General features: G+C 40.7%; 2 protein-coding genes and 1 long non-coding RNA gene across 5 annotated transcripts; 1 reads left to right on the top strand and 2 right to left on the bottom strand.

Annotated features, from left to right (window-relative positions):
• Window positions 1-17,065: 17,065 nt before the first annotated feature.
• aldh1l1 (aldehyde dehydrogenase 1 family, member L1) lies at window positions 17,066-43,074 on the bottom strand. Of its 2 annotated transcripts, XM_034681486.1 has the most exons (23): window positions 42,944-43,074; window positions 41,684-41,829; window positions 40,833-41,067; window positions 40,590-40,755; window positions 38,213-38,314; window positions 37,951-38,040; window positions 37,610-37,747; window positions 25,103-25,228; window positions 24,889-24,980; window positions 23,762-23,909; window positions 23,548-23,667; window positions 23,114-23,241; window positions 22,074-22,224; window positions 21,870-21,940; window positions 21,575-21,680; window positions 20,595-20,682; window positions 20,390-20,483; window positions 20,196-20,295; window positions 20,017-20,115; window positions 19,739-19,904; window positions 19,539-19,644; window positions 19,237-19,436; window positions 17,066-17,572 (listed from the first exon to the last, which is right to left on the bottom strand). In XM_034681486.1, exons 2-23 carry the CDS (start codon window positions 41,808-41,810, stop codon window positions 17,517-17,519), a joined length of 2,709 nt encoding a protein of 902 aa, XP_034537377.1. In that variant the 5' UTR covers window positions 41,811-41,829; window positions 42,944-43,074; the 3' UTR covers window positions 17,066-17,516. The 2 variants fall into 2 exon arrangements, with proteins under 2 accessions (XP_034537377.1, XP_034537386.1); XM_034681495.1 differs by lacking the exons at window positions 40,590-40,755; window positions 40,833-41,067; window positions 41,684-41,829; window positions 42,944-43,074 and adding an exon at window positions 38,464-38,550.
• Window positions 25,900-36,599, top strand: LOC117811308 (zinc finger protein 22-like). Of its 2 annotated transcripts, none has more exons than XM_034681512.1 (2): window positions 25,900-26,199; window positions 34,573-36,599. In XM_034681512.1, exons 1-2 carry the CDS (start codon window positions 26,001-26,003, stop codon window positions 35,385-35,387), a joined length of 1,014 nt encoding a protein of 337 aa, XP_034537403.1. In that variant the 5' UTR covers window positions 25,900-26,000; the 3' UTR covers window positions 35,388-36,599. The 2 variants fall into 2 exon arrangements, with proteins under 2 accessions (XP_034537403.1, XP_034537395.1); XM_034681504.1 differs by lacking the exon at window positions 34,573-36,599 and adding an exon at window positions 30,998-32,299 and having other exon boundaries at window positions 25,914-26,199.
• A 15,089-nt stretch (window positions 43,075-58,163) lies between the features above and the next one.
• LOC117818468 lies at window positions 58,164-59,059 on the bottom strand. The gene is made up of 2 exons (XR_004632366.1): window positions 58,830-59,059; window positions 58,164-58,567 (listed from the first exon to the last, which is right to left on the bottom strand). It is a non-coding gene; the product is annotated as an uncharacterized LOC117818468 (long non-coding RNA).
• Window positions 59,060-72,089: the final 13,030 nt, after the last annotated feature.

The raw sequence follows: 72,089 nt of genomic DNA, 5'->3' as shown, positions 1-72,089 counted from the left end.
TTAACTGTACACACATGGTTTTTAGATGTGATTTTGAGCCCTTGCGGTGATTTCCAACGCAATCATGTCCGTTTTTAATGCAGTCCGGACTGAGGGTCCAAAGATCACAGCCATCCAGTGCCAGTATTCAGCCTAGTCCCTTTTGTACAGACATTTCTGCAGATGATGAAATATCCACATTCTTTGCAATTTTACTCTGAGCCCCATTATTCTGCAACTGTTGAAATATTTTCTCGCGCAGTCTCTCACAGGGTGGTGAACCTCCTCTCATCTTTACTTCTGAGAGATTCAGCCTCTCTGGAGTGTCCTTTTAATACCAAATCAGGTGACTAACCTGTTGTTCATTATCAATCAATCAATCAATCTTTATTTGTATAGCGCCAAATCACAACAAACGTTGTCTCAAGACGCTTTTACAAACATAGGAGGTCTAGACCGTACTCTATGTCAATATATATCTAATCTATCAGAATATATATCTAAAAAAGAAATGTTCATCAGAGACGACAGCTTGGCCATAATCCTCCTGTCAGCCACCACCTCCACAGGGTCCAGGACTGAGCTGGCCTTCTTCACCAGTGTGTTCAGTCTTGCTCTCCTGTATCCTGTCCGCCCACAGCAGGTTTAATCCTTCCAATGTGGCGTTCGTGTCCGGTGTTAGCTCTGTTAGCATGATGCTACTCTGCCAGTATTCCCTCTGGTGCTGGGTTAGCTCGTGCACCTTATCGTAGATAGATCTTACATTCCCCATAACGGTGGGTGGAAGGACAGGTCGATGTCGTCTTTTCTTAGCTTGCACCTCAATACCAGCACGTCGTCCTTGCCTCCTTCTCCTCAGCTCGCAGGGAACATCGGGCCTAGTATCCCGTCAATGTTTAACATCATTAGTTGGCAGACATTCCACAAGGTGGTTTTGTATTACACAACTTTCCAGTGTTTTGTTTTCCCCATCTCAACATATTTGAAATGTGTTGATAGCACCAAATTTAAAATAAGCATTTATTTTCATAAAACAATACAAGTATTCAGTTTCAACATATGCTATGTTGTCCTTGCACTATTTTTGACTGAATAAAGGGTTTAAAGATTTCAAAACATCCAATTGTGTTTTCATTAACATGTTTTGGAATAGAAGACACCAAAGAGGGAATTGAACATAATCTGTGTCTTGTTAAAGCAATGCATAACCAGCACATGCATGTGGATATTACTCTGCAGGTAGAACCAAAGGCTAGTGGTGCTAGCTCTGCTAAGGTTAGCCAGTTTTAGCTGCAGCAAATACATTGTGTTCAATTTTGACTGTTTTCTGAGTGTTTCCTTACCTTTAGACTAGTGGATTAGTAAGAACTTAAATTCAGTTTCAATGCCTTGGAAATGTGCATGTTCAGAACAATCCCTAAAAACTTTGTCACTTGGGTAAGAAAGTATATTGTTATTAATTAGACCGGGGAGAATACTTCAGAAAAATTAACACTTCAAGTTTACCCTCCTATTTTCCTACTTGTGGTTGAAAGATCTTGAAAAGCCAAAGTAAGTGAGTGACTGGGTTAGGAAGTGTTGTTATTTAGGTTTATTTGAATAAAGAACATTTCAAAGACACAGTTTGCAGATATGTCTGAAGATTAAGAGTTACCAAGAAGCAGCAGGAACATTGAAACCCAAATAGATTAAGGAAACACTGTCAAACTTGAAGCATTTGTAAAAACTGTGTCAGTGTAAAGTCAGAAAAGGCGAATGGTGCATTTGCATGCGTTATTTACAACAGCAAGATTGCTATGTTCTCCTCCTTACATACATTCGTGTCTAAATCTCTCTTTCTCTCTCTCTCTCTCTCTCTCTCTCTCTCTCTCTCTCTCTGTCTCTCTCTCTAACACACACACACACACACACACACACACACACACACACACACACACACACACACACAGAGGAGGGCCTGTAAGCGTCTTCCTCAATTAGGTGTGTTTAACTTTAACAGTGCACCGGCGTCGGCTAAGCCACGGCTCCCTCGAGACCAAGCCGCCAATCTCACTGAGTCAACACATGCATACATACAGTGCCCTGACTGCCCCACCGAGTGAGTCACACACACTCACACACACACACACACACACACACACACGCACACACGCACACACGCACACACACACACACACACAAACACACGCACACACACACAGTCTCACACACTATTTGCTGACAACTGTAATAGGTCTATGAAGCAGTTTGCTTCTTGGACACAGACAGAGCCCCCTCTGGAGGCCTCTCTGCACACATACACACAATGCTGAGACAAGTCATCGGCCTCACCTGACTGAGATGGGCTTGTATACTGAATTAGTGTGACTGTGTGTGTGTGTGTGTGTGTGTGTGTGTGTGTGTGTGTGTGTGTGTGTGTGTGTGTGTGTGTGTGTGTGTGTGTGTGTGTGTGTGTGTGTGTGTGTACAGGTGGTACACACTGCACTTATTCATGCAGAGACACCTGGTTGATTTGGAGAGCATGTTTCGTGTGCGTGTGTGTGTTTTGACAGCTGTGTCTAACCAGGCAGCACGGTGTCCTCAGACGTCCCACAGAAACTTTAACCCTTTAACCTGGCACCCCACACCAACAACTGCTCAGTGCAGCTCAATTCAACAGCAGGACTCATTCTCAAAACCAGTATCAGGTTTACAATGACAAACGAACGTCTGGATTCAAGAAAAGTGCTTTATTTAACGGCTGTGATTGGTCCACACTTTGTATCAATGGTCTGTTATTATTATTCAATAGCACAGTGTTGTTTTGTAGAATGAACTGTTAGTTGAGATGTGTCTGTGATCACAGACTCTGAAGGACTAACTGTGATCACAGCAAAGCCCAGAGAGAAGTCGAGTTAATTAAATGTGTGTTTGTTGACGGTGGGAAAACCAAGTACAGAGACAAAAACAACAGAGAGAAGGCAGGAGAGGTTAAAGAGACAAAAACTGTAAGCCACAGAGAAAAGATGGAGCATGAAGTAAACATTTAAGGGACTCAGTATGGGAGAGGGTGATGTTCAAGGACTGATAAAAGGAGGATAAAATTATCAGTGGAATGATCAGTTTAATGTGAGTAATAACAGATTAACTTATTCTAAGAGGGCTACAGAGTTAACGTAATAACTGACACAGCTCAAACTTTGAGTGTAATAGAATACAATCATTTTTAAATCCAAAAACTATTTCTAAATAAGTATACGCAGTACATTGTTATTGGCGGGATCATTCATAGTGAGAGAGTAGAAATAGCAGATGTGACCGCATTGTTTCATATCAAGGTCGATTCTGCTTATCAATCCAATTCCTTATCAATTCTCCTAACGATTCCTGAGTATTTTTTTGAGGGGAAAAAAAGTAGTTCTACACAGTCTTCTGCACCAAAAAGGAACCATTTCATTTTTTCCAAAATTATGTCTGCACAAGACTGAACATGATCATATTCCTCTCGAGCCTGGATGAGAAGACTTTAAATTTGGAGAGGAAAAACACTTTTTCTCCCGGGGTCATCGTGGAGGTATTTTACCCGCTCTCATTTTCGGCCACGTGAGTCCGGACGTGGCCCCTGGAACCTGGAGGAAAATACTTTGAATTTCCTCGTAGTTGAGTTCTGCATTGCAGAGTGTGTGATGCAATGCGACGTAATGCGACGTAATGCAATGTAATGTGACGTGACGCGACTTGAAGTCCGGTTCTAAGTCAGATCCTATTTACGATTCCCAACCCTAGTTCTAATCCATTTTATTATCCGGCTCTCTTATTGATCTTCCGGTTGTGTAAGAAGCTTGATTCTGATTGGTCAAAACCCCTTAACAACCCCTTGACGGCGGTTGTTAACATTCACTTACATGAGCAAGACCAGAGGCAAACTGATCACACGTCATGTCAAATCAATCTGCGGAAAAGAGTTCAGGTACATTTAGCTTCAGCTTGTTGACACCATAGACCGTAAGGTGAGATAAAACCGTTAGCTTCCGCTAACTTACTTGTCATATTGTTAGTGTCTTCATGTTTACAGTTACAGGACAGGTGTCTCAAGTCTCTCAAAAAATTACATTGCAGACTATGAGAAAATAGCCCTGAGTGATGCTTTCACTCTCACAGGATATGTTATTGAGTATTCTGCAGACAGTTAGTTTTAAAACATGACTAGCTCATATTCAACCTACAGAGGCTGACTGACTTAGGAATGCATTTTATTATATCTTGAGAAAAGCATTAAATATTTTATCTAAACTGCCTTTGTAGCATATTTCAAGTAGGCTACTCTGTACATCTTGAGCAGGTTAGCTCCTTTTACAGTATAAAACCTCTGCTGTCAGTATACAGCTCCGGAAAAATAAAGAGACCACTGCAAAGGCATGAATGGTTTTTTTTCGTTCTATCATTATTATATTAGTATCTAAGTAAAACATTTTTTTTTTATTGGATAAACCATTTCTCCAACTTTCAAATATTAATATATAACTCATTAAAGGCAATGTGAAAAGTTTCCATGTTGTGTTGATTCTGTTGACTCCTTTGGATGAATCAAACACATTTTAATATTCAACTTTAAATCAATAAAATTGTTTCAACATAGGTAGAGGTGATGCATTTAAGAAAGAAAATGTAGTGGTCTGTAATTTGCGTATAACAAGCATGTTGTGTAAAGTGCTGAGAATTAGAGGAGGATTTTAAATTTGCCTTCAAGAGCAGTCCACTAAAGTGTATTTACTAGTTAATAGAAACCTTTATGGTACCAACATGTAGAGATTTTTTTTATAGATGCATAGAAAATAAAGTAAATAAATGTAGAAATAAATTAAAGGATTAAGGACTAAGCCTACTGAATGCCCTGGGTGACAGCTACTTTTGTAACGGGTCCATGAACGACACACACAAGTGTGTATTATTGTCAGTTCATGTGTTACACCATTTATATAGATATTTATATTGATGTCAAGTTTAAATGTTTCTAAGTGCTTAACTCACATAAATGTGACATTATTGTACTTTTTCAAGATTTCATAAGGCTTCAACATTTTCCCAAAGAAAAGAGAGACTATTGGTAAAACTCCAGGCTGATCCTGTAACATGTTGACCACAGGGCCACAGTGTGCCTGGAGTCTGTTGAGAAACACTCTGCGTGTGTGTGTGTGTGTATGTGTTTGTTTGTGTGTGTGTGTGTGTGTGTGTGTGTGTGTGTGTGTGTGTGTATGTGTGTGTGTGTGTGTGTGTGTGTGTGTGTGTGTGTGTGTGTGTGTGTGTGTGTGTGTGTGTGTGTGTGTGTGTGTGTGTGTGTGTGTGTGAGACACCACTGAGTTTTCACTGATATACAGCAGTCATTATAGCTGCTGGAGGACACAGCCTGGTCTGGTCTGGTCTGGTCTGGTCTGTCTGTCTGTCTGTCTGCCAGTCTGTCTGTCTGTCTGTCTGCCTGTCAGTCAGTCTGTCTGTCTGTCTGTCTGTCTGTCTGTCTGTCTGTCTGTCTGTCTGTCTGTCTGTATGTATGTATGTATGTATGTATGTGTTGTACTGCACGCATGTCTGCATGTGCATCTTTTTTTAAGGTGTGTGTTTGTGTGTTTGTGTGTTTGTCTGTGTGTGTAAGACACCACTGGGTTTTCACTGATATCCAACAGTCATTATAGCTGCTGGAGGACACAGCCTGGTCTGGTCTGTCTGTCTGTCTGTCAGTCTGCCAGTCTGTCTGTCTGCCTATCAGTCTGTCTGTCTGTGTGTCTGTCTGTATGTGTTGTACTGCACGCATGTCTGCATGTGCATCTTTTTTTTTAGGTGTGTGTGTGTGTGTGTGTGTGTGTGTGTGTGTGTGTGTGTGTGTGTGTGTATGTGTGTGTGTGTGTGTGTGTGTGTGGGTGTGTGTGTGTGTGTGTGTGTGTGTGTGTGTGTGAGTGTGCGTGTGTGTGTGTGTGTGATCCTAAGAATGCACAGATTGTTTATCACATTCCTGCTGTGCGTAGGAAAACAGACAGGGAAACCTAAACCTAACAGGGCTGCACACTCGCTGCTCTCCACAGCCCGTCCACAGACTGTCCCAGACAGCAAATTGGGAGGGTTGGGGTCCAAATTACACTCGGTGAGAGGAGAGAACGCTGCATTTGTTTCCTGCTCTGTGTGTTCAGTGTGTGCACAGCGACAGCAGTGTGTTGTGGAGTGTAATAGCTGTGTTTTCCTCTGGCTTGCCCCTCTGTGGGTGAGAGCAGCCTCGCTGTGACAGGCTCTTTAAGGAGTATTATCAATTCTATCTAAACTAAATGGGTGTCAGTCTCCTGGTAAATATTAACACAGCCCACTCTCTCTCTCTCTCTCTCTCTCTCTCTCTCTCTCTCTCTCTCTCTCTCTCTCTCTCTCTCTCTCTCTCTCTCTCTCTCTCTCTCTCTCTCTCTCTCTCTCTCTCTATGTGTTTGTGTGTGTGTGTGTAATTCATGACCCTTTCCATCTTGGGAAGAGGTATGGAGTATTGGATAAAAATAACACAAATCAATGCAGTAAGTAGAAGTCAAGCTTTCTGGTAATTCACTCATGTAAACAAGGATCTGGCAAAGAGAGATCTAGTTAAAATCCTACAAAAACAAACAACCCCATTTTCACCAATTGCACTCTAATTTGAAAACCTAAACCTGACGTAAGGTCAACAACTTAGCCCCCACAGTCATGACCCTGAACAGAGGCAAAACAACTCTGAGAGAAAAATGATGCCTATCCACAGAAGCAGCCTCCGGTGATGGTAAAGTGAAGCCAAAGTAGAAGAGCCGAAAGCTGCAGCTTCTGGATTGTCCACTTGAGGCTGGCCCCAAAAAACAGGGAACCCCATTACAGTCTATGTTAAAATATAAATTAATTACTTATTAGTAAAAAAAACTGTATGGGGCATGTTTTTTGTTTTTTTAACTCAGCAGTTTGTATTACATTAAGGCTTACCCAGGACTTCCATCAGATCCATGTCCAGTCCGGCTCCGTGCTCTCTTGGAGCAGGACCACCGGACAGCTGGAGTCATGTGACCAAGGTTTTTCTGCGGTAGTTACTGAATCAATGATTCTCCTCCTCCTCTCCTCATCCATGTTGTCTTTATGGTCCTCTGAAAACCTCTGACCTGTTGACTCCAGGCCTGGCTCCGCTCATCATGACGGTTTGTTGTTGTAGTTAAGTGAAATACGATCTGGTGATAACACAGAGTGTTTTAATCTGAAAATGAACCGGATGTTTTCATTTTGTTTTGGTGCCTGACTTCCTGTCCCGCTCCATCTGGTCTGTTTATGCATTGTGCTCCGGCATCCGGCAAAAATTGAAGTGTTGCATATCTGATCCGGAGGGCTCCCACCTGTCAGATAAGAGACGCAAACCAGAATGCAACGGAGCGGATCCAGTGGAAGTTAACACATTGACTAGAATAGAAACCTATCAGATCCAGATACCTTGACAGATCGGAGATGGACCGGACACGGATCTGGTGGAATTTGGCTGTAAGATTTATGGACAGTAATATATGATTAGGGGCGTGGAGGATTTGACTGACAGGTGGTTGTGAAGCAGGTGTTTGCCAGGTGACAAAGCTCAGGCCTCAACTATACATTATTGATGTTTCTAAATTAGCTAAAAGTCTGATGGAGGCAACATTTCCAGTAATTCAACCGCCGTTGAAGCCCCAATGCTGTGATGTGACCCTTTTTGCTAAGGTCCACGTCGAATTAGATGATTTCGGTGTGAATATGAAGTGCCTTTACATGTATAGCAGTTTGGATTCTGGCATGATCTGATTCTGCTTGTCCGTGTTCGGTTTACAAAGTATTGATTGACCGCTTTCTGAGGACACTATGTCACCACAACTCTGAAGTTAACAGGTCAGTACTGCCAACCATGAACCTTAACTGAGCGTTATGTTTAAAGGTAACAATGTCAGTGTGTGTGGTTACAAAACAAATCAAAAATGTATGTTCTGAAACAATGGTTTACTGAACTATGTGCTCTAATAGCAATGATTTCTTCTGGGGTGATCTTGAAGAAATAAAGCTGGTCAATATGAGTCCTGATTGAATTATTCCCTGTATTCTGGAGTTCACCAATCCAACAGTCATCTGCACACTAGCTAGCGTGTTTACACAAATATTTACTCAGACATTAAAGATTGACTTATAGCACTCCTCTGCATTAAGGAAAACCATAACCATAAGTTTTTGTTTTGTAACTTTTTGAGGTACAGAGTGCATTTACACTGTCAAGTCCAGGGTCCTTCAAGAAGAACTACATAAAAAGGACTGAAGGGGTGGGACTTGAACTGTAGAAAGAGTCTGCTTGGTTCACGTTTTTGCATGAAGCCGACCAGCATGTGGTTTGACCATCTGTACTGTGTGAAGACGTCATGATTTGGCACATGGTTACAACGTGAGTAAGCTGTCAGTGAATACAAACTGATTGAATTATTGTTTTAGCAAGTTTAGTATTTAAAATCTGGAGAGTGCATGGGTTGAAATAAGAAAAGGCCTCAACCTGTTATTTGCTAAAACACAGTTATGCAGCTGTGACAATTTTTTATCCACAAAAACTGACATGGATGTAAACTCTGTGGGTCTATGTATACAGAGTTGTGGCTTTTTTACGCACAAGCAGACTATTTTGACTCATCTTCACAAAACCCTTAACCTCCACAGAGAGGAAAAGGACAAAACATCTTTGGTGAGTGACTTCTGTCTGCCTTCATGTATCTTCTGTTTGTTTGCTCGGCCAGAGTCAGTGTTTGCTCGACTCTACATGGATTACAGTGAACAGTGAACCACTTATGTCTACTTTCTTGCAGACCGACCACTGCTTTGTGATGAAAGAAGCTGGGGAGCAACATTTTTCCCAGGAATGACAACTCAGCCCCCAGTTCATAAGACCTAAGGATACTGAAAATGTCATGGTTTCCATAGGGGGCCGAATCAACAATTGTTTTTGTTTTTTGTTCATTAAAGTGACTGAACAGAAAAATCTTTAAGTTAATCTTTGAGATTAATGCTTGAAATATGTTACTGAAAGAGTATTCTTATTGTGGCTGAAATATGAATTCCTGTTTATGTTTATGTTCACCACACATTCAGTTTGGTTGGAGGCGTTTATGATGGGGGGGTCTAGTTCGGTAGAAGTAAACAGAGTGGTGTGTTCGGCTGATCGCTGGCGTTTAGAGGCTCTACTAAGTGGTGACTGGTCTCTGCCAAAACAAACAAACCTCTCAGTGTGTGTGTGTATGTGTGTGTGTGTGTGTGTGTGTGTGTGTGTGTGTGTGTGTGTGTGTGTGTGTGTGTGCGAGAGAGAGAGAGAGATGCATGTGATTCCACACACGCTCACATGTGAGTGTATTGCTTCTAAGTGCCACTGTGTGTCAGCCAAAACAAACAGGCTTAATGAGAAGCAGCTCCTGGGACAGAAAGCGAGAAAGTGAGAGAGGGAGAGAGAGAGGGGGCAACAGAGGGTGAGAGACAGAGAAAGAGACAGAGAGAGAGAGGAGGCCTGGCCAGGCCAAACACACTGACCCCACTGTGTCTCTCAGATGGACTTAAAGGATACACTGTTCCCCTCTGTCCTCCTATAGCTCCACTATCACCTTCACCTGCCTCACCCCTCTCACCCCTCAACACTCCTTCCTGTCCCTGATTCTCACCCCTCCATTCACCACTGAAGTGTGAGGGTGAAGAGGGTGAGAGGGGAGGAAGGGGGGGGTGTAAGAAGTGAGTGATGGCAATTAGAAGTACATTTGTAACTGCGTGTGGGAAACACAGGGCAGTTATGTTGCAGCTTGTTCATCCGACGCGTTGGCTCAGTGAGAGAAACGCACAGAACGTGCCGGAATAAGAGATTTACATGAATACTGTACTTCTGTGCTGAGCTAAATGAGCCAGAAATCCACACAAACTTACACCCAACCACTGATGTGTTATGACTGCTCACAGTACCTGCTACCAAGTCAATAAACCGGAATGATTCTCAGAGGTCTACTTCTCTCAAACACAAAGTGATCAGTTATCAAAGTGATGTAAACACTGAACAAACAGCTTCATGTGTTTCTCCACCTCTCTTAAGCAGATACACGCAGGTGTGTCAAACAAGTCTTCTCCATGCAGAATCATTATCTTTACCTACTTTATTTTATTCATGTTATTCATAGTTCAGTCAGACAACTCACGTTTGAATTGTTTATTGTAGCAGCAAATACATATTACATGTTTGGCGCCCAGGCTCGGGCCTCATCACTCCCTGCAGATACGTTTACATGGAGACATTGAGGAGTGATGAGCTAAACATACTGAACACACCCGGGAGCCTGCAGGTGGATGCTGGGGTGGCGGTGGGGATGAAAGAATATGCAGTAATAGGAATCCAGGGCAGCAGAGGCGTTGACAGGCTGAGGGAGAGATGGGAGATTTCCCCGGTTTAAATAGACTGCCCAATTGAGAGGCAGAGGGCAGTCTCATCCAGGACGGAGACGAGTCTGCTTACAGACAGGAGGTGAAACAGCTGGCTCTCTGGTGTAGTCAGAACCATCTGGAGCTGAACCCTCTCAAGACGGTAGAGATGACAGAGGACTTCAGGAGAAGCCCCCCTCCACTCCCCCCCCCCTCACCATCCTGAACAGCACTGTGTCTACTGTGGACTCTTTCAGGTTCCTGGGATCCACAATCTCCAGGGACCTGAGGTGGACCTCCCACATAGACACAATCAGAAAAAAGGCCCAGCAGAGGATGCACTTCCTGCGTCAGCTCAGGAAATTCAACCTGCCCCAGGAGCTGCTGATCATGTTTTACACCTCCATCATCCAGTCTGTTCTGTGCACCTCCATCACTGTCTGGTTTGGCTCTGCAACCAAACTAGACAAACACAGACTGCAACGGACTATAAGGACTGCTTGAAAAATCATCAGTGTCGACCTGCCCCCATCCAGGACCTGTACCAGTCCCGGGCCAGGAAACGGGCAGGTAGCATCACCGCTGACCCCTCACACCCTGGACACAAATTCTTCAAACTCCTCCCCTCCGGCAGGCGCTACAGATCACTTTGCGCCAAAACAACTTGCCAAAAGAACAGTTTCTTCTCCCAGGCTGTCACTCTGATGAACACTAAACCATAACAGTGTCATACCTGTTGGATCAATACTCTCTGTAAATAAACATGTAAATATACAATGCAACAATTTTCCAATCAGAATTCCATATTTCTATGTATATTACTATTTAACTATTTAACTACTATTTTTTAATGTAAAAACTACCTCTGCTACTCACCACTGCATTATTATCATATTATTTTTTAGTCTGTACATATTAGTCATGCCTATATTGTCGTTTTTTTGTATTTATAGCTGATGTTTTGTTATTATATTTTTATTTTTATTTGTATGTCTTATTCTTATCCAGAGCACAGTTTACCTATTTAAATTCCTTGTGTGTTCAAGCATACCTGGCCAATAAAGCTGATTCCGATTCTGATTCTGATTCTGTGATTGGATGATGGTTATGAGAGTGGGACATGTGACATGTGTATAGCAGTGCAGCTCGAGTTGTCTGCCTGACTAGCTCCCAGGTGTCGCTCCATCTATTTTTGTATGACAATTTACACAATGAGGTTCTCAGTTACTCTTCCTCTGTGCCGTGCTGCCTTACAAAAAGATAACACGGGAGTTGGATCTGAACTCAGATGAAGGATGAAGAGGGGTGCTGGCAGCTATTAGCTGTCTGATGTACATCAGCTAACTCAGTCACTGTAAGTGTATAATAAAGTGCAACAGTCTTTTTAGTGAGTAAGAATGAAGTGTTAGTACTTTTCTACAAATTAGCAGACATCTGTGCCTGTGTGCACTGTAGTACCATGAGTTGATGTTTAGTTTAGATTTTCTTGTGTTTCATGCCTTGGTTCCCCTTGTTTGTACCTTCTGTTCTTATATTATTAAAATCTTATTTTTTTCTGCACATGGGTCCCTCCTCTATTTTTCCCATTGTGTCACATGGCTTGTAGTCTACTACTATTTTTCTTTAGTGCACACTACAAGATAACCTGGCCGGTCAGGGGAAGTTCAAAGACAGCAAAGCCTCAATTTTTTGATGGCACTCAAGATCACTTTGCTAGATTTTCCTGTGGTGTGAGTTTTGTTAAGAGTAATTTTACTTCCCCAGTGTGCTCAGAAGAAGATCATGGCTGCATCGAGTTGAAATTGATAAATATAAAGCATGTTTAATATTTATCATCAGATATCCTGTTGTGTGAGAGGAACATTGAGGACAGTTAGAGCACACACTCTGTGGATTGTCATATTCGGTCTCAGCAGATGTGTGTCTGACATGAGTCTGGTCCTGCTGGAGGTTTCTGCCTGTTAAAGGAAGTTTGTCCTTGGCACTGTAACTTGCTAAATGCTGCAAAGTGCTCTGCTCATGGTGGATTAAGATGAGATCAGACTGAGTCCTGTCTGTAAGATGGGACTGGATCTTATCCTGTCTTGATGTTGGGTCTTTGTTAATAGAACATAGAGTACGGTCTAGACCTGCTCTGTTTGGCGAGAGTCTTCAGATAACATTTGGCGCTTTTATGATTGATTGATTGATGATTGAATATGGTCACATCTGGCTCCAGAAGACAAACATGGCAGCAGACAAACTCAAGGCTTTAAAAGTGCAAACCAGTGAGTGATGGTACAGGGGCTACATCCTTTATTTATGCAGTTGATTCACCAGCAAAGTCTGAGGCTTGACTTGTTCCGGATCTCTTGAACCAGGCCTTCAGAACTTCACACATGAATTAGACCTCAAAACAACTCTGCATGTTGCTTTCTAAAAAAAACTTTGCCTGACTTTAGTTGGTATGTCCAGTGTCCTCACTACACCTCACAGTTTGTACTGTTTGGGCGCCCGTGAGCAAGGCACTCTCCTCTCTGGACCCTGTAAGAGGCAGCAATCTGTGAATAAATGCGAAGCAGAGTGGTTTAAAGCAGGCGTAAAATCTGAAAATCTTTCTGGGCTTTAAAAAACAAACAAACCTCAAATGCAAGCTGACAGGGTTCAGAGCGTGTGTGTGTGTGTGCGTGTGTGGGTCAATGTGTAGCATGTGTGTCAGTGTGTGAGTGTACTGCATCCCTCACACTGACCCCTGCTTGTCAGGTCATATCCTGTCCATCCCTCTCTTTTTTGATGGTTGCTGCTTGCTGTTTGCTTTGGCAGCTGCAGGTCTAATGAGGTTCAGGTGAGAAGAGTGTGTTTGCATGTTCATGTCAGAGAGTGTGTGCATTCCTCAAAGCTTTTGTGTGTGCTTGTACAGTGAGTGCATGTTTGTGCATGTGTTTGTGTGTCCAGTTATTTTAGGCACAGTCACCATGGTCATTTATTTTTAGTCCTGAAAGACTTTGTGTGTATGCATGTGTGCATGTCTATGGGGATTTGTACACACCGGGGTTATGTATGTGCGTGCTGTGTGTGCGTGTGTATTCTTTGGCATGGGGCTGTCGAGCAGGGTTTGGAGGTTGTGGTGAGTTTGTGTGTACAGGGTTGCTGGTGTGAAAGAGCAGTCAGAGCTCCTCTTCCCCCTGGAGAGAGAGTTTAATTTAGAAGAACAAGGAACCTAACACACACTCACGCTGCTGCTGTCTGCTCAGCCTGTCTCCACACACCTCATCCCTCCCTCCACAGACCTCTGTGCCACTTTATTAAACACCAAGCATCTCTGTCTGTTTCTCCTCTGTCTCACACTGATTCACTCTATCCATCAGATGGTAAACATTTTAAACAGAAAGACTAAGGGGTTAAGATTGCAGACCAACTCCTTTATTTTTGTGCTTTAGATCAGGGGTTCCCAAACTTTTCCACCCGCGACCCCCAAAAATATAGGTGCCAAAGACTCACGACCCCCACTGTCCCTCAAAGTGATTTAATGTGGCTTCATTTAGCTGGTCTGGAGAAAATTTGCCTACCTACATGAGCATGTGGCTGTGTTTCCTGTGCCGTTATGAATTAACCTACTGATGCTTTTGATAATTAACTGTTCACTTACCCTAAACTTAGCAGTCATATGGCAAAAACAAAGGCAGAAAACTCTTAACATTTGCTATTTTCAAGGTTTTATTTCAAGTTTAGCTACTACCATAAAATAAGAGATTTACACTAAAGTACAAATTTTAGATAACTTTAAAGATAAACATTCTGGAAGACATCTCACGACCCCCCATTTTTGTCCCCAGAGGGTCCCAACCCACACTATGGGAACCCCTGCTTTAGAGAATAAGAAAGCTGACAAGTTTATTTTTTATATGTATTTGGACTTTGGTTTTGTTTGGAACAAGCAGCAACCTGTGGTGTTGAAACATGACGGCAATGTGGAAATGCAAAAATCTGCAGTTCCTTGAGTTTCCACTTGAGGCTGGCTACAAAAGCAAAACAATCCCCATTAGGTCCAGTGTTAAAACGTCCTTTTTAACAGCAAAATTAAACATTTTTATTGTTCAAATAAAATATTTTCTATGCAGCTCATTTATTTATTAAAACACACTTCACATGGAGTGCATTTTTTCAGACACATCCATTTTGATTCTATAAAGGGACTTTTAAAACCTTTTCTGTCATCTAAAAAGGGAGCTGTGACCTATACACGGGGGAGCGGCTGTGGCTGAGTGGTAAAGTCGGTCATCTCTCAGTAGGAAAGGTCTGCGGTTTGATCTAAGGTCCCACAGTCCACATGCTCATAGTGTCCTTTGGCAAGCCACCAAACCCCAAACTGCCCCCAGTGGTTGAGCCATCGGTGTGTGAATGGGATTATTTAATACAGATGGGAGCTTTACATAGCAGCGTCTGCCATCAGTGTTTGAATGTGGATGAATATAAGTGTGATGTTATATTTTACACACAGGGTGGCACTTGACAAATCAGGAACTCACCTTGTAGTGCAAAGCATGCTGGATACTCTGCTGTTCACACGCAGTGGGTTCATCTGTGCCTCATAACTACCAATGCTGCTGGGATTCAGCTCAACTACTGTATTGGTAGCTAGCAGCAGTGTTGTGCAAGCTCACACAAAAAGTGAACTAGTTCAAAGTTTATAGTTCTTTTTTAAAATTTTGAACTAAGCTCATGGTCCAAAAAATGTCATGTTCAGCAGAGCCTCCTATACTTCAGTCTCCAGCCCTTAATTACTGGCATTTACTAAACTACATGAATTACTGTATCCTACTATACAATTATAGACAGGTATTAAGAGTAAAAGACAAGAAAATCTGTTGCTATGAAAACGTACAAACACATCTAACTGTCAGCTGAATATTTGGCTAAAGGATCCAACTTTAACACCTCGATACACGGGGAGCATCCCCTAAAATAAAAGAGCTGAGGGAAAAGAAACACTGAACAAACACTAAAGTGAACAATTCTCTAAAAGCTACACCTCTCTAAAACCAGACCAGCTCGTTGGAGTCTTTCCTGATTCGTTCATAAAACTCCTTCTAATGTTCACAACAGCTGCTTCACAGGTACCGCTCACTACACCTGGATTACTAAACACATAAGCCATGCTGAATGCCTGTCAGATACCGTGAACACAGCTCTCTTTAACTCTCAGTAACTCTCTGTAACTCTGGGATGCTGCCGGAATATGAGCGGTAGTTCTCTGCCTCCAGAGTGAACAACATTCACCTTCATGAGCTGCAAACTGAGCAGTTCAGTTCCCCGTTCACCAAAATATGAACGCATTCATTTTAGCGCGTTCATGCACAACACTGACTAGCAGAATGGTGAAAACACAGGGTACACAAAAGAGCTTCATAGTTACATAGAACCTGCCTGGACTTTGTTGACAACAAAGGAAGTCTTTACACAGGAAGACAATTTAAACCATTTTCCCTCTGTTGGAGTGCAACTTTACAGACCTCACGTTTGCGTGTGCATGATGGCTGCCTTCATTCCCTTAAAAACTGACATGATTAAAATTGCATAATTAGGGGCATGACAGAGTTGACTGCAAGCGGCAACCTCCGGCCCTGAGAAATGAAGCCAGTGCAGAAGTGTTAAAAACTGCAGTTCATGGAGCGTCCACTTGGGGCTGGCTGCAGAAACAATTGTAACCACACACACACCCATTCAAAGAAGACGATCTTTACAGCAGAAATAAACATGTTTACAGCCTGGTTCAAAAAATGAGTGTAGCCTGGATAGCTAATTTCTCGATCGGCACTGTATGGGGGTCAATTTTTTCATAACACGGCGATTTTGAAGATATTTAGATTACTAGTTTCCATTACGAGAGGCACAGCTGACTTGACAGGCGGGAACACTGTAGCTGTTGGCTAGAAGGCTCAAAGCCCGCCTCTTTACCTCGACAGAAGTTAGGTTGACAGGTGACGTCACAGATACTACGTCCATTATTTATACAGTCTATGGTTGACTGACAGGTTGATGCACTGTAGCTGTTAAGTATGACACTGAAAGCCCGCCTCAGCTCCACCTCTCTGCTGATTGAAAAGTTAGGATGAGTCAGCATTTTCAACATGGCACCCGCTATCATTGGGCTTCAAAACTTCTACTCAGGAACCAATGGGTGACGTCACTGAGAGTACGTCCATCTACTACAGTCAATGGGTTTGAATCATTATTAGATGATGAATTTTAAAAGATGGGTGATTATATGTAGTAAGAAGAAGAAGAAATGGGTTTTGGCACTTTACATGCTCAATCTGTACTAAGCAAATCAACATAGTGGAAAAACAAAAGCAGTGGTTTAGTTTGCTTGAGTAGCTGACAGACTTCATCCTTTGTGGTTTTATTTTCTACCTAATGTTTTGCAGTTACTGATACCATCTATAAAATCCATCAACTTTCTTCCTTGAATGGATAAGAAACCCTAAAAAGTTAACCCCACTTTATAAAAGTTAATTATTCGTGAACTTTTTACCCTAAGGTATTCATTAGCACTGTTTATGAAAGAATAAGAGACTACTATATCTGCATAAGTACACACTTCGGTGTTGAAATAATCCAAGTTTCACAGAACCTTAGAGTGAAACAAACATGAAAAGACAGGGCAGGAAAAAGGAGGCGCACAGTATAGGGGTGTTCAACTTGTTTTCATTGTTAACCAAAAACTGTAACGAGAAATGTTACATATCAGTGGGATTTTCTGACCTAATGTAAGCCATATTAGAAAATGATGCAATCTGTTAAAAATATTCTGTGACAGAGATTACAAAACGGTGTCAGATATCACTTGGGCTACCTTTAAACATACCTCTGTTGCATAGTTAGAATAAAACTTGTTACAAAATAGGTTAGAAGTATGTTATTGAAAAATTAAGATTTTAGGACAATTTCACAGGCTAATGTGATCACTCATCATGTTAAGATACAGTGTTACGGTCAGTAGTCACTAATGAGAGAACAGAGATGAAACAACATCACTCCATCCACATGACCATGTGCATCCCTCTTTTCTTCTCTCTCTTGTTTCACATCCATTGCTGGGAGCTAACGTCATCCTGCTTCTCTCTCCGGTGTTCGACTCAGTACTCGATGGTCACTGCCTTCGTCTTCATGTATTCATTGAGAGCTTCTTGTCCTGTTTGAGTGACAGACATAGATACAGACAGTAAGTGCGGATCTTAATTATCACAAACTTAAAATTGGTACTTATCCAGCAATAGAATTAAAAATGTGTTTCCTATATTGTGTATGTAAACCGAAATCAAACACATTGAACATTAGCAACAAGATGGAGGGGAGTAATATCATTTAATGTAGCCCAGTCTGTAACTGAATAACCATATGTTGGTCAGCTATTTTAGCATTTATAAAACGTGGAATTTCTTTGTGCACAGTGCAAAGTAAGAAGGTGTGTTGGGGTTGAGATACACCAGATTAAGGGAGAAATTGAATGTAAGAATTTAATATAATAATAACATTATCATAATATAATAAGATAAGATATTACTTTATTGATCCCTGGGGGAAATTCAGTTTAATAAGTTTAAATAAGTAACATAAAATAAAGATAGATAAATAAAAATAGAATACAAATCTAAGATATATACAAATGTTACAAATGGTGTAAATAGTGGTAATTAAAGGTAGTATAAAAATAATAATAATAAAAAAGATTCAGTAGTGACAGGTTGACATGGTGTGATTATGGTTTGGTTATGACAGATTAAGCAATATAATAAATAAATATTGGTATATAATATGACTGTATTAAGATAAAGATAATAGTAAAATTACTATATAATAGTACCAGGATCAGTTTTAGTCAACAATAATAGTGTAATATGACATAATATAATAATAATAATAATAATAATAATAATAATAATAATAATAATAATAATAATAATAATAATAATAATAATGTCATATGCATTATAATATCAGCAGCAGCCAGAGAGTTGGTGCCTCAGTAGAGCTCAGATGCTTTGTTTGTTTGATACTATTTCTACATTTTGTACAAGTAAGAAAGTTCAAACAGCATTTACAATCACATAAACCTGCGCATGTAGTGAAGTTTGGAGCTGCTTCTTCATCATGGTGTTAGAGAGCTTAAGAGACAAACTGTGTTACCTTTTAACAGCACAGAGGTAGCTGTATTTCGTTTTCCTGTTGTCTACACAAAGAGTGAACGGCTCTGGCTGCATGTTCAGCATTCAGACATCAGAGTGTCCTCAAAGCAGATGTGTGTCTAACATGAGTCTGGTCCTGCTGGAGGTTTCTGCCTGTTAAAGGAATTTGTCCTTGCCACTGTTGCTAAATGCTGCAAAGTGCTCTGCTCATGGTGGATTAAGATGAGATCAGATTGAGTCCTGTCCGTAAGATGGGACTGGATCTTATCCTCTATCCCTCTTTCCAGACCCAACTCAGTCGCCTCGACCGAGTTTAGTCGAGGCAATAGCTGTCTAACATAAGTCTGGTTCTGCTGGAGGTTTCTGCCTGTTAAAGGAAGTTTTTCCTAGCCATTGTAACTAGCTATACACTGTGACGGCAATGCCCAATGGTGGATTAAGGTGGGGTAAGACTGAGCCCTACCCTGTACTGGTGTTGGGTTCATAATTTGACATAGAGTACGGTCTAGACCTTCTCTGTTTGGAAAGAGTCTGAGGATAACATTTGTTATGATTTGGTGCTATATAAATAAAGATTGATTGATTGATTGATAAATATTAAGTGTCTATAAGTTACAATAAATGTACAAATTTATATCAATAACTCAGTGACAGCAGCTGTTGTTCTTACCCAGGTCTTTCCCAAAGCCGGACTGTTTGAAGCCTCCAAAAGGCGAGGCCACATCAGTCTTGTTGTAGGTGTTGACAAAAACTGTGCCGGCATTTAGCTTTTCACTGACGTACAGAGCTTTACTGATGTCCTTTGTGAAAACACCTGACGCCAGGCCATACTCTGTGGCGTTGGCTCTCCTCAGCACATCGTCCACGTCACTATAAGTTAGTGACAGAGCAGGAGAGAAAAAACAAGTCAGTGTTTGTGAAGAAGAGATCTGGGACAGTTTTAGGTATGAGGTAATCTTGAGAAAGCCGTACCCGCTCTTAAACTTGGACAGGATCATGATAGGCCCGAAGGACTCCTCTATAGCGATGAACATGTGGTCTTCAACGTCAGTGAAAATAGTGGGCTCAAAGAAGAAACCTGGAAGCAGACATTTAATGAGTCACACCATATTAAAGATAAACCACAGAGACTTCTTACACCACTGGGCTTCAGTTCAATAACATAGTCTTACCTGCTCGCTGCATCTGCTTGCCACCACAGACCAGAGTGGCCCCCTCTTTGACGCCGGTTTCACAATACTCCACCAGCTTATCCAGATGAGCCTTGTGGTTCTGAGGGCCGTGGTCTGTGGAGCGGTCCAGTGGATCACCGATCTTCATCTTCTTCACCTCCTCCATCTGAGGGAGCAAACGTGAATAAGAAAAACACAGACATGACATGCTGAAGGCTCAGAAAGTCTCAGCGGGTAAGAGGAAGAGTATTTGTGATTTTGAGAAATGCAGCACGTACCACTCTTTTCACATACTGATCATGTATGGTTTCTTCCACAAACAGGCGACCGGCTGCGATGCAGTTCTCACCCTTGTTGAAGAACACTGAACTCATGCCCTGAAACATGCAGACAACACCATGATTCTACATCTGAAACTACTGAAACTTTAAATACATGCTCCTGTACATGAACTCACCATCCGCACAGCTTTGTCCATGTCACAGTCACCGAAAATGATGAGAGGAGATTTCCCTCCCAGCTCCAGAGAAACTTTCTTCACGTTACTGACTGCACAGCTTTAGAGAGAAGAGAAGACATTTACACAAAGATGAGTACGATACAGTAAGATTGGGATTCAGTGTTGTGTGTATGTGTATGTGCATCATTCACCTCTTCATGATGTGTTTACCGATCTCAGTGGAACCAGTGAAGCCCAGCTTTCTGACATCAGGATGGTCAGAGAGACGCTGACCCACCAGAGCACCTACAAGAAAAGGATGAAATTAAAACTCTTCAATAACAAACTGGATTAGCTGCTAAATCTGATGATGAAAACAAACTTAACGTCCCACTCAGAGAAATGTGATGATCTCACCTGATCCTGGCAGAATATTAACCACTCCTTTGGGCAGTCCTGCTCTTGCTGCCAACTCAGCAAACTTCAGCGCTGTCAGAGGAGTTACCTGAAAACAGATCATTTGCTTTGAGCTGAACTAGCAGGAAAACTGTCAAGTTGGTCTGACAAAATGTTTCTGCAAGCAGGATGTTTCTACAATCAACATTTTCTTATCATTCAGACAAACACTGAAAAATAATTTCTAGTAGGAAAAAAAAATCGTACAACCATTTCCTTTAATTTCTTTATTTCATCTACTGAAATGTGGATTTATTATTTGGTAGATCTCTCTATTTTCTTAGGCTTGTTTTTTCACGTCTTCAAACCTTTTCTATGGGGCACCGTTCATAAAGTTGTGCACACTGAAAATAACAGCAACATTTCTCCACATTTAGCTCCAAAACGTCTTGGAAATATCACAACACATTTTTAAGTTACGTTTTTATCACATTTAGAGCAATATTTGTAACCTTTTTCACATTTCTTTTTCTCACAAATATATATAAGATAATAATACTGTTAATAAACGTTGAACATTATTTTATATTTAACACTTATATGTATATTTAACATTTATATTTATATTTAGCATTTGGATTTAACAGTGATTTTAACTTAATATATTTTTCACAACAAAATTAAATGTGAAGAAGATCATAAATATTCATATAAATGTGCTAAAAAAGTGATTTTAAAAATTCACTCTCATTTTTATGACGTTTTGGAGATTAATGTGGAGAATTGTAGTCATTTTCAGTGTGCACAACTTAGAAACAGCACCCCATACTTTTCTTGTTCGTTTCTGCAGACTCAATAAAGGTTTGCTTTGCTTGATCACAGCTTCACAGAGCTGACAGAGGTGACAGACTCCTGCTCTCTTTTCATTCCCTGATTGAAACGTCTTTAACCAGCACATGGGCATTTGCATTTAGTCTTCATGAACAGATCAGTGAGCTTACCTGAGCAGGTTTGAGCACGACTGTGTTTCCAGCTGCCAGGCAGGCGGCTGTCTTCCAGGCCAACATCATCAGAGGGTAATTCCAGGGAATCACGATGGCACACACTCTAATGAAAGAGAAGTGATCTGACTTATAACCAACACTTGTCTGCTAATTATACAAAAATTGGTTTTTACTTGTGCTATTCTGCAGAGAGAAATAGTTTACATTAGATAATCACAGCTAACCCATTTCATGTAATCAGTTTTGCCAGCTCATACAACACAATAAAAAAAAACATGCATCCATCTCTCACCCTATTGGCTCTTTCTTGGTGAAGGTGAGGTTACGATTGGGCCTGGCCTGGTTGATGGGGATGGTGCTACCCTGTGAAAAGATGTAAATCATTATCATATATTCATCTATATTCTATTGCTGATTTGACCCTAAGCTGCTATGTAAGTACTGTGTAAGCTTGACACAAATACAGGCTCCCGGGCTTTAAAAAGGACTTCCTTACTTGGATCTTGTCACACCAGCCAGCGAAGTAGCGGAAGGTCTGGATGGACATGCCCACATGAGTCTTAAGGGCCAGGGTGTAAACAGCTCCAGAGTCTATGGATTCAATGGTGGCCAGCTCCTCCTGGTGCTCCTCCATCAGGTCAGCCAGCCTGTGTGTGGGTAAGCAGAGGAAACGCAGGGTCATTGACCTGTGGACTACGTCTATACATGTTTGATTATTTCTTTTTTCTTATTTTGCACAGAAGCAAAGAATCACCAGAATACACAGATGATAATGGATTATAAACTTGGGCTATCAATAATAATAATAATAATAATAATAATAATAATAATAATTTAAAAATATAATAATAATAATAATAATAATCATAATAATAATAATAATAATAATAATAATAGCTTGGATTTATATAGCGCCTTTCAAGAAACCCAAGGTCACTAGCTAATGGGAAAGGCCTTGAGGAAAGCGTGCGTTTTGACTGCTTTTTTAAAACCGTCCAGGGTTGGGGCGCTGTGGATGTCGGGAGGGAGTGAGTCCCACAGAGTGGGGGCTACCACACTGAAGGCTCCGTCTCCTCAAGACCTCAGCTTAGTCCGGGGGATGGAGAGGAGACCCAGGTCCGAAGACCATAGGTTCCGGGATGGAGGTCAGCCAGGTATTTGGGGGCAAGGGCATGCAGGGATTTGTAAGTGAGGAGGAGGAGTTTATAGAAGATGCGGTACTTAACAGGGAGCCAATGGAGGTGCATGAGAGTGGGGGTGATGAGCTGCCAGGGCTTAGTATGTGTGAAAACCCTGGCAGCTGAGTTCTGCACATATTGGAGCCTGTCTAGGGCATTGCTGGGTACCCCGAACAGGACTCCATTGCAGTAATCCAGCCAGGAGGTTATGAATGCATGGATGAGAGAACCACTTCATTTACTAATGTTATTACCAATATTCAGACGATAAAATTATGCTTCATCAATCGCTTAGGTCAACACTGAACATAGCATAGAGTACAGTAGAGTTAAGTTTAGTAAGAACCAGTGCACTGACTTGTAGATAAGTCTGCCTCTGTCTCTGGGGTTCATCTTGCCCCACTCCCCCTCTTCAAAAGCCTCCTTAGCAGCAGACACAGCCTTATCCACGTCACTTATCTGAGCCAGAGACACGTCACAGATGGCCTGCAGGACGGACAGAGACAGAATGACACAAAGAAACCACAGAGAACATTTGTTCTACTTCCGTCTTCTAAAGTAAAATCTTGATGAAGTCAGTAATATCTATTTTATTTTTGTCTCATATTGTGACATGCCCCTTATAACGGCCACTAAACGTCATATTTTTAAGCCAAAAAACATGTCCAGTTCATGGCGTTGAAAATATAAATATCAAGATTAACAAAAGAAAGAGTTTAGGAGGAGCCACATGCTCTAGATAGAACTTAAACCAGAAAATGTATCCTGCAGTAGTGTTCCTTTAATCCTCACCATGCCATCGTTGGGGTTGATGGTCTTGTATGTCTTTCCTCCTTCTGCATCAATGAACTCTCCATTGACGAACAGCTGATGAGGCATCTTTATGGTCATGTTGTTGATGCTTTTCTCCACCTGAGGATTCAAAGTGTACAAGTTTACAAGACAACAGTCAACACGGGTCCAGATAGTCCTTATTGATTTGTAACACAAGGCAAAATGCACTTACATAGTCAACGACTAACTCCTCTTCATCGTCCTCTCCTCTCAGCTTCCGGACACACATCTGGATGAACTCCTGGAAAGTTGTGTTCATGTAGACGTCCTCGTTCTGCAGCTGGCAGGTACTTGCCCGCAGCTTCACCTCCTCCACAAGCCTGCAGACAGAGATGTAGCTTAAGTGGTGTTCCTGATGGTTAAATATTACGGGTTATATTCATTATTTAGATTTATTATTGCTGCTGGGTGTTCAGTCCTTTTTTGGCTTGTTTACTATTAACAACAATGATTTTATAATTACGCTGTCAATCCTGTGAGACTTTACTTAAGAACTCTGCTAAAACTGCTCGAAAGAGGTGTATTATGATGCAAAGAGTTGAAAACCCAGTGCAACTAGGATACATTATTAACTAGAAGACTTCAAGTTGGCAAGAAACTGCAGGAAACATTTATCTGATCCCCTGATATTTTTGTTGGTAGTTTTACCCAGAGGTTTATATGGCCAGAGGTACAAAATGCGGATACTTTTGTTGATGGCCAAAAAAAAAGATAACTAATAACTGGAAGGACACAAAGCCACCAAAAACTGCTCAGTGCAAACAGAGACTAAAGAAGGTCTACACAACGGAACAGATGACTGCAAATCTACGACTGGAGACAACATTTTTTATGCTAAGATGGAACTGCATTTAAATGTATTTGTATGTAACCATGGGATCTGCATGACGTAGCTGAGCGTGGTTCTAGGTTGGCCCTGACCCCTGCCAAAAATGCCGGTCATAAGGTTAGGTTTCATTTTTACCATCTTTTTTAAATGATATTCTTTATTATATATATATATATATATATATTATATACATATTTAATTTATATATACATATGTTTATGTATATGCCTTGATCCTCTAAAACCAATGCATGTTTTTATTAATAACTTTAATGTTTAATTCAGTTCAGTTTCAGCAGCGAGAGTTGAAGTTCTGTCATCATCTCCAATGGTAAACTCGTGATTACATTCATATAATATTGTGATTTTTTTTAGACCATCTGCGGATAGAAAAGTCCCTTACAGTAAACAAGAAAAGCTAGATAAATTCCATTCATGATGTTAACTTTTTCTTTCACACTTTTTAATTACCTGACTACATCCATAGAAGCAGCACCAGACTTGAAGAAGTCAGTGGAGTCTTCAATATGACTGACGTTGGTCAGAATACTCTGCCAGACTGCCTGTAAGGAAACAGATGGAGTCAGAACTCAACAAGCAACAGATACATATTCCGCTGGCAACTTCTCAGTAAGAGTTTTAACAGCTTCCCAAGAATACAAAAGGAGAGGAGCGGAGACCTTACCCTCATCTGTTCAGCAAATGTTTTCTCCTCCTGTGTGAGCTCCACGGCGGCACTGCTCCCTGCACTGAAGTACTGAGCTGCAGCAATCATCTTCCCGTCCTCAAACTGAAGGTTCTTCACCAACAGCTGCAGAGAGGGAGAGCATCACATTTTAACTACTGAACAAATAATATTAATTAATTATTATTGAAGTAATTATTATATTAATTTCCTCTTAGAGTGAGCTCAAAAAGTGTCAATAGAAATACACATCTAGTACTATTTCAGAGTACATGAACGTTTCTCAGTAATAACAACATTAATAACATTTCATTAAATTAAGCGAAGTGTAACAGAAACTGGTCTGTGACAAAAGTATATGTAAGATAAAATACAATGCTGGGATTTGCTGCAGGTTTTAATTTGATAATAAATGCAGCACTATTCAAATTCAAGACCTTCCTTTGTAGTCTCACTTTATACTGAGTCTTATTCTTATAAGTCTTATTCCATCCCACTTAATTTATTTATTTATTATCTAGTTCAGATTTAAGTCGCTTTCTAAGTGTATACTGTCCTGTTTTAAATCATGATAAACACACATATATTATTTGTTCAGTTAATTTAAGCTTTGTATTTACTTTGTATTATTTCATTATTATTTAGGTACTAATTTGATTTTATCTTATGTTTTTTTTTTCTTTTTACAGACTATCTCTCAGCATTTTAATATTTTATTCTGTTTTACTTTTCTGTATTTACTTTTGGTGTAGCATCTTAGTTTCTTTCACTGGTTTAATCTTTAATAATACCCAGTCCAGTCCACTGGGTGGCGCTCTGACTCTGGTTAAACAGTGTTTCTTCTTGACAGAAGCTGGCTGGTACACAGTTCATCTGAGAGCAGACAGCTGGCTGCACGATGGCTAACGCGACGCTCCAGTCCTTCAACGTGTTCCTGACGGACAGATTAACCGCAGCAGCGGTGGACATCTACGGGTTCGTGGAGAAAACCATCATAGACTACCAGGACGAGGTCTACCGAACCAAGCTGGAGAACCAGAGGCTGCAGCGCCTGCTGGATCTGGTCTACAAACCGGAGATCAGACTGCACAGAGCAGGTATGTTTCTCTATGAACTAACAGCATCTAACCCCGGGCATATAAATCACATTATGATGACTACAGAAACACTGAGGTGCGTTTAGTGTAACAGTGTTGTGTTCTGCGCACTGAGCTTCTGCGCACTGTGCTGCGTTAGCATGCAAAGATAGCTGCTGTCAGGCTAATGATGAGAGGAGGCAATAAACCATCACTGCACTTCCGGGGGACTTTCAAAATAAGATTAAGGGTTTATTATATCCTTATTTTACGTGTATAATAACAATAATAATAAAATAATAATATTGTATTATTAATTAGTGCCAGACAAGTGGAAACAAAACAAATAAGAATTACATTAAAGATGATAGCTATTAACATTAAAGACCTGATGTGATTTTCTTTCTTCAAACTATGGTGATTTTTTTTAATTCTTTATGACCACTTTACATGGGACATTCATTCCGACCACATAATCAGATTGGACAAGAGACATTCTATTATGAGTGCTGCTTAATAACACAACATCACAAGACCTGTCCCCTAATGCATCACTTTGTGCAGAACACACACACAGTTATCAACATTACAGCAGACTATGTGTACTCAGAGCCACACAGGCCATTAACCATCATACTGTTATTTCACTGTTACTAAATATTACAAACAAAACTTCTCATGTGATATTATGTAAGTTTACTGTATATTTGAAGGATATAAAGTCTACACAGAATAATAATTAATTCAACTTTCAAACACAAATTTAGATGGTGGAAAAGTTGGCAGTGAGTAGGGAGAGTCTTTAGTTTTCACTATTGTGGTGAGACGCATCCACTAAATGCGTAGTAATCAAGCGGCAACCTCCGCTTTTAAAATATGAGTCCAATGTGGAAGTGCTAAACACTGCAGTTCAATGAGGATCCACTTAAGGCTGGCTCCGGAAGTACTGGAAACCACATACACACCAATTCAAAGAAGACAGCAGAAATAAACATGTTTACGAGCTGGTACAAAAAACGAGTGTAGCCTGGATAGCTCATTTCTTGATCGCTACACACTGTACGGGAGGTGATTTTTTTTTTATAACGCAGCAATTTGGAAGATATTGAGATTACTAGTCTTCCCATGAGAGGCACAGCTAACTTGATTGACAGGCGGGAACACTGTAGCTGTTGGCGAGGAAGCTCAAAGCCCGCCTCTTAACATCACAATTGCTCGACAGCAATATGGCTCCTGCCGACGATTGGCCTCAAAACAGCGCCTCAGGAACAGATGGGTGACGTCACAGATACTACGTCCATATTTAATACAGTCTATGGTAGGAATTTAAAAAACCGCACTCATACTAATTTTCTCATTGCGTGTATCTAATTGGGTTTATGATTAAGGCCACATCAGGGACTAGTAAATGTTACCTGCATGAAGTTAAAGCTTATTTACCAGGTAGGGGTTTGGGGGGTCAACATTCAGCCATGAAATGTTTACCAGCTGCTGCCACTTTGTCTTTATTTATTGTCATAACTGCTGACATTAAATCAATAAATGGCTGCATGCAGAGTGTATTAAGAAGTGTCTTACCTGCATGTTAATGAGCTTTCACTAAAGTGTGATATTTTATAGTGTTGATGTATTTGCTCAAACAACATGTTGATGTCACATACAGTAACTAAATCATGAAGTACATTAGTGTATCCAGCTACCATGCATCTTTATTGTTTTATTATGACAAACACTGTATGGAGTGTCAGACCGGTTACCTCCCTGTCATGGTCTAGAACACCTTTCCTCAAAAGGCATGATTGACTTGAAGGGTGACACAAAGCTGCGGAGGATCTTATCACACCAGTGTGTTAGATCAGGGGTTCCCAAACTTTTCAGCCCTAGATCCCCAAAATATAGGTGCCAAAGACTTGTGACACCCACTGTCCCTCGAAGTGATTAAATGTTGCTTCATACTTCAAAATGAGTTTACCTACATGCACACATGGCTGTGTTTCCTGTGCTGCTGTGAATTAACCTGCTGCTACTGATCGTTTTGTTAATCAACTGTTAGCTAACCCTAGCCCTAACTTTAGGAGTCCTCTGGCAACAAAGAAAGGCAGAAAACTAATGAAATGTACTTATTTGCAGGTTTTTATTTCAAATGTAACTACTGTTTTGTGTCTATATTTTTGTAATAATGGGTAAAATAAGTAAATTTAGAAAAAAATAATAATAATCTGGAAGACATCTTGCAACACCCCATTGTTGTCTCGCGACCCCCAGGGGTTCCTGACTCACACTTTGGGAAATTAATTTGGAATTTGGGAAAAATGGATTCCAGTCATAAGCATGAATTATCTTTTGATTTGACTCAAACTTCATAAGTATGGTGCTGTATTCTTTAAACATAATTATATATTATTCCTCATTTAAAGCTAGGGTTGGTAGTCTCGGAAAACTAGCATGAATTTGAATGTAGCATTTCCTCATGACTCCATCTAACCCCTCCCCTCCTCCCTCAGAGCTCCTCCAAAACGCCACCCCCCCCTTGCGACCATATGATGGTGACTGATTCAAAACCGGTCCTCACCAAAACATTATCATAGTGAAAGTTAAAAACACAAACAAATATGGCTGCTGTTAGTACTCACAACTGTCATTCTAGCATTATCCAGTTGTACTGGTGGCACGATATCAGGAGAAAAGTTATAACACATATAATACTGTAACAGCTCTACTGTTTGTTAAACGTGTTCAGTGTAGATGTTCTTAATTCCTACAGTGTTGACGGTTAGTGAAGGCATCAGGAGAGGTGTAGAGTGTGTGAGCTGGAGAGACAAGAGGAGAAGTTTTTCATTCATTCAAACATTGATTGTTGCTTTGTTGGTTGGCGTGATCACGGCCGACAGTGACCGGTTATTGAAACTCAACGTGTTCACGAATCGGCTTGTCATCCCTACAGTGTCTGGACGGACGCTACAACATCTACATTTTCTGCTTGTCAGAGCCCCCGTGGTGAAAGCTTTTTAGACTCTGAACCGGACTACAGTCCTGAGCAAAGCACTTCATTGGGTCAGAGGGGACAGGCCCGAGGTAGAGCGAGAGGGGCAGTAAATAGAGTCAGGGGAAGCAGCGGCAGGAGACGGGGACTCAGAGTACACGCCGGGGAAATGTACGCCCAGGAGGCGGGCAGAACGGCAGGACGGGATTTGAATGGTTTAAAATTTTGGCACCCAAAAAACAGTGATTGGTTGGTGTTTTCCAGGTTTACTCCGGCTGTAGATAGCAGCTTTTCTTCGCTCTTTTTTAAGAACACATCATGTAATGATTGCCATCAGGACATAAAGATCATTTTAACCAGTATAACAAAAAGTGTATCTAAATCTGATTACCAACCCCAGCTTTAATGAACAAAGTGATACCTCCCATAGGGATAAAAAAGACTACCTTAAACCCTGAAAGTTTGTTGTCACATAACCGTGTGGATGGCATGACTGCTCATAAATCAATAACATTAGTAGCTCTGCCCACAACATGCAAGGAGTCAAGGAGCTCAAGAACAGTCACAATTTGCATGTATGTTAAATCTGAATTTTCTGTATGAACCACCAAATGTAAAATTGTGCTTTGAATGCAAGTTGAGTTATTCCTCTCTGTTTGGTTGCTGCAGTACCAACATGCAGTATTTTGAATGGAGTATTCCATGTTAAATAAGCAGGCTAGCAGGCTAAGCGAACGCCCCGTATGCGAAGGCTATAGCTCTCGTCGTAACCATAGACTGTATATAAAATGGACGTCATCTCCCTCAACTCGAAGTGAGGCTGCCACAAAAACTGCTCCCCCTAGTGGCTGGCTGCAGTATAGGTCAAAAACTCTGTCTCCCCCATTCATTTGAATGGGGCTGCTGTCAAACTTTAAAAAATAAATTCACATTGTACGAATGTTTCTCACATCCGTATGCTGTGGTGATATGTAGTTATTAATGTTACTGTTTTTTGTTCAAGGCCACTTTTTCTGAAAAGTTTCTTTTTTGTTAGTTATTAGAGGTTAAAAAACAGGGTTTTACATCCGGTGTTACTTTGATTGACAGCTGCCGTAGAGAGAAACTCTGCAGGACCTCGGGCAGTACGCTATGGGGTGGAGCTCTAACCGTGGAAACACAAATTCAGACTCTGGCTGCAGAAAATTTACAAGATGGCAGCGTTCTGGAACAAGATATTTTGGCTTCTAAACCGCACAATGGGAAAAGGCGGAGCGATACTGTCCATACAGTATATGGTCGTAACGGTCGCAGGTTCCACTCCCAGCTTCTACCATTTGCTGCATGTCTTCCCCCACTCTCTTCTCCCCACAATTCCTGTCTATCTCCAGCTTTCCAATCCAATAAATGCAAAAATGCCCAAAAACATAACTTAAAAAAAAATAACAAATAATAATAATTCAGGCCAAAATGATTGTGATTTTCACCCCTCAGTATCAGAAATTTATGATTCTACGTCTGACATCAAACACATCTGGTTCAACTTTAGATTTTGTTGAGATATTTTACTTTAGTGGATCACATTAATTTCAGTGGATCTTTTTGGGGTGAAATAATAAACAGGTCACAGTAAGTGTCCACCACATGTATGCTTAATTCTGTCCGCCTGTGTCTGAGCGTCTTTAAAGGCTTTACTCACTGCTCTCAAACCATGACTTGCTTTGGATTTCTCTGCTGCTGTTAAGATAAACGTCACCGCTGGGGATCATTCAAGTTTCCCAAAGTCTAGTTCATGTGTGATCAAAGAAGTTATTTTTCAAGCTGCTACCAAAAACATTTTCCTATCCACTGTTACAGATGCGAGACAGATTGATTTGACCGCACCGACACAGGAGGTTTGTCCTCAGGAGCAGCAGATACAGAGAGAATGTGTTCCCAGTGAGGAGCCAGACATCCTGCCCTTAAAAGAAGAACAGACTGAACCCTGGGCCAGGTGTGAGGAGACACCTGTGTGTCCACCATACTGCAGCATTACAGACTCGCTGACTCATATGGTCAAAGTTGGAGAGGAGACACAAGATGACCCAGCACGTTCTCTGATAGTTGGACGGCAGAGTGAATACAGAGATCTAGATGGCCTAGCTCGCGTTGTAACAGTGGGAGAGCACTTCAATTATGAAATGCCGGATGAGGAGCAGCCCCTGCCATCCTTTCAAGTATCTTCACCATACCCAAGGAAGAAAGACGTGTTTTTTTGTAACATCTGCTGTAAGCCTTTTGAGAACAAAATGGAGCTAAAGTGGCACCTCGCAACTCATTCAACAAAACTGTCTCCAAAGTTCAGGAGCAAGACGTTCACCTGCTCCCTCTGCGCTAAAACCACACACAGCAGGAGCCACATGATGATCCACATGAGGTCACACACCAGCGAGAAGCCACATGCCTGTCCCATCTGTGGCAACAGATACAAAATGAAAAGCCACATAAAAGAACACATCAGGACTCACACTGGGGAACGACCGTACACCTGCTACATCTGTGGGCAGAGCTTCAACAGATCCTCCACCATGAGCAAACACACCCGGAACAAACACATGGAGAACAATGCCTTCAAGTGCATGCAGTGCAGCCAGTGCTTCCCCCTGCTCGTCCTGCTGAAGCGACACCTGAGGACGGTCCATGACGTCATCTACCCTGTGTGAGATCCAGGGCAGGAGCTCAGAGCAGGCAGCAGCTCCTTGGTTTCATTAAAGGGAGATGTCGTTCTTTGTGGTTATCTTCTGTGATTTTACATTAAATGGATTCACACGTACATGTCTCCTAAAGTAGCACTTATGACCCACTGCACTAACACATCATCTCACACTGATCAGACGCTCCTGATGAGATGATGTGATAAAACACTAAAGCACCTATCACATAGTTACATTACTGGACTTGAACAAGTGTTTGTAGTGACACATGCAGATTCAATGTGTGTCAAGGGCTTCATTTTATGTTAAATTGTTTTGCACTGTGTTCGTCAACTCTGATTGACAGTTGCACTTGTTTTAAGTCTGCCTTAGTTCTTTTGAGACTAATTTGTTGGTCGGTTCGTATTTATTCTTGTTATGTATTCCTGTGATGAACTGTCACTGTCAATAAATACAATACATGCAAGCACTGCTTGATGCTTTTATGTTGTGTGATCGTAGGCAGAGTGTGTTGGAATTAGTGGAGGAATAAAACCACGGCAATGAAAGTAACAGAAACCGTAAGAGTGTTTGTTGAAGATACTAATAACCAACAATGAGATATTTAAAGCACTAGTGGTGACTTAAATCTAACAAGTAACGTTAAATCTGTACAGTGAATTTTATTTCACTTGTGGTACAAACTAGTGGTGGGCGCATCGATTCTGTGGTGTCGATATATCGGTACTCGCACTACTCATTTGAGTATCGATTGCTCTAATAAAATATCGATACTAATTAACAAATGTGAAATAAAAGCGCAACTTACTCCAAAGTTTTGTACCAACAGCCCCCGTGTCATTTTAACAGTAGTCATGGGGAAGAGGCTGTTTTAAGCTTTCCACTCATAAATAATTAATAATAACATCCTCTATTTAAATTCTCTGTGTTTTTCTAAATTTATTTCATTGTTTTGAAAAAGGCCACCAAAAGATTTGCATATTAAAGTTGTTAAATGAACAGTATTTGCCATGGGAGTTGTCTTTCAAGCGTTGCATTTTATTAAAAAAAACAAAAACACTGACAGTATCGAGTGTAGAAAATCGATAAATTGCCAAAAGGAGTCGGTATTGTTTCGAATCATAAAAGTGTCGTATTGCCAAGCACTTGTACAAACACACTCAGTTTCCTACAAACTGTTTGTTTGCCTACAAGCACACTTTCTGTGCATTGGGATCACTTTTTAAGCACATTATTATCCTCAGGGACATGGTTAAAGAGGGATTCCAATTTCTAACCCAAAACAGCATTTTTGAAAAACTCCAGTCAGGTTTCCTCGAACAACACAGCACAGAGACCGCTCTCTTAGGAGTTACAAATGACCTCCCCTGTGCTGCTGATGCCGGTAAATGCTCCATCTTAATCCCTTTAGACCTCAGTGCTGCTTTTGACATGGTTGATCTTGCAATCCTCCTCAATTGCCTGTCACACTGGGTTGGCATTTCCGGATCTGCTCTTCATTAGTTTAATTCCTTCATTTCAAATAGACAATTCCCTGTTTTCAATGGTAACTCATATTTCAAAACGGCAAATATTGCATGCGGGGTTCCCCTGGGTTCAATCTTAGACCCACTCCTTTTCAGTCTCTACATGCTCCCATTAGGAAGAATCATCCAGACTCAACATTTCCCTCCATTGTTACTCTGATGATACCCAGAAGTACATCCCACTCACTTCTCAAAATCATACTGACATTACCTGATTACAGAACTGTATTCATGCTATCAAGGACTGGCTGGCTTACAACTTCCTACAGTTAAATTAGGTAAATTCAGTTATTCAATCAATCAATCTTAATTTGTTTAGTGCCAAATCACAACAAACGTTACCTCAAGAAGCTTTTACAAACATAGCAGGTCTAGACTGTACTCTATGTCCAATTATGAACAGAGACCTAACACCAAGACAGGGACTGTATAAATAATGGATGTAGTATCCGTGACAAACCCATCTGTTTCTGAGCGCTGTTTTGAAGTCAATCGTCAGCGGGAGCCATTTTGGAAATGCTGAAAAAGTGTGACGTAAAGAGGCAGGGTTTGAGCCTCCTAGCCAACAGCTACGTGTTCCCGCCTGTCAATCAAGTTAGTCATGTCCTTACATTACAAATTCAGAGTACAGTTGAAGATCCTCGTAGTAACATATAAAGCAATCCATCATCAAGCACCTTCATATCTCTCTGACCTGCTCCATCCTTACATCTCCAGTAGACCCCTCAGATCCTCAGATCAGGTGACCATGCCTTTGAGCTTGTGGCTCCAACTCTGTGGAACAATCTTCAAGCAGCTGAAGACTCATTTGTCTGCTCTCATTATTATTTTATTTATTCCCAATATTATTGTCAATATTGATACTGTGAAGCACTTTGTGACTGTGCTCTGTGAAAAGTGCTATACTAAATCAAGTTTACTTACTTACTTACTTGCGTACTTACTTACTTACTAGTATCCTCCTTACATGTTTGTTTTCACGGCTTGCTGTGTCACTTTTGTTAAGTCACAAGTTTGAAGCCCTTCTCAGTAGTGTAGAGCAGTTTCACACCATTGACTGCTCTGTCCCTTCATGAGGTTGATGTGGCTTTGAGGCAGCTGCTCCAAACTTATCTCACAGGTAAAAACTCTGATGGGTGTGGATCAACATTTTGGCGCTGATTGCTGCATCATGTGCTGCAAGTGTAATAAATGATTGTTTCTATCGTTTCAGATGCCAAACAGCCAACTGCACCTTCCCCCACAGAGGAGATTCCTCCGAAACAGCAGGAGTGGAGCCCCAGTGTGTGCGAGGATGAGCCTGGACCCTCCCAGATTAAGGAGGAGCACGAGGAGCAGAAGGAGGAGCTGTGGATCAATGGGAGTGAGGAGCACCCATCAGCAGAGGACAGCGATGATGGAGACTCATTGACCAAAGAACTTATCAAAACGGTGCAGCAGTTAGAGGATTGTAGAGCAGCAGAGGAGAGCAGGGAGCAGCAGAAAGAGCAAGAACAGGAGCAGGAGCAGGACCAAACCCCTGAGGAGGATTCAGAGCAGTCAGAAGAGAAGACCAGCACAACCTTATACCGATGCCACATATGCAACCTTATATTTACAAAGAAAACTGTGCTCACATGGCACCTCAAGACACACGAAAGCAAGGCCAATGAGAGCAAAGGAAACTTTGACTGTCACATCTGTGGCAAACACATACCCTGTCAGAGCAATCTGCAAAACCACATGAGGGTGCACACCGGAGAGAGACCCTACAGCTGCCACTTCTGTGGGAAGTGTTTCAAACTGAAAGGACACATGACTGAACATATCAGGACACACACAGGAGAGAAGCCTTTCAGCTGTCACATCTGTGACAAGTCCTTCAACAGAGGATCCACTCTGAGGAAACACGTCTTAGCGAAACATAAAGAGGAGAGACCGTACAAGTGTGAGGAGTGTGACGAGCTTTTTACTGAACGGCTGCTGATGAAGAGACACATGCGGAAAGTTCATGGCGTCAAACTGTCCACGAGTCAAAGTCCTGCCTAAAAGTCTAGGACTGATGTCATTTATGATGCATTCACAGACACGAGGAGAAAACACATCTTAGAACATAATTTGTAACACTAGCAGTGGTTAACTTTGCACCCACACCAGAATGATTCCTTTAATTATGAAACGTTTCTTTGAAGATCCAGCCAAACCTTCCAAATGTAACATGAACAGGCAAACAACAACCTTACTGAAGAGTCTTAAAGGTATATATCACTAAACTTTAAATGATGCTTACTCAATAACTTTGTGTTACATGAGGACTTACCTATGGAGTTGGCGGAGATTAGCATATGTTAGCATAAAGAGTGAGTAGGAGACAGCTAGCCTTGTTATATCGATGTTGGAAAGTACATGTACATTAATGCAAAAGTTACTTTCTGTCAACATTCCTTGGACATTTAAACAAACAGTGACTTGAATTCCTTATGAGACAAAGACATAGTTTACATTTAAGGGAGTGCTGAAAGGTGTGTATTTGAACTTTGCACAGAGCCAGGCTAGATGTTAACCATTGTTCAGCAGTAATTCTGCTCTGAAAGACCAACGGTTTACCGTCTGTAGCCCTAAAATTCAAATTGAGATTGCGTTTCTGTTCTAACTCTGGAGAAAGCTTTCCTCAACCACTCCTCAGTGAATCAAGGATCTGTCTGATTAAAGAACAAGTAAACAGCATTATGAACCTGAATATGAAGCCAGGACCAGCTTGAGGTGCTACACAGCTTCAGTATCTGGTGCTACAGACACAGCTTCATCAAAAACATACAGACAATGGAGTACTGTTTGTATGTCTTATGAGTACTTATGACACTGAAGGAGGGGTGATTTTTGTTCTTTCACTACAACTTCCTCCATGTTTGAAGCCTCTGTTCAATCACCACTGAATCTTTCCTCTATGGCGTTAAAACAAACCGTGTTAGAGATGAAGCTGATATGTTGGTTCACCCAGTTGTTTTCATCACTTCATTTCAATTGATTTTATAACAACTCATTAATGAGCGCCATACAGACTTTGACACCTGTGGCACATCGTTCTCAACAAGTGTTACCTATTCAACACTGTTATATAGTTTTTTACATTTATATATACAGTATGTATGTACATAAATATACCTCAGTTGTGTTTTTCTTTTGCCAATGTTCAGTGATGTTGTGAAAATGTTGTAAACTGTTTATGTGAACATGAAAATACATGAAGTATGAAAAACATCCAGCTGTAAATGTGTTCATCAGATCTGCATCATAGTCACATCGTTTGTTCCTCCTGTATCATATATTCATGTGATGCAGCAGTGCAGAGTTACCACTGTGTATGGAAAGGATAGTGTAGTGACACCAGTGAATTTATTGAAGCTTGGCTATCACCTGCAGATATTTTCTCTAAGCCACTAGAAATACAAAAGATGGAGAAAGAAAAGATGCTGATTTGAAGGTTTTGTCTAAATCAATTTGAAACGCTGTCTTTCTTTCCTGCTCTTGCACAAGATTTTTCTTTTTCCATACTAGAAACACAATCTGAGACACATTTTGCCGAATAATGTCACTTAAACAGAAACGCTTCATGTTTTGCAAGGAAGGACTAAAGTGAGCACAGGACGGAGAACTTTGACAGCAGTGATATATTTAACGCCATCTTTCATAAGAACACAACTCATCATTGCAACTCGTCCAAGACGCCTAAGTGCCTGGTGTCAAACTCTAACTTTCGAAGGCTTTAGACTACAGACTGCAACCGCTTGTGCTTTAAAGCTTTAAAAAAATTGTGCAAAAAACATGTTCCATGAATCAGTCTCACACGGATTAGAAATCTACCATCTTATTTCCTAAAATTTGGGATTTAAAATTGCATAAAAAGATACCAGAATATGTGATCAGTAGTTCTTAAAGCCACTAAAATAAATAAATTATAAAAGGTGCTTTAAGCATTTTCAAATTTCAAACATTTTGCCCCTCAAGACGGTTCAACAAACTTTCATGAAATCGCATTGGCATATGTATCATGCTAAGACCTACAAAAAAGTCTCTTATCGTGGTAGTGAAATCCCAACAGGAAGTTTTTTCTTTTCCTTTATACACCCGATTCGCTAGGTTATGTAATTACGTTATTCGAGGTATTTTTTAAAAGTACATTTTCACCTTTCTCTAATTATTGTTATATCATAAAAATCTATTCCAGTGAGAGGGGAGAAAAGTCCACATCTTCTTCTCTTTTGACTTACCGACTTGCCGTCGTTGCCAAACAGCACCAGGCCTGTCTTGGTGACAATGCCCGGCTTGCTGGCTCCAGGGATTTCCAGCGGCTGACCGTTAGCTGCTGTGCCATTATCCACCAGACTGGAGCCATAGAAAGTCACTTTCTACAAGTCAACAGACAAAAATCAGCATTTATTATTGATGACAACAATTCTATGATGAATTCTGGATTGTCACCCACAGCTAAAGAAAGGTTTTTGAGGTTAACAGTCAAAAAAACAATAATATTCCACTCCAAAAAGACAGCTTATTGAAGATATCGTATCAATGACTTGCTGCTGTTAGCAAAAACAGGTTGTGCTGTTACCTGTCCATCAACTTCTGCCCAGGCACCGGGGACCTTGTCGTTCCCTCTGATCCAGTTGTGGATGGCCTCAGCAGACTGGTTCCAGTCAATCTGCCCACAGACAGAGGATATATTCTCATTATGTCTTCAGAAGCAATACACTCGCATATTAAACATTAACATGTTTGCAGTTTACAGATTCTGTCTTCAAGCTGTTCTTAAAAACTTTTTGATAAAGTAGAGGACACTCATCATCTCTGATGTTCTTGTGGGTAAACCTTACCTTAGAGTTGTCTTTCTTCTGGATGCACTCGTATGTGGCTCCCTCCTGTGGCTGTGTGATCTTTGGTGCCTTCCCTTCAGCGATCAGCCTCACTGCGTCCACCTGGAACCAGATCAGTGCTGTTAAAGCAGAATCAGTGTGCTATCTTTGAGGCTGTTACAGTGTTCAATATGATAGAGGAGGGCTGGAAGACAAGACACACAATCCTTTACATGATCCAATCATTTAACTATCTGCTTTTCTTCACCTACATCAGATCTGTCATTGTGACCAGGAGTCAGTTTAAAAAAGGAATCAGTCATAAATGCCTCCAACAGACTCATTGTCCAAATACTTGCTGAGTCACTTTGTGAGAACTTTACCCTTTATTACCAAAGCAGGTTAAAGTATAACCAAAGCAGGTCAGAGTGAAGACAGGGATTTGTAGTCACTTTACACACTCTGGACTTCTGTATTTTGTATCGTTCTGACCAAAAGTTCATTCCCTCCACAGAAAACTGAACAAACTTCCCCGACTCACTGATAACAGACTGAGGGTCATAAACAAACCTGCAGAGCTCAGAGGTGACCACGATCAAAGAGTTTCATTCAGTAAACAGGATTTGTTACTTTGTTTCCATTGTTTATTGTTCATCAACAATGCTGAGATATAATTACCTGCTTTATCTGAAAAATGACCTTCTTTAATCATTTAACCTTACTAACAAGTGCATACAATCATTTATTTGATAAAGTGTGAGGAGGACCCAGTTTGGTGAGGTAATCATCACAGTGCAGGGTCAAGTGTGTGTGTCTGATTGCCCCTGATGTGGAGCAGGTGTGAGAAGCTTATATATACTCTTGGGCTCCAATTTCCTGTGCTGACTCATTAGCTCACCTTCTGAGGGAGTGAGAGGTTGTGCCTTGTGGTCTATGCATGGTGTGTGTCTGCATAAGCCCCACGGTCTCCTTCAGTGTTTGGTGATTTCAAGTTTCTTTGAGACAGTAGTTGTTGGCACTGAGCTTCTTTAACTCCAGCCTTTCTGTGTTCTCTCTTGGGACACCCTGGCCACATTTCCGTACAAGGAGTGTTAGCTTTTGATCAGCAGTGGTATCGTTTCTCTTTTTCTGAGCGCTATCATTTTGTCTTTCCCCATCCCCTTCTAATTGTACTTAATTTTAGTCTTGGTTCCTGGAGGATAACTTCATAAACCCTTTGTATATAATTTAATATCTTACAACAGCCCAGGTTTTAACTAGAATTAAAACCATGCTTTTTCAGACTTAATAGCAGTAAACAGGGTGCTGCTGCCTGATGAATCAAAATATATAAGTTAAGTTTAACTCACATTCATGCATAATTTGAGAAAGTTAAGTGTTATGATCATAGGCTTCATAAAAAACGGACATGATGTCACCAATCTGTTTCTGTTTAGGAGCCAATCGTCAGCAGGTGCGATATTGGAAATGCTGATCACAACCTAACTTCGTCCGAGCTAGTGTGAGGTAAAGAGGCGGGCTTTTTGCTAACAGCTACAGTGTTCCGGCCTGTCAATCAAGTGAGCCACGCCATTGTTTGGGCAAAACTTGTAAGTTTAATATCTTCAAAAATACAGAGTTATAAAATAATTCACCCCGTACAGTGTGTGCCGATGGAGAAATTAGCTATTCAGATCTAAACCGTTTTTTTGTACCAGGCTGTAAACATGTTTATTTCTGCTGTAAAGATCGTCTTCTTTGAATGGGTGTGTATGTGGTTTCTGCAGCCAGCCTCAAGTGGACGCTTGATGAACTGCAGTTTTTAGCACTTCAGCATTGGCTTCATATTTTAAGACCAGAGGTTGCCACTTGGTTATTACTCTCTATCATCTTAGGCACAAATAACTGTATTTAAAGCTCCTGTGAGGAACTTTGTGTTACTGTTGATTTTGGAGACCCCTGTGGACAAATTGATAAACCTTATCTCTTAAAAGTAGTGTTTTTGTCCTCCTGCCCTCTTAACAGTCACACATATCACTCATTGTGAATGTTTGCTGAGGAAAAAATAAAGAAGAAGTTCTACAGAATGCGGTCGGTCACCTGGTCTGACACGGACCCCCTCGCAGGGGTTGCAGTCATTAAAAATATTTATACAGAAAGTAAATTTTGTTAATGGTCCTGTTTTCTTTCCTCGTTCATATTGAGGTGTCACTGCTCATTTCAGTCTGTGTAATAACAAGCTAAAAACTCCTCCCAGGAGTTTTAAGTTTCATGTTTGAAAAGTCTTAAAATATACTGGTACATATTTTACTGCTTTCCATACCTCCTCTCTTTTTTATTTTAGCACCTAGCTCAGCCAACACCACTTCATAAGCTTGTTTCTCACTACCCACAATGCCCCACCCATCACTGCACTCACTGTGCCTTTGACTCCCTCTGGGAAGAGAAACCTCTTGTAGATGGTGTTGACGGTGTCGTTGGGCTCAACATCACACTCTCTCTGCAGGAGGATGGGTCCAGTGTCCAGTCCGTCATCAGCCCAGAACACTGTGAACCCGCCTTTCTTGTCCCCGTGGATCAGTGTCCTGTGTGTATCAGAGACAGCAGGTAAGAGACCGGGCTTGTTGATATGTTTCAACCCTAAGTGTAAGTCGTCACTCACCAGTTGATGGCAGAGGCTCCCCTGTGGCGCGGCAGCAGGGAGGGGTGGTAGATGATGGAGCCATGTTTGGGGTGGTCGATGACCTCCATGGGGATAAACTGGGAGCAGAAGGGCAGGACGTTGAGCTCAGCACCGGTGGCTTTGTACTTAGCCACCACCTCTGGGATGGCCTGGCCCTTCACACGCCAGCGGGGGAACTTGAAGACTGGGACACCATCCTTCTCTGCCTGAGTGGCTGCAGGAAAAGAATGATCAAAGTCAAATAGTCATACAAAGACAATGATCTAAAGATGATTTGTAATGTGGATTTCTATTTGTTTCATTAATCAGCATTTTAGGTATGTAGTCAAACTGCTGCACTTCTCATATGAACAAAGAGAAGTACATATATGACTACTTGTACTTATTATCTTGATTTCCCTGTGTGTTTTCAGCTCTATACATTTATTTGTTGACATGTGAGACCAGTAGTTAAGTAATAGTCAAACAGTACTACCAGAGTGATGCTAGGGACATACAGAAGGAATCAAAGACAAATACTAACACCAATGGACACATTTTTGAAACTACACAACATTAATATCCATTTTCGGAGCCTGGACACCAGATTCTAAAAAAAGGAATCTAACAAAGGGGGGGTATTGCAGAAAAAAAAAGTTTGGAGAAGTGCTGACCGGAGATAAAAATCATGAGGAAAGTTGTTTGGACTTTTTTGTCAAGGCACCTTTTTTATGTCAAGGTCAATACTTGAATTTGTTCTTACTTATTGCCACAACCTCCCCACTGGTCATGTAGTCATGAACTTGAGGCAAAGCTGAAGTCTGCAGCTTCCAATTCAGTAAATTTCTCACCCAGCGGGTCGGCCTTGCCATCCTTGTCGGGGATGGTGAAGACTCCTACGATGGTGTGGCCGTCCTTCCTCAGCTCCTTGTAAACCTCCTGGCCGAACAGACTCTGACCAATCACTGCAATCTTCATCCTCACGCCTCAATGTGTTCTGGAGAGGAAATAAAAATGTAGACTATGAAGTGCTTTTAAACCACAGACTGTATTCGAGTCCAGTTAATGTGTGCAACCAAAAGCAACATACATTTTGAACGAAGTCCCAGCTTCTTTTAAGCTAAAGGGCATTTATAACCCTGAGAGGCCATCGCCATCAATCATCAAACTGACATCAGAATATGCTCAGCAAAGTTCAGACAAGACAAAACCTGTCTGTGCTTGCTACATTTGCATATGTTCAGGAATTGCATGATAAAAATCTGTGGCAAGAGAGGTTACTGAAACTCATTCACACTTTAAGTAAACATTTCAACACTTAAACTGAGTCCAAAGAGCACAGAGCTGCACTGATGTGACTTCAACATGCAACTGTAACATTAGACAGGTTAAAGAATTAACCTGTGTGCATGTGTGCAGATTATGTAGGGTAAGCAGGATACACATGTAGTTTACTAGCTTTGCTTAACTAGAATGTATGCATGTATTCAATGTGCTTTATAATTTGAAAAAAAGTCACACAGGATTGTAGTGCAGTCAATATTTCATGCAGAGTGACATTTGTATGAATTATTTGACCTTCATCAGTTTGTCTGTTTTGTTCATAACAGTCCACTCAGAAATAAAATATCATATGATCACAACCAGGATTAAGTATCCTAGAAAGTGCTTTGAAATCCTGTCTGTTTGACTGTTTGGTGACCCTGAATAGAAAGGGGCGGGGCATATTGTCCTGTCAAGCAACCAGCCAGTCAAAACCTTCTAAATAGTTTGTGCCTTCAGTATCGACCAATTAAAAGCACGGAGGACGTGAAAGAAGTTGACAGCCCACTGATTAGACTGTTGGTTAAGGTCTCCAAGTTTAAGCACAAATATCATTATTATAATCCTCACATGATCTCGACCTCTCGTTGTGTGCAGCCTTAATGTGGAATTGCATTATTTACTTATCCAAAGGTGTGTTGCAAACACGACCAGCACCTTATTGCAAATAAAATCCCAAACTTCCCTGAGTGCGATGAATCCATGAAAGGTAAATGAAGCTGCACTGTCATTTTAAAGCGTTAGTACTCATGCACAGGATCACATAAGAGTACAGTTTTTGTCCTTACCCCCGCCTGCAGACCCTCTGCTCCTCTGCTTGCCTGGAAAGAGAGTTGAGTCAGAGATCGTTGCGTTTAATTTCCTCCCAGCAGACACACATGCCGCTCAACCAATTACATAACATTGAAATAAAGCCGAGTGATTGGACAGGACGGGGCGTGAGGCAGCGGGGGGCGGCCTATCAGCTGCTCTGAGCTTTCAGTGAGATCAACCAGCCGGAATGTTACAATGTCAACAATGATAAATCACCACAACTCTTATACAGAGGAACGCCTGTCTGCATTACATCAATGTACATAAATATTCATTTATTCCCACGGAGGATAATGTGTCAATGAGTATTTACTGGGATATGTCCATAAATATGACCAGACCTATAGCTTTGGACAGGGGTCATTCAAGTTTGATTATGAAATAGGTTTATTTGCTGTTTTTGTAATTTTTTGGTCAAAAAACACTTTATTTGTTTTCCTGTACTCATACTATCACAACAACAGTGAATTTGTAACAGTCTGGCAACCAACAAATCAATTCATGAATAAAAATTGAGTTTACATAATTAGAAATGGACAAAAGTAGTTCACAAAACATGTACACAATACAAAGTTATCACACAGTGATATTGTTTTATGTCAAAGAGGCTAGACAATAAAAGTATTATAACCTTTATTGTTGTAGGGAACAAAATGGAGAAATGTGGTTGGTTGATATCAGGTTCAGGTTACTTTATTTGTACCCGTAGGTAAACCTGTTTTGCAGCCAGTGAGATTTTAGATCATGACAAACAGAGTTACAAAACAGATTACAGACAGAACAAACTACTTGTAGGTGATAAACATACTAACATATCCTAAAACGTATATAATAAGTGTTCTTAAATTAAACATGCACATTTCTATTTTATATTTTTTAAACTGCGTATTGAAACTCACAGGAGGCTGTTGGATGGTTGCATATAAAACAGTTGTTGATTTGCAGATTAGCTTTTGTGACAGGAGACCAAAAAACTCCCGAAGATGATAAAACACTAAAACACATTACAACTTAATTTGTCTTCAATAAAACATGCTCAAAGGTCTTGAGGATATTGGCACCCTGTAAATCTGTTGAATTAGAGTGTTATCCTGCATCCTGTATTGTAGTCGTTTATTGTATCATGCTTTTAGACAAGCTGCACTTTAACATGCTTTGCTGCAGTGCTTGTGTGCACTGATATCATGTCAGATTAATTCATTCAGAGTCATTATTTACCAATAATTTTTCCAGTGTGTAGCAACATTCATCACCAAGAAATCATTCTGAATTTAGGGACCTCTACAAAGAAATGTCCATTTGAAACAAACAAAGACCAAATGTATATGTAATTAATAAAAGCAGGGTGATATGAGCAGGTCTTGGTTGTAGAGCATCCACACCATAAAGTTATGTGGGTAGTAACACAGTAAATGAACTTGATACTGTACTTAAGTACATTGTTTGAGTATCATACTTTTGACCACTACATTTCTATCAATGCTCTCGTTACTCACTACTTTTGCTTTGAAGTCAGCTGATGACTTTTCTTTTCTGAAATCAGATCCTAAAGACCGTGAACTGTTAGTGTACTTGTGTTTGGTTTGTCTCAGTGGTGTAGCCGTACCTCGGTTGAGCGTAGATCAAACGTTATTCAGATCAGTCCGTTCATTTAGTAGTGGTGATGATGGCTACGACTGAGAAGGATGATGATTCTCTACCTGAGCACCACGGCCATATTTTAAACCCACGTTTGAGGTTTTGAAATAAAGAATGATTGTTTGTATTGTTGTAAATCTCTGATCTGTTTACCACACAAACTTCATCACAGCCTACAAAACATCAGCATCTAACCTGAGAAAGCATGTGGAGGTCTGGAGCTAACACACTGCTTTGATCCCAGATGAACATTTGAAACTTGTCTGTGCTTGTAGTAACTTAGTTTATATTTCATGGTATACTTTTAAGTTATGAAATCATGTTTTCTAGATAAACAGAACTGAGCAGAATGTTCACCCATGCATTCTTGACTGCACTCATGCTTTGTGAAAATACGTTTAGAGATATTTTAAAGAGTACTTTGAATACTTCAGTATTTATTTTTAAAATCTGAACAACTATCACTTGTATTGGAGTAATGTTTGACCACAGTTAAAATGTGTGGTATATTAACAGTGTCTTTATGCTGTCTGCTGTCTATTTTGAACTTATACAACTGCAGCCTGAACATAAAAGAATAACAATGAGGAAGAAGATAAGAAGCACTGTCGGTAAACCCTAAACAGGTTCATTGTGAACCAAAGATCAAAGTGTGTCAACACTTCAGCACCAGTGACGATTACCTCTTAAACTGTTTGCTGATCAATGAAATTACTAATCAATAACTAACCTCACACGTGCAGTGAAAAAAAACACTTACATAACGTCTCTTACACCACCGCCATGGCAAACAAACACAATCTGAATGGCTGTGAAGTTGTGATAGAGAGCTTTGAGGATGAGCACAGGCTCATAGATCTAGAGAGAAACTCCCATCAGTTTGGAGGAAAATGATAAGAGCCCACTAACTGACCTATGAGGTGACAGGTTGTGGTTTGTGTTGTTGTTCCTGTTAGAAAAGTCAGGGGACCGGAAGGTCAAAGTCTGTGAGTGGAAAAATGGCAGAAAAACAACAGAGCTGATAAATGCTAACCTTTAACTGTAACAAGTCGAAGACAACTCTGTGTTTCAGAAACTTTGCATTTGTGCTATATTTAACTTTCCCCATCTGTTGCCAGATCCCCAAATTTTCAGTTCCCCAATCTTTCATTTTTCCCAGTTATACTTTTGATGTAATTTCCCACTGAGAGATACACCAATAAAAGCAGCAGATGTCACGGCAGTGCTTCCAATTCCTCTAAACCTCTCTTCACATTTTAGTCTTAGTTTGATTTCTCACCCTCAGAGTAGAGAACCACAAAATCTGACTTAAAGCCACTTATTTGCCACTTATTCGCGACAATATGATTGTGACTGATTCAAAACCGGTCCTCAGCACATCGTTTGTGTTTTGCACTACGTCAACTCATGTCCCACTCAGTGGTAAGAAAAAAACAGAACATTCTCATATTGAAAGTTAAAAACACAAACAAACATGAAATGTACTCGCAGGAGGCGGGCTGAACGGCAGGACAGGATTTGATTGGTTTCATAATTTGGCTCCTGATGGCAGGGATTGGTTGGTGTTTTCCCAGTTTTACTCCGGCTGTAGATAGCAGCTTTTTTTCACTCTTTTTCAAGAACACATTATGTATTGATTGCCATCGGGACAGAAAGATAATTTTAACCAGTATAACAAAAAGTGTATCTAAATCTGAGTACCAACCCCAGCTTTAAACTCTTAAAACAAAACCTATTTTCTTGTGAGGTTTTGTTAATCCGATTTTGTGATGTGGCCCTCCAGTGACTGAGGCCATGCTCACTGTTGGGAGTAGATCTGTGAACATTTTGAGCCCTTTGTGAGACTAAAGGTAAATGCGATTTGCATTTAGTTGAACTCTGGATGTTGGTTTCAGACAAAGTAAACAACAAGAGGAAAAGTCTGCAATAATAATTACAATAGTCTATATTCTCCCATATATAAGCAGCCTTTTAAAGAGCTTCCTCTACAGAGCTGTTTCAACTGTGTTTCTTCAGTCACTTGCGTCACTTGTGTGTGTTAGAGAGTGTGTGTATATGGTTGAGTCTGAACTGGCTGTTTCTGGTCCTTTGTTATCTCTTGTTAATGATCCACTAACTGACCCAACTATTAGGCGAGCCCATGATCTGATGATTCAAAGAGTTTGGGCATTTCTGTTTTCACTCTCTCCTTTAAAAAAAGTCACCAAATATACATTTCATTATAATTTTGTTTGAAATATTCTGAGGACAGTGTTTTATTTTTTAATCATCTCAAACTGTTTGAAGTAGCAGAAGGAGAGAGGACGTTAGAAGTCACTGTGCCTTCATCATCCTTTGGTCTTTCTGCTGTTCATACACAAGAGGGCAGCACCCGACCATGAATCAGCAGAAGTCCTGTGTCTAACACAGCACTGATACAATCAATCAACAACAGATCAGGTACACTCCCCGAAAAGGATGCTTCAAAGTGTTGTCTTTACCTTTGAATGATATTTAGCCATGAAGGGAGATTTGTCCAGGTTTTTAAATACCTGACTCCTCATGTGAGATTTCATCATCTTAATGAGAGGCCAGGTGATGACAAACAGAGGTCGTCTAGTGTTGAGAGATTTTCATCCATCAATAATGCTCATTGGCAATCTGCCCACTGGATTTGTTGGGCATTTGTTTTGCTAATGATGCAGAGAAGAAGTCATGAGGGACCTTAACGGTTATCTTCCACAGAAAAATAGTTTCTTTTTCCAATCGTCACAAGAGGAAACTTTAAAGCTGCACCAATGTAGTTTTTAAAATGTTATTATAATTTTATAACTCGTTGCCACAAACCTATGATTAGAGTATTAGTTAGTTTATTAGTTTATTTCTAACCCTGAAAATAATCCAAAATCAGTGTAGTGTCTACAGTATCCTTTTGTTTTAATCCTTGTGCATCACTCCTGGGCTGACCAACACTAAAGACGCTTGTGTTGCTTTACAAAAACGATAAACTGTCCAAAGGGTGCAGTTAAAAAACAAAGAAGTTTGAAGTTTATTTGTTACTTGATTTCCAACTGATCAAATAAATTAAACTATAAACAAAACTGTAATAACCCATAAGAACCCGGACCAATTTATTCTCAAAGGAAAATGATATGGAATGTACCACAGACCAAGTGGAACACATAGATGACATTTCTGATGTGTTTCTTTTTTAAATATTACCTCTTCATTTTCAAGATCTATAATGTGACATATGTCACATTTGGCATTTATGGTACATTTATTTTGCATTTGAAAATAAATGCAAATGATTTTTTTTTTTTTTTTTGCTTAATATCAGCTTAATAACACAATTTTACCTTTTTATTTGCATTTCCATATCATATATCAAAATTGTGACTTTGGAAGTGCAGTTTAACAACAAATTATTGTTTCAGAATAGCTTTATGTCACAAAATAAGCAAATTAAATAAAAATAAATAACTCTTCCTCATTGGGGGTCTTCTCAACAAGCTACTGTAGCTGTAAAAAACTGAATAACAGATTTCAGTACTTAAGTAAACATACATAAAGGAAAAAAAACTAAATAAAAATGTAACAACTAAAATATATTTGAACAAATAAGCATAAATACAAACTAATGAATTGGCTCCTACAGTCAGTATCATTATAATTATTAAATCGTATTTGATTTCCTGGCTGGTCAGGGACCTTTCTGTGGAGTTTGCACGATCTTCTTATGCAAGTGTGGGGTCTCTCCACAGTCATAAGTCATGCCCTTCAGGTTAATCGGAGACTTATGTTGTGAGTCTGGCTGGTTGTCTGTTAGCGTCTGACTGATGACCAGTGCAGGGTGTGCCCTGTTTCTCACCTAAAGGCGGCTGGAATTAACTGCGGCCCTTGAAAAATAAGTTGCATAGAAAGTGGGTGCATGGATTCAACACTGTTGGGACACTGACTCTATCATCAAGGTTACTGAGGCTTCAAATCCAAATCAAATATATGAAACAAAGCATGCTGTAATGGCTGAAAGCGTGAAGTTTGATTTTTTTTTTTTAGTTAATCAGGAAAAGAGCAACAAATGATGATGTGAGTTTCACCTCAGTTTAGGAGCCAGTGCTTTTGGACCTTCTTCCATACCTGGCACAAACGGTCAGGAGCAGTCATCTGTACTGTTTGGACTTGTACAAAGAATGTCTCTTATCAGTTTCCATGTGTTTTTGAAAGGTGAATCTGACAAACTGCAGTCTACCATTAAAAGGAAAATCACTGTGAAACTCTTTTAACGTGTTCTTCCTGTGAAGCTTAATCCAGGTTTTCTCTCATTGCTTCTACAGAAGTTGGCAATGACATTACTAGTTCTCATTATGTGAGGTTAGAAAGAAACTTATCTGAGGAATAAGTGATAAAGTGCCTTATAAATGCTCGTTTTCTAAAGTCAGGTTGGTGAATTGGGGCTACATTTCTCCAGAAAGTGTGTTTCAAAGTTAATATATAAATCTATAAAAAGGAGGTCAACAAATATTTAGCCGATCTTGTGAAATAAGTCATCAGTGTTTTCACGACCTGAATGAATGTAACACTTTAAACCCCCCTCTAACCCCTGGTATATTTAAATGTGTTTGCTGTGTATACAGTGGCATGTTGGCACTGAGGAAGGTCCTCTGTACTCTGCAGTGTAGACAGGAGCTCAACATATCCATCATTCAGATCATAAGTATACCATGTGCTTGTGTGTGTTTCCATCCTGATTGGCTGAGAGCTCTGCAGTGGGGTAGCTGTTGTGTATCCAGGCATCTGAGTGTATTTTCACACCAAACTCCGGCTCCACACTGCTGGAGATTCACTGCCTATAAATACACTCTGTGCACACCATGTCCTCCATCAGCTTTCCTGGAATAAACTGAAACACCTGCCCCCCCTACTGAACAGGCACACACTTAACTCTCACGCTATGAGGTGTGATTAACTAGGAAAAAGTCTTGATAACACCAAACACACACAGAGACATACTTTTTGTGCTTCCTTTCAGTTTGGTCCATAATCTGTCTCATTTAAATCTGCCTCAGAGAGGAAAGTCTCTCTGATAACTCATTTTCATCTTCTCCTCAGCAGGTGAACAAACCCTAATAGCCCGTTAATTGCAGCATTCGAAAAACTCTCACATAGCTTAACTGTGAAAAGTCAGTGACGACAGGAACACGTCGCAGTGATTTCACATGCATGAGAGAAAGAAGGCTTTATTTTTAGTCCTTGAAGTGTGTGCATGTGCTCCAAGTGTTTATGTGTTGGCAACCTGTGACTTTCCGGCCATGTTCACCTTGGTGCTGGGCGCTTGGTGCTGGGACAGCAGAGCTGGCAGGCAACACATGGTATAAAAATAATATACAGCCCAGTTAATAAAAACCACAGGATGCTGCCAGGGGGTTCAGACCAAAGACTTACGTAATCCCATCCAGCAGGAGAGCCAAGGGGAATGGAGTGAGGGGAGCAACAAGGACTTCTAAAGAGCAAAGCCTGAAAAATCAACTTTGAGTCAAATGAAATGAGGCAGAGAGAAACCTACTCAATAAGACTCTTAGTAAGTTCAATCTTAAGGGTGCACTCTACTTTTTTATCTTTCCACACGTCTACCTGTAAAAAGGGTTCATCGTTTGTTTTATGTCCCTGGAGGAGCTTTAACAGGGATAGAAATGTGGATTCTTCTACCTCGTCAGGGACCAAGCAGTACGGCACAAGACACAGGTGTCATTTTTAAAAGACAGGTGGGTTTTTATTTTACCCAAATGAAGAAAACCAAAGTCACAAACCAAAACTCTAAGAACTAGGCCTTTAAAAGAGGTTAACTTAACATAACAAGACAAAACAGATGTGAGCTACACAAACAGACCTGACACTATGAGACAAAAATGGAACTTATATAGTGGGTTGGATTCAGAGCTTGATCCGAAGGGGAAACTGGACTTCATATAAATACTTGAAGATGTTTCACCTCTCCTGAAGGCCTCTTCAATTCTGACCAGGCCCCGGAAGAGCTAGAAAATATAAGCCTCTAACAGTTGTGGGTGTGTTAGGGTAGTCACAAAGGGTCCTAAGAAGGGTTGTTATCCTAGTTCCTGACAGTCGTCGGGTCACCTCCTGACAGTCTTTCAGGACTGACTGTCGTTAGCCTAGTTCCTGACAGTCGTTAGGGTGATGGGTCAGCTGTTGGTCGTTAGGGCACATGATCTCTGGTGAGTGTGGCTTTACTTGTTTTGAGAGAGAATTCAAGACAGGGTTGTATGTTGGAGACAAATGGTGTCTTAGACCACCACCTCTGTTAAAAGAAGGATGTTCAAGCTTAACAAAGATGGCTTCCTTGACCCCTCTTTCATACCAACGCTCTTCTCTGTCCAGGATCTGAAGCTTGCTGTCCTCGGAGGAGTGTCCCTTGCCCTTGAGGTGCAGATGTACAGTTGAGTCCTAGCCTGAGGAGCTGGCTCTTCTGTGTTATTGGAGTTATTGGAGGTTTTAAGAGCTCAGAGCTTTAATCTGGCACCAGGCTTGGAGCTCGCTCAGCTTCATGCCTTAGCTGATGAGATGATTTTTGATACTCGTTTGAGCAGAGCCTTCATCGAAACCTGGCCCCTCTGGGGTGCCAGGCCGGAAGCGAACCAGGAAATCAGCTCCGTGCATTACGAACAGTACAGCTCGGTCAGTCAACCCGAGTTTGCCTTTACCGCCACTCTGGAGGCTCTTGTGTCATCAGTGCAATCTGTTAATAATCGCCTCCAGTATCTGGAAAATACTTCTTTTTCCTCAGCCGCAACTCCAGCCTTGCAACTTCTCCTTAATCGGTGACCTCAACCTGAGATACAGGCTTAACATATTCTATCAGTATCACAAAAGCTTCTCCAGCAAAGCAGCGCTCTTCATCACACAGTCAGACACACGTCTGAATTGGTCAGTCCTGGACACTGAACTGCTGGTCATGATTGCGGGATGCACCCAGACCATTTCATACCCTACCTGCAGCAAATTAGGTCATTCGGCTTTCCTCTGCCCTTTGGTACTTTTTTCCCCTCTTGAGCCCATCTGTTCAGTACGATAATGAGGTAGTACTGAATATCATAAATAAAGGTCGCTCTTCCTGCCCGGGACTTATGCCATTTATGAGATTCATAGCTTGGTGTTCTGTCAATAAAAATGTCATCATCACTGCCCGCCACGTGCCAGGTTATGCCAATGTTATTGCTGACACTCTATCTCGTTTTAAATTTCTGGTTTTCAGGAGCCTTTGCCCAAACGCCTGCCGTTCTCCAGTCGTCGTTCCCCCCTAGAGGCATTGGCCCTATATTAAGTAAACCTTCTTTGGATCAGCGTTTAGAATCGGCCAGGTTTTACACAAGGAAAGGTTTAGCTATTTCCACTGTAAAAATGTATGATTTTGTGATGAGGTCATGTGCTTGTTTTGTTGTTCCCTGTGTTTGCCACCAAAACCTGTAACAATATGTACTGTCTGCGATTTCATCTGTCATTGTATGGACAAGCACAACTTTAAACCTCAGTATATTCGAGGTCTGGTTGCCGGCATTTGATTTAATGCTAGATGTTTCGACCATGATTTTCCCAGCCTGTATTCCAACCTGTCTGTTAAACTACTGTTAAAGGGCATTTCTAAAGTTTTCCTGTCTCTCAGGGACAGTAGACTCCCCATTACTCTTTCCATGTTGCATTAAATGCTTTTGATGTTGAGATGCAGCTGTTTTTCTGCTTACATAGACTCTCTCCTAGATTGTTCTTTTTTATGGATTCCTAAGAAGTGGTGAATTTACTATTCCCTCAAATTCTTTTGATCCAGCAAAAAATGTCACTTCGGCTGATCTATCAGAATTCTGTCCTTTCAAATCAATGTGTACGTTTCTGAAAATATGGCATCGCTCCCATCCAACAGCCCCTCTCTTCTTGACTCCAGACAACAATCCCATGTCCAAATCTTGGTTTAGTTCCCTGTAACGGAGCGGCACCTTCACTGACTGCAGGTATAAGCTTACAAACACACACATACACACCAAACTTTCCCTCCCGTCAGTTTCCCCTTTCTCACCAACTCCAGTATTCCGCTGTCCCTCTCCGTTACATAGCATCGCCGGGGGTGCACATCTGAAGGCCTATTGTTTTATCACGCATACACTCAACACTCAAAGACTACAGCACACGTAGCACCGCTAACCGCCTGGGTACATGGAATCCACGGAAACGAGTGTTCCGTTTCCGCATATTTAGTAGGGTCTGTGGCGGGCGAAAAGTTCCACATGGGTGTGAAATCAAATGTTTGTATGTTGGAGTGTTTTACCTCCCGAAAACGAGGTTTAGGGTAAAGTAAATTACTGTAATATTCTCACAGAATATCTATATGGTTGCCCAGCTACGGTGTTGCAGCATTGAGAGTTCCTATTGGCTGTTGAACAAGACTGACTGTGATTGGTCTACGGAACATGCAGACGAAGTCAGTGCAGTCGCAACGTGTTGAGTGAAATTCGCCTTCCTGCTAATTACATGCTTGTATGTAGCCTCAGTTAATAAATCTTCAAGTCATAGTACCTCGTCCCATTAAGCATCCTTCATTACAAACACAAAAACAAGACAATTTCTACCAGAAAATTATGATATATACAGTATATATCGTTATTGGGGTTTGTATTGTTGGTTTTGTTGTTGTTGTTTTAATTGTTCAAAAGTAATGTTTGTTAAAACTTTTGGCAATTAGTGACGACCAGTGGGAGGAGTCACTGGCTATATAAGAGGGCTGTGTTGAGTTCCCTCCTCTGGCAGTTTTTGTCTTGCATGAAGGAGGTAGCTTGCTGAGCAGTGTCTGTTCATTAAACCTGTCAGTGTTTTTTTTCTGTAAGTAGTCTTTCGAGTTGTTGTTCTTTTTGTTCTCCTCACTTTTTTTCTTGTAAATATCCTGCACTGCACTAAGGCCGGCATCAATAAAAAGTTCATCTCAATTTTTTCTGACTACGCCTATGAGTTTTTCAAAACGTCAGTGAAGAAGAGAACCTCGCAACGCCCATCTAGAGCAGACTCTTGTAAGGTGTGATATAGCTCCAAATCATTATTCAGGCCATTCATTTAGGTTTGGAGCTGCAACCTCCGCAGCTATGCAAGGTTTGTCAACAGCATCACTGCAGCAGATGGGCCGCTGGTCGTCTTATTACTCCTCCTACGTGCGTCCTGATGCTACTGCCATCCTCTACGCTCAAAGATCGCTAAACCTTGACAGCACATGGTAAGCATGTCAGGGAAATTCACTATGTTTCAATTTTCATGGTGTATCTCACTCATCATCACATATGGGTCATCATTCCCTGAGCTGTCGGCCTTCACACCTTACAGATGGGACACCTTTTCCCATGCCGGACTACGCATCCTTTAAAACGGGGCAACTCAGCCCCTTAGTCGCCGGGCTACGCATCCTCTCAAATGGGGCGTCTCAGTCCCTTGGCTGCTGGGCTATGCATCCTCTCTAACGGGGCATCTAAGTCCCTTGGTCGCCGGGCTACGCATCCTCTCAAACAGGGCATCTCAGTCCCTTGGCTGCTGGGCTACACATCCTCTCAAACAGGGCATCTCAGTCCCTTGGCTGCCGGGCTACGCATCTACTCAAATGGGGCATCTCAGTGCCTTGGCCGCCGGGCTATGCATCCTCTCAAACGGGGCATCTCAGTCCCTTGGCTGCCGGGCTACACATCCTCTCAAATGAGGCATCTCATTCCCATAGCCACTGGGCTACGCGCCTTTTCTCAAATTTGCTGGTTGCACATTCATTGTATTGTGGGCTTATTTGTTAGTATGTTTGGATGTTCAAGGTCACATGTATTCATTGCATCATTCATGCCTGCAGTTTCGTGGCTTCTATGTTTGGTAGACGGTATCCATTAACTTTGAGTCTTGTTTCATTTAGCAGATTGTCATCCTAATTGTTTAATTATGGCTGATTCACTCCGGCTACGGTAACTAATCATCTCTTTGGGGGGAGCTGTGTTTACATTAGGGGCTTGTGCCCCATTCTTTTGGGGGATTTCTTCTGCTGCCAAATTCACACATCCTACGCTCACAAAATTATCCCCATGGAGTCCTTACGCCAAAGATTTCTGTCAAGTTTCATTATTCATTAAGTTTTAATAAATAACATTTAATCTTCAAATTGTGTCTCTCCTGATTGAAAAGTTTAGACTGGAAGACTATAAAAGCTATCACAGCAGTTGTTTAACTCTCCTCTCCCTCATTCAATAGCTCACCCGCTTCCAGCTGCATGCTCCGAAGCTGTCATTGGTAAATCAGCTGTGGCTGTCATCCAATAGCTCAGTGGCACGCCCTTATCGTCAGAATATCAACTTTCTGCTGTTTTTTCAAATATGTCTGTCTCTCCAGCTAGTTCCTTCTTGAATTGATGGTGCGCACCCTTCCACCTCCCCATCTCCACCTGGTCTCCGCGAAGTCTTCAATTCCTGAAATTCATTAACCACCAGTGTCTGGACTCTAGGGGGGGCTTTCTTCTGCTGCTAAATTCACACATCCTACGCTCACAAAATTACAATAATAATTCATAGGATTTAAATAATGCTTTTCTGAATACTCAAAGTCACTTTATATAGAATAAAATTAAAAAAGTAGTAGTAAAAATGATCCCCATTTAGTCCTTACAACAAAGATTTCTATCAAGTTCATTATTCATTAAATTGTAATAAATGACATTTAATCTTCAAACTGTGTCTCTCCTGATTGAAATGTATGTTAGCTTGAGATTGACAATGACAACTAGTTTATCAATGAGTGAATTAATATCAGAGTAAACCTTCACATTATCCTTTTTCCATAGTTACTACACTACTTATGTAGAACATATCATACCCATTGTAGGAGTGATAGATATTTTGAAAGGTATATAAAATCTATTTTCAGATATGAGTCATTTCTGCTCAGTGTGCTTCTACCTGCTGGTCATTCCTCAGCCTGTCACTTCAAAGCTGATTTCTGCACATTGTTAGCTTGGTCTTTTTGAAGTCCAATTTGGATCAGTTCAGTTATCAATAAAGATAAGTAACTGCAAACTGTAACAAACTTTGAATATAGACCAAGGTATTTTTGAAAAGATTGTACTCTTGCCAAGCCCACACTGTGATATCGATATGCCATTTTTATGATAGAGGATAGTTTAGACATATTAGATTGTGAATCAATAGTTAATGTGTTTCTGTCAGTGCTTTCAGTGCAGCCAGGACTCTTTCCTGTCCTCTACATGTTACAGTTTCTCATACTCATAGTAGCAAATCAAATAAAGGACCTCACTCATCTGTTTTAGCATGAAGGTATGCTACTGTAACCAAAAGTAACCACAGCTGCTTTATATAAAACAGATTTTCTGGACAGGAGCACGGTGGAGCAGAGATGCAGAAGTTCTTTGTTCGTGTGACACACTCGGTAACATTACATTAATGGTACACATTACTTTAGAGTTCATGCTTACTTCATGTTGAAGTAATGCATGTAGGATTCATGTAGAATCCATGTAGGATGTACCTTTAGTTCCTGTTACTCATCATGAACTAATAATCAAGTTACTATGAATTCAGGTAATGATAACGTGTTTAATCACAAGTTAAGTTATGTTAATTAGAATATATGTTTCCACATATACAGGAAGCTTTTGTAATAAATATATGTTATGAAAATCAAAATTATGATTATAATCACAATTATGAATTTTTTGAGATTTAGAAAGTAATGATTTACTGATTATGGTCACATGATACACACGCTGACAAGTGAATAAGGGGAGCACTGGCACTTCTTTTGATTCACTCAAATCCCTGGTTTCTATCATGACGGGAACTGCAGCTCCTCCTAATCTTCCCCCCTCTCATGGTGACAGAGAGAACTGTCAGCACAAAGAGGCAGGAGTCTGCAGGTCTGCTTGGAAATCTAGTCCACAGACTTGCTCTACTTTGTGTCCATGCAGATCTGATCCTGGTCTGTGCATGAATTCAATGCTTACATCAATGCTGCAGATGAAGGCTGAACATACTTCTATTAGAGGAACTAATGTCCAGCGATGAGACTTTTTACACCTTGACCTGTTGTGCTACTTAAAACTTTACACTGCCTCCCTTTGTTAGCTCTGAATACAGCCACTGAACATGAACTGTTCTTGTAAACTAGTCCCATATGAGTGTAATTTACAGGACCCAGGACTGACTGAAGTCTTTAGAAATGAGATTTCATTGTACCGTTAGCTTTTGTTGTTTTTTCTAAATTAAATCCACATTTCTTTCAAACCTGTCGTTAAATATTCTCTCACCACTCATCCTAGAGGACTGTGGTCTCCAACATCTGCCACCCTGAGAAACTTGACTTGTTTTCAGTTCGAACAGAGCTCTGTGTCAGTGTTTCACAAAGCAGTCTGAATGTCTTTCACTGTTACATAACTCAGGTGTGAAGGCTGCTTGAAAAAACATCTCTTCTTCTTTTTAACGGCCTCATTTCTTTCTGGTGTTCGGCCAAGCCCTCAAAATTTATGTTGTCATAAAAGTAAGACTTATTTCCACTTCACACACTCACACTCATTTATTCCCACATGTAGCCTAAACCCACCTCACAGTACTGAACATGTGCGTCAGCCACCTTTTGGCAGCCGACGTGTAACATGACTGATGCAAAGACCCTCTCTCATTACTGAGCAGGTGTTTCCCTTCACAGCGCACTTTCTCTCTCTGTCACAGTGAAAAGACTTCCCAGCTGTTTGGTCCTATTAGTCTCTGCTGCATTATAAATCCCCCTGTAACACATCTCACGAGATGAACTCTGAATAAATGAGAATTTTTCATGTGTTATTTTCAGCTGACTAAAGTTAGGCAGGGGCCGTCAAAGCAGAGAAATCAAATCAGACGAACGTCTCTGGAGCAGTCCTCCTTATTCTAGAGAGCAGAATAAATCAGAAACTTCTTGTGTTGGCGTCTTCAGAGGGATGATGGTCACGCCAGAGATAATTCACTTATCGCTGGACTGAGCCAATGAAACCCTTAGTCTCTGAATCAGATCAGGGAAAATGTCTTGGAGGAAAATATCCTTCCTGTATAATGTGTTTAGGAGGCTTTAATATCAGCCAGGTTACAAAACAGACATTAGCAAGGAGTCCTTGTGCAAACATTAAATGTGTGGTTAAAGGAATACAGCATGAGATAATCTAAAACTGAGGTCAGACAACACAATCTCTTTGTCTCTTTGCTACAATGTTCACAGTCACAGATTAGGTGATCACAGAGCCATGAATCTGTGCCGGGACTTGACCACCAGACTTGATAGACTACACGTGGTCCCCGAGTAAACATCATGACTGGCGAGATGACGTAGAAAGGAAAAGGAGTTGAGCTTAACCCTTGGATGCATGACCTACCAATACCTACACTCTTCCATGAGTGGGGTCAAAAATGACCCCAATTAGAATCAATGCGTTTTTGCAATAAACTTAAGAAATTTCTTTAATTTTGGTTAAAGTTGATGATTTTTATTATATTTTGATCAACAAAAGAGTGATTTCATTTTTGACATGTTCATTTATTACTTTTTATTCACATTTCATTACAAAACAATCAATCAAAAATCAAAAAATGTCAAAATACATTGTGTGTCCGTTTGTCTGTTTGACTGTGGAGGACGAACAGAGAATGAACAAACAGTAGGTCCGGGGACCATAACACCGTCCACCGACATGTACACACACAAACGTCTTCTCTCTTCTCACTGTGTGCAGCTGTTACAAACTACTTGCTTCTGGCTGTGATCGTTGCACACAGGAATACTGCATTTCCAGCAGCAATTGGTGGCTTTGCGATCTTTGTTTCTTGGACACATCTGACATCTCTTTCTCTTCTGTTGGCCCTGTGTGCTTCTCTCCTGTGGCTGGATTGCAGCTTTTGTCACTCCTCACCTTCCCATTGCTAACAACAAAGTAGACGGATTTGATGACAATAGTCATGAATGTGGGAATTAAGTTCATAAATGAAGATAATACTTACATGTGTGTTGCTGTGTAATACATTACAGTGCTAAAATTACTTTGTAGTAAGCTAACTTTGTAGTTGGTAGTAAGCTAACTAGCTAACAACAAAGCAGGATAATGTAATGAAAATAATACTAATACTCTATCACAGAAAAGTCATAAATGTGGAAATTAAGTCCATAAATGAAGATAATACTTACATGTTGCTGTGTAAAAATGACCTCCTGGGTGGTGAGACTGCAGCATCAGATGTGTAAGTGCAACAGTAAATGTATACTGACAATCACAGTTGATAAGTATCAAAGGTTCCTAGAGTTAAGCCCTGAGATTCCATAGGAAATGTTTGGGGTCATTTTTGACCCCGCTCATGGAAAAGTGGGGTAGTGATACAAAAGCTGCAATTTCTTAAAATGTATGAAATTTTTTTTTTTAAATGCAATGGCCTCGTGTCACAAACATGTTTTATGAGGAATACCTGGAATATGAAAATATAAACACTTTTAATTTCAAAGATTTTGAAGAATAACAACCCTTGGGGTCATTTTTGACCCCACTTATGCATCTAAGGGTTAACAACACCCAGAAAGAAGACTACAGCATTTATTTTATCCTGGTGTACCTAATGAACTGCAAACTAAGTGTTTACATGGTATTTGCTTGTGTATCCAAATGTTATGATGAATGGTACGCTACTTCATGCTAATGCTAAAGGCAGTTCCTCACCGGGTCTTCTGTTTCCCACCATCATTTCTCTTTTTTCAGTCCGTCGTGGTCGTCCCTAGTCAACAACACATCACAAAGTCAGCGATGTTGTTGCTAGAGCTCCACAAACTTTTCCTCTGTCTTGTAGTTCTGTATTGTAGCTCCAACTTCATCATTCTTCTTTCCCCATTTTGTGTCTGACGTGAAGATACACATTGTAGGAGGCGGTCAGGATGCGGGGGAGGGGGACACAATTGTGGCCTGGGAAGGGGGTGTTCTGAAAGTTATTCCAAAGGAATAACCACAAGTATTGCAAGCAGAGATAAAGGAGAGGGGAAAAAGACAATAATAATGAGCAAGAAACAACCTAAACAAAACTGGGGCAAGGCAAACTAAAGCACCGCTGACAAGAAGCTGACCAGAAAGGACTCAGAGTGAACAGGAAATGCTTGGGTGTGCTTTCGAACTAGCAGAAAAAGACCTTCTGCAGTTCATACAGATAAACTTTGATTGTTCATACACACAGAGGGAAGCTCTCACTATCCCTGAAGGTGAGGCAACGAGTGCCCAGAGCACTGAAACTCACTGATTCATATAAACTACTCACACCTGGTCTCAATCAGCCACACACACACCTGACTCTGCTCTGGGATGATTCCCCTACCAAACTCAAAAAGAAGCCTGAGGCTGTTTTCGAAACAGCCTGCTACATACTACCTACAAATGTAGTAGGCAGTAGGTACTGCCTACTGCATACTGTATTTGAATTTAGTCTGTAGTATGGCTGTTCTGTTTGGTTTGGTCTGCAGCATGCTGGGCCAGACGTCTCTGGATTTCCGGTTTTGGAAAGCGGAAGTAAACAACGGCCAAGCTGATAGCGAAACTACTTCTTTAGCATCCCTTATGATTTAAAAAGTTAAGAAGTGGTTTATATGGAATTTAATGATTTTCACAGCACCTAAAAACTGAGTGCCCCCTTTAAGAAAAAAGAAAAAACGTAACGAACATTGTGCATTATGGGAAACAGTACACGAGGCAGACTGGTCCAATGCATACTGTGAAATTTTCCCGAGTCAGAAGACATCCGGGGAGTTTTGGCATACTGCAGATTCTGCTCTTGTTCACATACTACATACTGAATTTTGGCCAAATCAACACGTACTGCTAGTATAGTAGCCGGTTTCGAAAACAGCCAGAGTGAGTTCCCTTCACAGGAGACAGAAAGAGAATTCCAACATGCTAGACTTGCTGTCGGGGGTCATAGGGCGTCACAGATGTGTCCATGTTTATATGTTTATCGTTCACTATAACTCAGAATACATGCGATAAAACTTTCAATGGGCCCCGAATCCTACAGACTGGACTATAATCACGCTCTTAATGTGCAGTCTGAGACAATAGATAATGTTACACAAACACAACAAATAAAAAAACATATCTACCTCTCCTCTGGACTGCAGAATGACTCCGTCCTTGTCAACAACTCTGTCACTGAATAAAACACAGCTTCATAAGTAAGGTATGGTTAGCAGGTTGTTATGGGAAAAAGAACCCCGACAGGGTGACACAAGCCCCAACGTGAAGTGGAGGGTTCTTGTCCACCCTGAAGGGTTCCTTTTTCCCATAACAACCTGCTAACCATACATTATCCCGCTTATTACCCGGCTACTAACTTAAAATACAAACACGTTGGTAAAAACATTGATTAAAGATGATTTTATTGATCTAAAATGATCTATGTTTACAGTTTTTAAAAACAATTCCCAGTGATTCCTTGTCAGTAATCGTTCCATGGTGATGGATTCTTATCTGCTTGTTGCGGTGTATTTAACATGAAACTGTCCTCATTCAGCTCTCCTTCTTCTCTGAGCTCTGCGGTTCACACACCTTTAAAAATAAACAAATGTCACAACTTTGAACCCTGCTGCTATCATCACCACCTCTCATGGTTTAAGTTTCTTTGTAGAGATTGCCAACCTAAAGTTTCTCTCACCTGCTTCGCTTGTTGATCATAATGATGGACAGGATCCAAGAGGAAAACATCTGTAACCAGCCGCAATAGCATTATTGATTTTATTTTTAAGTATTTTATTTATAATCATGCCTTTTATAATTTTACCATTACTGTTGTTTTCTGACTGTCTGTTACTCTGTGAAGATCTTTGGGCGACATGTTTTTATGTATGAAAGGTGCTATATGAATAAAGTTGAGTTGAGTTGAGTAGAGCATGCTAACGAAAGCTAACATTTCAGACAAATTGTTTACCAATATGATGCTAACGGAAGCTAACGGTTTTACCTCACCTTACAGTCTATGGAGTCAACAAGCAGAAGCTAAATGTGCTGGAACTCTTTTCTGTGGATTGATTTGACATGACGTGTGATCAGTGTGTCTCTGCTGTTGCTCGTGTTAGTGAAAGTTAATAACCATTGTCAAGGGGTTTGGACCAATCAGAATCAAGCATCTAACACAACCGGAAGATCAGTAATACAGCCGGGTACTAAAAGACGTTGAATATCATCACTGAAGGTAATCAGGTTTCATTTTGCACAGCTGTCAGACCATATGACAGAATGGTCTCAGACTGGGCATCATTTTGTCTCTGTGGTTCTGCCAGATCAGGTTCATTTGACTTTGGTCGTATGCAGATAACTGTGTGGAGGACAAAAGATGTAGCTTGATTTGAGAACCCACAGGCTGACAGGTATTCGTTTACACATAAATGCAGGTATATGTTGTTGTTCAGGTCATACTCTGTTTTGGTGTCTGATTCTTGTCAGTCGAATTGCATAAAATGACCAGTGCACAGAGAATGTGTTCTTTTTCCAGATGTCTGTTTTTTGTTTCTCTAAAATGTGCTTGCTACAGCATATGGCTTTGCTGCATTGGTTATCCAGGACAATACTCTGCATATCCTCAATCAGCAGTTATTATCACAGATATATACAGTGTAATTCATATCTCCTTGGTGTGTCCTCTGTAGTCACTCCCGCTCCGTGCTGAGGCTGTGTGCAGGATGATGATCTGTAAGCCTCAGCCTGAGCTGGGCTGTGCAGGACTCCCCAGAGTCTTCACTAACGAAACAGCAGCCGAGCATTCCTGGCTTGCATGATAACTGCTGATGAAACACTCAGCCTTTGCTTAGCTTAGGGACAGTGATAAAAATACTTCTCACCCCATCATTACTTCCTGCTCTGTACATGTAGCAATAAAACGTGCTCCTGACTCAAAGAGGATCTCGCCTCTCGCTGTCATTGTGTCCCTTCATTAGGTTCCATGTTGTGAATCAAAGGGTTGGGTTTCTCAAACAAGTGGGCCAGCTGATAGAGCTAAATGTACTGTACATGTTGTTTGTTTCTAAAAACATCCTAGGCCACAGTGTGTGAGTGTGAATCAGTAAATACATGAGCTGACCACAATCTAAACATGATCAGACAAGGAAACAACAAAACCAGGACACGTTTTTTTTTAAAGCTAAGTAAAAGGATTTCTTCTAGCTTAGAGATGAAAAAATCCACACTGCTTCATAGAAAAGAGGGGTTGTTTCCAATCAGATCACTGATTAGTCCTTATAAGCACAACTGAAACCCAAACCTCATATGGAAAGGTAAATTCTCATTCATATAGCTCCTTTTCCTAGTTTGCCTTATTTTCTCAAACAGTGGTGGATATTGGTTAGCGCCATCATAATGTTGGAAATGTTTTTAGCTAGTTCACCCTTATTGGCATTACAATTTTAGTTCAAGAAAAAGCAGTGGTGGACAAAGTACACAGCCTCATTACTTATGTCAAAGTTTAGATCCTCCTGGTCAAACATTACTCCTATACAAGTGAAAGTTTCTCTGTCAAATTATTTCTTGAGTTAAAGTCATGGAATACTTGCTTCTAAAAATACTTAAGAATTCAAAGTACTTAAAAAATCTCAAAATGTTGTATTTTCACAATACATAAGTGCAGTAAAGAATACATAGGAGTACGTTATGTTACATTATATTTATTTAGAAACCATTACTTGAAATCTCTAAACCAATATCATGGAATAAAAACAGATACTAAGTTACTCCAAGCACAGACAACTTAGTTCGAAATGTTCATCTGGAATGAACCAAATGTTACGTAGCTCAACACGCTTTCTCAGGTTGGACTGTGAATGTTTGTTTGTTTGGGCAGAGTGGAAAACAGGGAGAACATTTCAAACGATACGTATCATTCTTCATTTAAAAAAACCTCTAACACGGGCTGAAGATATGGCCATGGGTGCTCAGGTGGAGAATTATAGCCATCATTACCACCTCTAAATGAACTGCCTGACCTGAGTGAAATCTGCTCTGTGTTTGCTCCACGATCAACCGTGGAGACGCAACGATATACAGGTACGACTAAACCACTGAGACAAACAGAACTAGACAAACACATTTTCCTGTCTTAGGGATCAGATTTCAGAAAAGAGAGGGAAATTCATGAGCTGACTTCAAAGCAAAAGTAGTGAGTAACTAGAGCACTGATAGAAATGTAGTGGAGTCAAAAGTATGATCATTTTTGTCTTTAAATGGAGTAAAAGTAATAAGTTCCCCCAAAAATAATACTCAAGTATAGATACTCAAAAAATGTACTTAAGTACAGTACTCAAGTAAATTTACTGTTACTGTCCACCACTGAGAAAATGTCAGGGAGCAGAAGAATTCCTGAAAGAAAAACCCAGTCATAAAGTCAGGACTGCAATCAGAATAACAATTGGCTGTATTTGCAAAGTAAACAAACATGGATTTAATGTTTTTTGTTGCTGTAATGTTCAGGAAATGCAGACAAAATGTTGGTTTGAATAAGTTATCCAGGTACTACTTCTGCTGAGTGATAAAATGTAAATCCCAGCAGCAGAACCCTGGCTGCTACAGAGCTGTGAGTGTGAAGGGAGTGTGCAGCTACGATCAAACCAACCCAGAATCTGTGATTTGTTTTTGAGCTGATCTGAAACAGTTAGTGTAATGTAGCAGTCTGGACAGAGTGTTCTTGGCTTATTCCTGCTCCCTCTGCTCCTGCTCACACTGGCTGGCAGGAAAAAAATGTGTTTTCATGGAAAATGAACCTTCTTGCATGATTATGTATACTTGTGTTTGATTTGCATAATGTGAGTGTATCTATGGACTTTGGCTGACATACAGCCTGGGGTTTCCCCTAAATTGGCTTTGTGTGTTATGCGTGTGTGGTTAGCCGTGTTAAAGTAATATAGAGGAGAGCTGGTGAACAGATTAATGCTCAGGATCAGAAATCTTTATTTATTGAGCCGCTACTGCAAGCGAAGCAGCAGAAGCACAACTTTAATGACAACCACTGAATGAACAATGGGCAGAGGCTTCTGTCTGCAACATCTACACTTAGAGTGCAGAACTGATGCTCTATAACACACTTAACAGTCATAAACCTGCACAACTATCAAGTATTACTAGCAGAATAACTGTGCAACAATTATAATAACACTAAACACACTCTTGAATATCGATAGCAACACTCCCATGAGCCTTTGCAGCAATATGTTTGTCTAGTTGAGTGCAACTTCCAGGTCGCTACAATATGTTTTAGAGTAAAGAAAAAAATCTTAACTAGTCGTACATTTTCAAGATCATTCATGTGTAAGGAATTTTCTGAAAATATACACTACCAGTCAAAAGTTTGGAAACACCTTCTCATTCAAGGGTTTGTATTTATTTTAAGAAATACTGTAGAGTAATACTAAAGACATCAAATTATGAAAGAACATATATGGATTATTTAATGAACAAAAAAAGTGTTAAACAAAGCAGAATATGTTTTATATTTTAGATTCTGTAAAGTAGCCCCCTTTTTCCTTCATGACAGCTTTGCTCAATCTTGGTATTCTCTCAGTCTGCTTCATGAAGTGGTCTCCCTGAATGGTCTCTCATTAACATGAGCCTTGTCAAGAGTTCATTTGTAGAATGACTTACCTTCTTAATGTGTTTGAGACCATCAGTTGTGTTGTTCAGAGGTAGGGTTAGTACACAATGGATAGCTCTATTTGACTACTGTTGTAATCCACATTATGGCAAAACCAGATTATTTCATAGTTTTGATGTCTTCAGTATTAATCTACAATGTGGAAAATAATTAAGATAAATGAAAACCATTGAATGAGAAGGTGTGTCCAAACTTTTGACTGGTAGTGTAGCTGTAGAAAGACAAGCCTCCTGGCAGAGTGAACACATAGCAAGGCCAGATGGAGAGCTAACTGGAAAATGTTAGCTAGCAGCCAAAAGCTAAACCTCCTGAACTACCAGCTGAGTCTTATTTTTCTATCTAATATAAGTCAATCACTATTTTGATTCATCATATGTCATGGAGTTGAAGCTCGTTATTCATCCTAAAACTCTACTCAACTTTACTCTACTACTGTCCCACATATATCCTCCCCTCTATACCTCTCTAAATGAAGGTAGAGTTTCTATACCTGGATATTTCAGTACACTATGTGCCACTGTGCTGTTTTATGTGATTTTAAATGCAGTATCATCAATCAAGTTATCCTAAAGGACTGTCCTGTTTGAGTGTCGACACAGTACAAAAACAGCTTAATAGACGATGTACCACATGCCTGGTTGGAAGCTGTGAGTTTACAAAGCCTTAAATAACACAGTTGGACTGCGGTCAGCTGCTGGAGGATTTCAGTCCACATATCTGTGGACTCAGGCTTTGCTAAAAGTAGTTTTTGGACTTGACGCTGGTCTGAAAAATGCACTGAATCAAGCTCTGCTGCTGTGATGTCTTCTAACTGTTTATTTGCTTGGCAGGGCCCATGAAACCGACCTCACTTTCCACACTCCACATTTAACCGTAGATGTTCCTCCAACTCACCTGGGGCTTGTTTTCTGCCCCAGAACTCCACCACACTCTTAGCTTGTGTTTATTATTGAGCTGAGAAGTATCACGAGTCTGTTTGTGGATCTAAAACAGGTAACAAAGATCTTCGTTGGAAAAAAGAGCAGAATACAGTTTAGTTGTTGTGCAAGATGTGGGTTACCTGAATGTTTGTTGTAGAAGAAAAATATGCAGGGCTGTATTTTGATAGAAACAGGCCTGAGTTCTGTAACATCTCTGCACATAAATATGAGCCCTCGGGACATGACGCCACTTGCAGTTCTTCTCTGGAAGCACTTTGTCAGAACGCCGAGGAGGCTGAGGAAAAAAGGGACATTTGTTGTCAATTTATCCCCGCTCTCAGATGAAAGCGGTCCAGTGGATTTATGGCACCTCAGCACAGGCTGCCATGTGCTGGAGGTATGCTGCATCATGTGGACGTGAATACTTAGCAGGCTTACACTGCCAAAGCTTCCTATTTTGCATATCTGAGCAGTTACTGAGCCTGGCTCTGCTGTGAGTTATTTGTCCTCTGTATGAAAGACCTGCTCTCCTCATCCAGTCTGAGGTGTCATCTGGAAGAATCATTCAGTGCTCGTATCTGTTTCAAAGTCTGGGGATCCATTTAATGTGGTCAGGTCAGAACTATGAAGATTACATCATGATTTATGAGTTTTGGTAGAAATGTTAAACGCTTCAAAGACACATGTTTGCAGAATTATTGGGTCGTAGTTTCTTGATGTGCAGGATGTACCTTGGGCTTAACTTATCTAGAAAACCAGAGGCTGCTTTTTATTACTTTAGGCCATAGACTGTATAAAATATGGACATAGTATCCGTGACATCACCCATCTGTTTCTGAAGCACTGCCAATCAAGTCAGCTATGCCTCTCATTGGAACACTCGTAATCTTAATATCTTCGAAATTGCTGCATTAGAAAAAAATTCACCCCTCGTTCAGTGTGTGCCGATCGAGAAATGAGCTATCCAGACTACACTTGTCTTTTGTACCAGGCTGTAAACATGTTTATTTCTGCTGTAAAGGTCGGCTTTTTTAAATTTGTGTGTATGTTGTTTTCGGTACTTCCGGAGCCAGCCTCAAGCGGATCCTCGATGAACTGCAGTTTTTAGCACTTCCGCACTGGACTCATATTTTTAGACCGGAGGTTGTTGCTTGCTTTAGACCTGGGCTATTCAATTAGAGGTGCTCCGGAGCCAAATCTGGCCCACAGGCAACCCCAAGTAGCCCCAACCTAATCAGTGTGGATTATGAGGAATATATGAATCCATATATTGGATGCAGTGTGCCCAAAAGTAGCTTGGGAGTGAGCCATCTTACTTCATTACTATCTATGTCGAGATGTAGGTTCACAGAAGTAGTCTTGTTCAAAACATTCAGACCATGCTTAATATCTCTGCTTTTATACATTTCATTGTCCAAACTAAATTAACAGCAACTTCCAGTTTAACCTTGCTTGGGCTGCAGAGTATTTATTTGTTTTACTGCCAACTCCAAATGCAAAACCAAAGTGCTTCATTTGCAACAAGTGCCTTGCAGTAATTAAAGAATGTTGGTGATGTGGAAGGAGGGATGCTGAATGTGAAGAAGGGCAGACATCTGATGAACTAAACACTGACGATGAGGAGCAGAAGTGACAGAGGTGGAGGAGGTGAACCTGCAAACTGATGGAGCAGAGAGGAGAACAGATCTTAAGTTTGGCTGCAACATGATGATTGACTGAGAGCAGTCGTGGCAAAGCCTGGTCGGTGAATATTTCAAAGAGTAGAGAGAAGCAGGAGATAGACTGATTGACAGATTTATGGAGTGATATGGTGAGTGATGAGTCTTGAACTTATGATGAGCTTCATTAGAGACTAAAACAATAGTCTTGCAAAGTAAAACTATGAGTAACTTTTTCATTGAGCTCATTCTTTTGAGGCAAATTTCCATCACTGCAGAGGAACCTTTTCTGCATGGCTCTGCTAGCATGTGAATGATTGTGTTGTGCAGTGTGCACAACACTTTGACTCAAGCTGCGATGGCTTTTGTGAACTGCCATTCCTCAGTAAACCAGGCTTTAACTGAAAATTACACCAAAACAGAAAAGTGTGTTAACATTCAGCTTTCTTAAATGAATGAATGTTAACACTGCGTCTCTGATGAGTCTTAATGTGGTTAATATATTGAGGGCCTGTGCAGCACAGTTGTACTGCAGTAAAGTCGACACACCTTCATTAGTCCTTAAGCCTTCATTTGTGCCAAATTCTTGTTCCGAATGAGGATTACCCTCAGGATTTAGCCAATTACCTGCTGAAGCTGCGTTGCCCAAGATGAACAAACTTGAAGGATTGTTAGGAAGTAAGTGCCAATTCACATAACTTCTCTAACATACCAAGTTTTAGAAACCCAAATCCATTCCTCATGTCCTGAAAAGGAAATCCAGTGAAGTTGAAAAAACCTTTAGACAGCCAAAGCCTTCAGTGAGTTTATACAAACTGAACAGCTTGTTGAGTAATGTTAAATTGTTGAAATCTGATTTGGCTACAGAGGGAACATGGATTTCTGTTGGCATATTTGTAGAGAAGGCAATAATACAGCAAGATGTTTGTATCCTCAGACATGTGGAAATGTGTTGGAAGGTAGAAGCAGGTAAAAAAAAGCTTTTAAACAGGTATTCAGCCGTATGAAGGCTTTGGACTTGAAGAAGACAGCGACCAATAGAATATACGTAGAGGATGAAACTCACTGGGTCTCGTTGGAGGTAGAAAACTTCAAATTGTTGCAATTGAAGGATCATTTGGTGATCACAAGATAAAACGTTGTTACTTTGTAAGTCTCACAATAACCCACAAAGTGGTTTCAGTTGGATGTGACATTGGAAATCTGGATAACATAATGTGATATTGCAGTCCTGTGTGCAGACTGTGCTTTTTTGTGTATGTTAGAACTACAGTTCTCTTATATCTGATGCATGGTGCCAATGTTGAATTTGTTTACAATAATGACTGGTACATTCTTGCTACATTGGAAGCTTTATGTGAATGTTTAAAACGCCTGGTGCTCAGATGTCAGTAGACCTCAAGCTGAGACGGAGCCAGGGGCCTCCTGTTCATTTCAATCAGGCCTGTAATCACTCACGAGCAGCAGTGTAGAACAATGAAATCTAAAATTACAATCTGGCCTCTAAGAAGTTCACCAGGACCCAAGACCCTACACTTTATCACTGACTTTTGGTCCATCCAAGTTCTTTTGTACATATTTACAGTTCTTTCAAGATGCACAAACACACATATGTGCACGTGTATGATGCATTGTACTGCACATGTTTGCACATAAACGTCTCTGCTCTCATGGCTGACTCGCATCCTGTTTACTTGAACATCCTCAGAGACCAACAAACTGCTACTGCTCCTTACACTTTGCACGTATCCTTACTGCCCTAATTAAATTGATAATTTACTGTAAACTTTGGAAAGTTTGGGAAGCAAATGCTTCCATATTGTTTCAACATAATTTCAGGAGAGCATGTGTGTTAGAGGATATAGGGATTAAGCCACAAACTGAGTTTCCCTCAGAGAGATTCTTCCTGGAATCTGAGTTTACAAGTGAAAATCATGGTTTTGGATTTTGGAGTTCCCAGCATGCAGGCCTGCTCGTTGTACCTAAAGTCTCTAAAAGTAGTATGGGAGGTAGAGCCTTCAGTTATCAGGCACCTCTCCTTTGGAATCATCTACCAGTCAGGGTCCAGGAGGCAGACACCTTCTCTACTTTTAAGAGTAGACTTCAAACTTTCCTTTTTGATAAAGCTTATATTTAGAGCTGGCTCAGGCTTGGACCAGCTCTTAATATTACTGCTATAGGCTTAAACTGCCGGGGGAACTGACACACTGGGATCCTATCTCAGCCATTACTATTACTACTGTGGGTTCCAATGAACGAATCCTTAGTTTTGATGCTCTCAAAATTTCCCAAAAAAATCCACAAGACAACTTGATGACAGGTTCAACTGTTTACTTCAGCAACAATAATAAAACAGTACAGAAAGTGTCAATTTTTCAAGTTTGTATCCACAAAATCCAGAAACAATAAAAGAGAGCGAGAGAGAGAGGTCAAAAAACTGTGTGGCTCCACTCTCTCTGCTTGCCTAACTGCTCAGTAATTTAAAAACAAAATTTAACAAGGGGGCAGAGCTATAGCATGCATGCTTTAGCCACCCTTCCAACACATGACAATCTATATCACACATCCACATACCATTTTAATATTTAATATGAGAAATTACATACATCATTATGAACTTTAACTATTTATCATATTTTTATAAATGTATATATTTATCTTAATCCTTATAAATGAACTATTTCTGTAAAGTATTACTTGTACATGAACTTAAATTGTTATGACACCATGAATTGTATTTAGGCTCCTACAACTACTATCCATCTCACCACTATCATCTCTCTCTCTCTTATTCTCCTCTATCCCTCTCTCAAACCCCGGCCTCAGAAGATGTGTGTCTAACTCATGTCTGGTCCTGCTGGAGGTTTCTGCCTGTTAAAGGAAGTTTGTCCTTGCCACTGTAACTTGCTAAATGCTGCAAAGTGCTCTGCTCATGGTGGATTAAGATGAGATAAGACTGAGTCCTGTCTGTAAGATGGGACTGGATCTTATCCTGTCTTGATGTTGGGTCTTTGTTCATAATAGAACATAGAGTACGGTCTCGAGCTGCTCTGTTTGGAAAGAGTCTTCAGATAACGTTTGTTGTGATTTGCTGATATCCAAAATGGTGATTTTTTTTTGTTTTTTTTTGTTTGTGTCGGTGGTGAAAGTGGAGTTGGATTCAATATTGGATCAAGAAGAGGCAGCACGGCCAACAAATAAAAGCACAGAGCACTTGGACCCTATATAGAGCAAGTTGGCTGTCTTATCTAGCAGCCTTTCACCGTCATAGAATATTATTACACTTTAATAAATTATAAACGCGACACAGGGTTGGTTACTGCGTCATATGTAGCCTAAATGCACAGGCTGTGCTAGCTCAAACACCTGGAGCAAGGAGACATGACGGTGAAGTTTAGGCAGCATGTCTTTGACAGATTTCAGAGCACTGACAGGACACAGCATTAGCTGATAGAGCAGTGCTGACCTCAGACACAGTAAAATGATGTATGTACAGCAGGGATTTCTTTGTAGAAGTTATGTTTCATTGCAATGAATGCAAGCAGGGAAAGCAGGCCTCACATCTCCAGCATGGTTATACAGACACAAGAATGATGAATATAAAGAGGAGATTGGATTACACAAACATTTGCAGTAATTTAAAACAGGGTAGATGTTTCTAGCTTGTTTCTAGCTTTGGAAAAAGGTTAATTTCCCTCTTTAAGGCTGGAATAACCTTTCTATACATGACAGGCTCATGTTAATGAATGCTGTATGTGTATCAAAGTGCATTCATGTTTACCATCTATTACTGACCGGGTACAAACTCACTCAGTCATGTCAATCACCCAGTAAAACCAGCCTTTCACCTTCAGACGTCTACAACAAGAAGTGACATCATACGTCAGGTTTCCATGGTGAAACACACACATGGCGACACACTGTCTCATAGTACACCATACAGTACACACACTGTTTCCTGCCAAACAGACCCTGACAAGCCGGCCTGTCTGTCCCTCGTGCAGCGTCACCGCAGACTCAAAAAGCACAAACCCACTTTAGTTGTACTTTTTAAAGCAGCGATTCATCGCGCTCACAGGTTACATTAGGTGAGCCGTCCCCGGTCGCAGGCAGACTGGATGAATAAAGGGAGAACAGGAGAGCGGTTCTCTGCTGGGACAGAGAGCCCAGTCTGGTGGAAGACGGCCCTGCAGGGTTTGATATCAG

Source organism: Notolabrus celidotus, chromosome 1 (genome assembly GCF_009762535.1).
Source record: "Notolabrus celidotus isolate fNotCel1 chromosome 1, fNotCel1.pri, whole genome shotgun sequence".
Lineage (NCBI taxonomy): Eukaryota > Metazoa > Chordata > Actinopteri > Labriformes > Labridae > Notolabrus > Notolabrus celidotus.
The sequence above is the reverse complement of the archived record's forward strand: the minus strand, read 5'-3'. Positions and strand labels throughout refer to the sequence as shown.

What these genes read in the sequence shown, in the direction of transcription:
- aldh1l1 (XM_034681486.1), bottom strand. Translation starts at nt 41,810, where the DNA reads ATGAAGATTGCAGTGATTGGTCAGAGTCTGTTCGGCCAGGAGGTTTAC. An exon ending in TGGCAAGGCCGACCCGCTGG is followed by an intron (nt 41,068 to 41,683) that starts GTGAGAAATTTA and finishes CTTTTCCTGCAG; the next exon opens with CCACTCAGGCAGAGAAGGAT. An exon ending in GGTAAACACATCATGAAGAG is followed by an intron (nt 20,296 to 20,389) that starts GTGAATGATGCA and finishes TTCTCTCTAAAG; the next exon opens with CTGTGCAGTCAGTAACGTGA.
- LOC117811308 (XM_034681504.1), top strand. Translation starts at nt 26,001, where the DNA reads ATGGCTAACGCGACGCTCCAGTCCTTCAACGTGTTCCTGACGGACAGA. An exon ending in GATCAGACTGCACAGAGCAG is followed by an intron (nt 26,200 to 30,997) that starts GTATGTTTCTCT and finishes CCACTGTTACAG; the next exon opens with ATGCGAGACAGATTGATTTG.